This window comes from Aphelocoma coerulescens, chromosome 5 (assembly GCF_041296385.1).
Source record: "Aphelocoma coerulescens isolate FSJ_1873_10779 chromosome 5, UR_Acoe_1.0, whole genome shotgun sequence".
NCBI lineage: Eukaryota > Metazoa > Chordata > Aves > Passeriformes > Corvidae > Aphelocoma > Aphelocoma coerulescens.
This window is the reverse complement of record NC_091019.1, coordinates 64973028-65045116: the sequence shown is the minus strand read 5'-3', so window position 1 is coordinate 65045116 and position 72089 is coordinate 64973028. Positions and strand designations below refer to the sequence as shown.

The 72089-nt window shown below is 44.9% G+C and overlaps 1 protein-coding gene and 1 long non-coding RNA gene across 4 annotated transcripts in view; both read right to left on the bottom strand.

The window, feature by feature from the left end:
- BMP4 (bone morphogenetic protein 4) overlaps nucleotides 1-2184 on the bottom strand; it is a 3089-nt gene extending 905 nt beyond the window's left edge. Inside the window, exons 1-3 of one of the 2 annotated variants that reach the window (XM_069018616.1) lie at nucleotides 2073-2184; nucleotides 1134-1510; nucleotides 1-156 (exon numbers count right to left, since the gene is read on the bottom strand). The exon at nucleotides 1-156 is cut by the window's left edge and continues 905 nt beyond it. In XM_069018616.1, the coding sequence (XP_068874717.1) occupies nucleotides 1-156; nucleotides 1134-1503 (526 nt within the window). In that variant the 5' untranslated portion in view covers nucleotides 1504-1510; nucleotides 2073-2184. Of the gene's footprint in view, nucleotides 157-1133; nucleotides 1511-2072 lie in introns of those variants that run through there. The other variant, XM_069018617.1, reaches the window with a different exon arrangement.
- A 33511-nt stretch (nucleotides 2185-35695) lies between these two features.
- LOC138110931 (uncharacterized) lies at nucleotides 35696-60071 on the bottom strand. 2 transcript variants are annotated; one of them, XR_011151164.1, is made up of 5 exons: nucleotides 59934-60071; nucleotides 49235-49304; nucleotides 47464-47545; nucleotides 36395-36507; nucleotides 35696-36167 (listed from the first exon to the last, which is right to left on the bottom strand). It is a non-coding gene; the product is annotated as an uncharacterized lncRNA (long non-coding RNA). The 2 variants fall into 2 exon arrangements; XR_011151163.1 differs by lacking the exon at nucleotides 59934-60071 and adding an exon at nucleotides 49438-49495.
- Nucleotides 60072-72089: the final 12018 nt, after the last annotated feature.

Sequence of the window (72089 nt, the reverse complement as noted above, 5' to 3'; positions counted from 1 at the left end):
AGCCCCTCTCCCACGCCGCGCTCGGCTCCTCCACCTGCTCCCGGTACAGCCGCAGCTCCGCCGAGGAGATCACCTCGTTTTCCGGCACGCTGCTGAGGTTGAAGACGAAGCGGATCCGGGGCGCCTCGCTGGGACCCGGGACGGTCTCCAGGTGCTCTGGAGTGGAGCAGGGAGGGGGGGGAAGTGGTAAGACAAGCAAACGAGCACGTCAGCCTCGGGGCACCCAGCCACGGCCCCGGCACAGCCACAGCTCACACCCACGCTTCACCTGCCCGGCAGCCACCGGCTCCTCTCCGCTCCCCCACGCATCCCTCCCGGCCGGACCGGAGCAGCTCCTGCCCCGGCACCGCTCCTGCCCCGGCACCGCTGGCTCACCCGCACCTGGAGCGGTCCACCCCTTCCCATCTCGCCTCCCCGCTCAGGGAGACTTTTTCCCATTAGCTTTTCCTTCCCTCGCCTCTCCAAAATCATCTCCCCGGCGAGATGCGGCGCCACGGAGCACAGAGGTGCCTTGTTACGGGGGGCAGGGGGAAAAAGAGAAGCAAATTCCAACGCAGTAATGATGCGGCTGGATTAATAATTCAGATTTACTTTGGAAAAGAAACATCCGCTAGGAAACATTTGGATCAGATTACAAGGGTCTATTGAATAAACCTTATAAACACACAGCTGTAAGTATTAAATTCGAGTCAGGGTTTGGGGGGATTTTTTTTTCCTTTTTTTTTTTTTTTTCTTAAGAGTAAAAGCAGGCAGCAATTGCTTTGATAGTTCAAAAGAAACACTCCAGGGGCGAGATCCCGCCCTCGCTTTACTCCCGCATCCGATCCAGAGCCATTAAATCCACGCGAGCCCAGGGAGTGACCCCGAAGCAGAGGCACCGAAGGAAACTCACTGTTGTCAACAGAAGCAAAAGCACTTCAAAATATGGTCAAGCTCGGGTTAAGCACAGGATGCTGGAAAAAATACCGAGCAGCACGCCTGTCACCCACACACGGCAGGCTTGGGGGGGTGGCTTTCCTCCCATAAATTTAGGGCCGGGCACGTCCTGCTTCTAAAGGCATTTGTGAGCTTCCAAACGCAAGGATATCCCGATCGCTACCGGGACTGGGAATTTACCGCCTCCCATCACTGACCTTCATGGTGGAAGCTCCTCACGGTGTTTGCCCGGCTGGTCGATCGCTCAGGGTACTGCAGGCTAATTTCCTGGAGGCTTTCCTCCTCTTCTCCGGACTGGAGTCGATAGAGATCCAGCATGTAACTAGGAATGACGGCTGACTTGCTGGGCTGAGGCCGCCTTCGCAGCCCAAACATCTGCAGCAGAGTTGTTTCGAAACCCCGCAAGAGTTCATGGCTTTGGGCAGAGCGGCGTCCGGATCCGGCTTGTCCCTGAAGCTCTGCCACTTTCTTCCTGCCGGTCTCAGGGATCAGGCTAGCATGGTTAGTACCTCCTAGAAGGACTTGGCATAGTAGGATGACCATCAGCATTCGGTTACCAGGAATCATGGTGTCTCTGGGGTGTAAAAAACGCGACAACAAACAAGAAGGATAGTCAGGATGAGAAGCGAAACCCCCCTCCTCTTCCGAATAAACTTAAAAAAAATAATAATAGTAGTAATAATAATAACAATAAATGGCAAAAGGACGCGGGGAGCAGCCCCCATTCGAGCGGCAGCCGGCGCGCCCCGGCGGGCAGGGACCGGCCGCCGGCCCTGGGCTGCCCGCAGCCCCGCAGCCCCCTCGGGCAGGTGGGTTCCCGGCGCATCCCGGCCCCGCTGCCCCGCAGCCCCCTCGGGCAGGAGGGTTCCCGGCGCATCCCGGCCCCGCTGCCCCGCCGGGACGGGACGGGAGCGGGACCAGCGGCGGCGGCGCCCGGCGGGGAAGGAAGGGGCGCGCGGCTCGGCGCGCTCTGGAGCCGCGGGTTCGAATCCCGCCGCCGGACGCCGGGAGGGAAAACCGGGATAAGAACAGCATAAAGTTTTTTTCCCTTAAAAAATAAAATAAAATAAAATAAAGCTCCGCGATGAAAACAAAAAGCGAGGAGCGAGGCGGAGGAAGAAGAGGGCTGTACTCACTGACAGCAAGCAAGGCATATCAGCACAGTCCATGATTCTGGAGAGCCAGCCCGGACCCAGCGCGCCGAAAGCCCCGGGGCAGCGGCTGCCGAGCGCCTCCCGCGATCGCCACCCGGCGCAGTGCAGCCGCCGCCGCCGCCGGCCCCGGTTTTCTGCCGGCCCCGCAGTCACGTGGAGCCGCGCTCGCCGCCAGCCCGGCCCGGCCCGGCCCGGCCCGCCGCCCCCGGCCCGCCCCCGGCCCGGCCCGGCCCCGCGGGGGACGGCCCTGCCCGCCCCGCCGCCCGCGCCAGCGCTCGGGGAGCGGGGGGAGCGCGGGGACCCCCGGCGGAGCGGCCGCGCTCGGACCCGCGGGGCGCGGGACGGGGGCGGCGCGGTGCCCCCGGGATCCCCCCGCGCCGCTCAGGTGCATCCCCGGGGGACCGTCCCGCCCCGCCCTGTCCCCGCACGGCCGGGGCGGGGTCCCCGGGGAGGTCGGGGCACCGCGGGGACCCGGCTGGGGAGGGAGACTCGGGACGGGAAACTCGGGAAGCGGCTGTCCCCTGAGGAGAAGGGAGGGAGAGCTTGGGAACGATAAGCAGCTGCGCGGGGAAAGGGACGGCGGCAGAGTGCGGGTTTCTCCTGTGCTCCCACCACCCCCGAGGGTCTCCTCCCGGGGCTTGGGAGCGCGCTGCCAGCACCGGGGCTTATCCCCGGTGCCTGCCGTGGGTTCGCACTCGCCCTCCAGGTTTCCTCATCCTTCTCCCTGACTGCTTGAATAGCCCTCTCCCCCTTTCCACCAGGCCGGGTTCCCAGACCCCCACCTAGGTGTGCAGCAAGCGCCTTCCCAGGCCCGCACAGGCTGTGTATGGCCACAGCTGACCCCAGAGAGGTACGGACAGGGGTCTCCGGGAGGAAGGATGCTCCCTGCCCCGCAGTTCAACCACAGCATTGCTCTAGGCCAGCTTGGGGCTGAGAATAAGAACCAGACTTCCCAAGGCTTGAGGCTGCTCCCAGGTGGGGTTTTGGGATAGCCTGGTTTGCCATTAGTACACATTAACTGGACGCAACGCTCTCAGGCACAGGATGGGATTCTTGGGGCTGTCCTGTGCAGGACCAGGAGCTGGACTTGGTGATCCTTGTGGGTCCCTTCCAGCTCAGGATATTCTGTGATTCTCTGACACACTGGGGGTGGTGTATGAACAAGGTGTGGAGAAAGCAGCTCTGGGGAAAGACCCCCTAAATGAAGTGTGATGGATGCCACATACTTTAGAGACACAGAGTAGACTAAGCAACCCCATGGTAAATAAAGGCAGCTCCACCAGGGCATTAAAATCTGTCCCTTTGTCCTGCTGGGGTATCCCTTTGTGTTGGGCAAACTGTCACCCACAGTGAGAACACTCGGTTAATTTATGAGACCAAAAGATGTGGTCATGGAGTGGCCATGGGAACGCCTAAGCTCATCAATTAACCACAACCAAAAACCAGCTCAAAAACGATGACTGTGGCCACAAACCACGGGGCTGCTGTGCCTGAGCACAGCAAACCCACACCAGCGCCTTGGTGTCCTCCCAGCACTGCCCCAGAGCTCACACACCATCACAGACGCCTTCTTTTCATATTTCACTTTTTTTTTTTTAGCTTAGACCTGACCCATGCATTAGAAAAGCCCAGGGATGTCACCGAAAGGACACGCACAGATAAAAGGCAGTGCTGACACTGTAATATCTCTGAGTTATTCCTATACCACTCCGAGTTTAAAAGAAACATCTGTTAGCAAGGTATTTGGACTATGAATCCATCAAAATTTGTGAAATATTGCTATCGCCATTTCAAATGTATCACACTGTGTGTTATTCTTAACAAGGAAAAACAATTTTGGGAGTAGCTGCTGTGCAACTTTTTAAAGTTAAATAACATTTTCATTGAAAATACTCCAGTCTATAAACAAAGTTTACATGAGGGCCTGTATAGCACTGTTCCTAAAACAGACCTCTGGACTGGGAAAGGCAACTGGCTCCCTCTTTGTGGGATGCGTTCCCCTCTTTGTCTGAAGACCTCACTCAGGTTTTGTTAGGATCAGAGAGTGGCGGTGCTGGAAATGTTTGTCCCCGAGGAATTCAGTCGCACGGCATCCAATGCCTGCTCTCCTAAGCCATCCTGTTAAACTGAGATCCCAAAAATTGCTTATGTAACGCTGGTTAACCGTGCCCCTGTGCGAGGAGGTGGCCAGCTGGAGCCAGAGAGCCAGGGCAGAGCAGTGTCGTTTGGGCTCTCGTAGGAGGCAAGAGCGTATTTGAGTAGCTCCTTGGTTACTAAGAAGTGTTAGTCATGGGGAAAGCTGTAGTATTTATTCCGTAAAATGTAAATACATAACCCAAACCACAAAGGAATAACCATGGATGGAAATAGTGTAGCGTTTACTGAAGGAGCTGGGCTGACTTTCTACAGAAGCTGTATTTCCTCAGCCCCATAGAGCGTAATTCACCTTGAACGGAGCTTCTGCTCCAGCCCGTGGAGTTACACATCAGCTGAACTCGGTCCAGGCACACTAAACAACCCAGTGTGTTACATATTCCAACCAAAAAAGTGATGCCAAAACGGAGCTAAAAATACAAATGTGGAAGGTTTGAAAAGCAAACACTGCTTAATTCAGCGGTAGATGCAGCATTAAAGATCCAGCACATCAAAAACAGAGAACATTGTGTCTCCACTCAACGCAAGGCTCAGCTCCCCTGGATCACACCTCGCACGGGTGAGAGGGGATTGATGGTGGTCTTGCCTGTGACCCAGTCCTGGCCTGACTTTGGGATCTGTTGCCAGGTTTTTTCCTCTCTGTCTTCTGTGAGAAACCTTCTGGGAGTCTCTGCACCTGGACAGCAAGACCATTGGTCTCCTCTGGAAGCAAAGCACCGGGGCATTGGGGACATCACCCTGCAAAGACTGGCCAGACAAAGGGGTGATTCATCATGTGCAGACCTTGGCTGTGACAGTAGACTTTGTTGGTGGCAGAAAGAAGCCCAGGTGTCCTGGAGCCCCAGTGCCCAGCTCTGCTTGCAGGGGTCATTAGCTGAGGGGCAATTATTTGCTCACTTTTGTTTCAATGGTGGGTTTGCCCAGACATGTTCCTGATAAAATCCCAGCCACTCACATCTGACCCATTTCCAGGTTTTCTGTGCTCAGGACCTACTAGCAAGCACTGCAGGTTGAGGTTCAGCACCTCTAGAAATTAGGCCAGCTCTGTTTACAAGGGAAACTTCTCCTCTAATGGCAGCATTTCAGGAGATGCCTCTGGACTCAGACCTTCCCAAACCAGTTCTTGCATCCTATGTTATTTTTAGAGCAGCTGCACCTTTTTGGGCTCTAAAGTTTGCAAACAACCTGCCTTGGGAAAAACAAAAAAGAAAGAAAAAAAAACAAGAGAACTTGCCTCACCAGATTTGTGCATGAGCAGAAACAAGCCTAAAACCATAAATAAATAAATAAATAAATAAATAAATAAATAAATGCCTGTGTCAGAGACATTTTAGTGACATGAATTACAGGAGGAGATGCCCATAAGTGTGCTAAGATCAATTCCCTCCTACCCTTTCCTTTCATCTGCCCAAGCTTGTCAATTAAAACAAAGGGAACTGAGCAAACAACTCCAAGGGATTACATTTTCCAAAGTAGCTCTTCACTAAAGAGCCGACTGGTAAAAACAAGTGCAGCTGCTTGAATGGCGAAAGGAACATTTTTTACAACCGCTCTGAGATTTTCATGATTTCTCTGAGTGCTTCAGAGCTGGCCTGTTCTACCAGAATGTTCTACCTCCTCTTGAATAAATAAATTCATACTTCTCCTAAAACACAGAACTGGGCCCAGCTTGGACTTTATTTCTGTTTTACATTTAAGTGTCTCTGCCGAGGTGTCAGGACCACGTCTAGAACCACTCCTGAGCTAAGAGGAGAATCAGGTTCAGCACTGCTGTTTTATTCCAAACAGGGTTTTTTTTTTTTTTTACAAATCCCTCCAAAAACACTGTGTGGGAACATTAAAATAATGCAGTTCTAAAAAGGCAGTCTTTGGTAATCAGACACATGACAGTCAAAACAGTAGGATTGTCTGCTCTTTTCTATTTTTAAGTTTTTAAGGATGATTTTTATTGTTTTGAGAATGCTATTAAAAGGCTGGCTGTCCCACGCAGGGTGAATCTTAAGTTGCTGTTCCTTGACTCATTCACTTTGTCACTTTTCAGAGATGCCCAAGAGTGAGCAAGGGTAGGAATGTCACCCCTTGTTGTTCATACAGACACTGTCTGTCTTCTGCTGTGAGAGTGTGAGGTCTCTACCACTAAATATTGTTCATTTAGAGATGACAGGCCTCAAAATTCGGAGGTGTGGATCTTTCAGGCTGGACATCAAGAAGAATTCCTTCACAGAAAAGGTGGTTAGGCATTGGAATGGGCTGTCCTGGGAGGGAATGGAATCAGCATCCCTGGAGGTTTCAAGAAATGGCTCAGTGCTCTGGTCTGCTTGGGAAGGTGGTGATCGGTCAGAGGTTGGACCTGGTGATCTTGGAGGTTTTTTCCAACCTTAAAGTTCCTGTGATTTCATGATTAGGGAACACATTCAGCAACACGACTCATAAAATAAAGGGAGAACCATTTTAATGGTCTGTTGTTAAAATTCCCCTGAGCTGTGTTAGAAACACATCTGTTGTAAAATCATCTCCACATCAATGGATTTCCTCGAGGGATGTTACAAGAAGAACATGCACTGATTTCATCCAGCTTTTGGAAAGAATCGCTGCCTTTAGCCCACGTTTGCTTCTGCACTGTGTTGCTCCCCACCCCATCAAAACCTCATCCCTGTGAAGCAAGGAAGACCTCCAGAAGATGAAGGACTCATTTCTCCTGCTCTGCAATTGTGGCTGGTACTAATAAAGCCCATCATTCCCCTAACGAGCACCGTCCAGCCATGTGGCTACCGGAGACAAGCAGATTCCTTTTGGATCTGATGAATCATGAAGGCTTTTGGAGAATAGCACAGGGCTGGCAGCTCCCTGACCTTACAAACCACTCAGTGTGTCTCTAGCCCTGAGATGTGGCTTTGTCTGACTTCTGCTGTGACTGATATTTTGCTCTCCCTCACAGCCAAAATCTGCAATTCCACACAACCACGTAGCACCTCTGGGGTGCCGACATTTGTCTTTGTCCTTTAATTGCAGCTTGAGATCTGCTGCCAGCAGAAACTTTAATGATCTCAAACGCTACTACAAGGTGTAAATAAGCAGAGCAGGACAATTGCTGTAGAAATAATTCATGTGAGCTCTATTGGATTTTTAGCAATAGCAAAGGATTTTACTGGTAGGCGTTATAGCAAGTGCTGGGAAATGTCAGCACATGGATGAATTTCGAGTTCATTAATGTGAACATCCTCACCTGAAAGCAGAGAGGAAGGATCCTGCCCAGGAGTCCCTCTTGGGAAACATGGCTATGCCCTGTGGCCTCCATCTCCAGCAATAACAAACTGGTGGGGCTCGTTTGTACCAGTTGCCTGGTGACAAAGTTCATACTCACAATTAATCATCATTCTTAGAAAGTGCTCACTGAATAAACTTACACAGGGTGTGTGTGAGCAGAGCACGAGCCTCCCACAGACACGTGACGCTGAAAAGATGGTTTCTGAGGGAAAGGCTCCTGCTCATACTGTTACAGAATATCCTGAGTTGGAAGAGACTCAGAAGGATCAGAGTCCAACTCCTGGCCCTGCACAGACACCCCAACAATCCCACACTGGGCATCCCTGGGAGCATTGTCCAAATGCTCCTGGAGCTCTGGCAGCCTCGGGGCTGTGCCCATTCCCTGGGGAGCCTGGGCAGTGCCCAGCACCCTCTGGGGAAGAGCCTTTTCCTGATATCCAATCTAAACCTGACACAGCTGCAGTCCTTCCTGACAAACCTTTCAGCAGGACCTACTCCAGCCCAGCATGGCAAGGCTCTCTGTTCTATTATTGATCAAGGAAGCGAACGAGTGAGGTGTTAGCTGGGTTTATTTTCAATTAGAGACGTTCTTACTTACTATTACCTGCTCTGCCTCGCTGTGGGGCAATAAAAAAACACTTGTAAGCAGAATCAAAGCCCACCTTCTGCCCCAAACAGAAGTACTTGAGCGGGGGTGCAGTTTGTGTCAACAGTAGTGAAACCTGATTTCATTTTTGGCTTTTTTCTACATAAGCAATTATCTGTTTTCCTCTTCCCTGCTTCCATCATGCACAGACACTGACTCAGCAGCCCAAAGGAGGCCTTCTGCAACCTGGGAAGTTCAAAGGCGATAGATTTGGTGCAGAGCTACAAGTACTGGGATGCCCAAAGGAAGGTTGTCCTAGTGATGAAGGACCTGATTTGGACTTCAGAAGGTCTAGGTTCAGCTTTGTGCTTCTGTGACAGTGGCTGAATCATCAGGAATCTACTTTATCCAAGTGGTTAGGAGTATATTAAACAGTGAAGAGTAATTAAAAAACATGGGGAAAGGAGGCAATTAGAATTAAAAGCAGGTCAGAGCCTCCATTCTGGAAGAACAAGAGTATTTTGCACTGTTCTCAGAAATAAATAAAAAATAAACATTACCTCTGAACAGGTCCTCAATTTCCAACCCAACAACAAAAGGCTTTTAAAAAACCATTTCAGTGGGACTCCAACTCCTGGGAAAATACTGGAGGAGTAACAGGACATGGAGCCTCTGTATGATCTCTCACTGACAGCATGTGGAACAAAAATTGTACTGCCCTGTCCATCACTGGAGAGACCCTGGTGATTCACTGTCACCCATGGCAGAAGAAGAGGAAGGAGAAGGAGAAGGAGAAGGAGAAGGAGAAGGAGAAGGAGAAGGAGAAGGAGAAGGAGAAGGAGAAGGAGAAGGAGAAGGAGAAGGAGAAGGAGAAGGAGAAGGAGAAGGAGAAGGAGGAGGAGAAGGAGGAGGAGGAGGAGGAGGAGGAGGAGGAGGAGGAGAAGGAGAAGGAGGAGGAGGAGGAGGAGGAGGAGAAGGAGAAGGAGGAGGAGGAGGAGGAGAAGGAGAAGGAGAAGGATGAGAAGGAGAAGGATGAGAAGGAGAAGGATGAGAAGGAGGAGGAGAACGAGAAGAATGAGAATGAGAATGAGAATGAGAATGAGAATGAGAATGAGAATGAGAATGAGAATGAGAATGAGAATGAGAAGAAAAATAAGGAGGAGAAAAATTAAAAGAAAAAGAAGAAGGAGGGGAAGAATAGGAGGAAGAAGGGAAGAAGAAGCAAAACTGAATATGCCTGGAAACGAGAGATTAAACACATTGTAGTCAGAGCTGGGTTTCCAGCGTTTTCCAGAAATACTCATCAGGGCTTTACATTACTGGCTGGCAGCCACGTGGCCTGTGAACTGAAGGGAGGCCAATTTCTTGACCTGCAGGTTTCAATGCAAAGACAGTCTGTCCTCTCTGATACCTTATCCAAACGATGTGGGCAAACCAGCGTCGTACGTGCGTTCCGTGCGTGTCTGATCCCACAGGCAAACCAGCCTTTCTATTTCTATTTCCTAAAATATCAGCCACCAAATAGCTTACAGAGGGATAAAACTGAAGAACAGGGTCAAATAAAGAAGAAAAAAAAAAAGGAGGAGAGGGACTTTTAGAAAGGAATATCTAAATGTCAGTTTGAAGAGGAAAAAAGTGAAATGGCAAAAAATGAGTGAGTCTGGAGACATCTCATCTCTCTCTCTTGCATATGAAGGGGCCTTGGAAGTGAGGGGGTGCTCACCTCCACAGAGGTCCACCTGGGCAGAGGGTTTACAGAGCCAGACCCCAGAGGATCAGCAGGAACGTAGAACAGGAGAGAAAACCGATATGGGAAAGAAGTGAAAACCAAGAAGGCAAATTCAGACTGGGCAAAGGGCCAAGGCAAGGCCAAGTGCAATTCTAGAAAACAGGACTGGAGCCAGAGGCACCAAGGTGTCATGACAGGCCTGTACTGGTCTGCAATTACAACCCAGAATGATGCACCTGCCAGGAGCACAGCATCACCCAGGCAGGATGAGAAATAGGCTTAAAACAAGATTTTTGAACAAAAGGCTCAGGATGGAGGGCCTGAACTAGCAGTTTCTACTTGTGCAGGATCTGGAGTTAGCATAAGGCTGGTATCTCCCAGTAGCAGCCCCCTGGGCACACAGGAGTTACACTTTGAGTCAGGGAAAGCAGAACTAAGTTAGAACAGTTTCCCTGAGGACCTGTTTGTTCCCCTGGTTTCACCCTGCATTCCTGCTTCTTCCACCTCTGTCCTGCTGACTCTGCTGCCTTTTCCCACCCTCTGTACACATACCTGATAGAGCAGCAAGCCTCAGAACCAGGTATTGTACGCAGCACCACACCCCGATTCGAAGAAATATTGCAAAAAGCAAATGTGCAATGTCATTTATAAAACTGGCATCAGCTCACAAATGTTCCTCACAAAGACCCAGCACTGAGGTTACTCCATGGCTGCCAAAAAGTCACCTGTCCTGTCTCCAGAGGCCTCAGCAAGTCACTTCATCTCCCATCACTCTTTCCCTACACAGCAGTTAGGTGTAAAGTGGTGCAGGAATCCTGATGCCTGTCTTCTCCAGCCCAGGCTGAGGAGAAGCTGAGTGGTGTTGGGGCTTCCAGGATAAAAATGAAGTGGATTAAGGCAGATGTTTGAAGAACAGAGGATAAAATGAGAAGGTCAAAGAGGACTTAGAGTCCATGAATATTGCCTTGAGTCAGGGATAGTGGAAACAAACCCCAGATCCAAAATACCAAGGTGAGATTGACGGACTCTCTCTCAGGGTGGTGCTACGAGGAGAGCTTGGACTTGCAAAGCTGTTGTGTGGTTTTCTTCCCCTCTCTTGGGACCACTGGCTGCTCCCAGAACAGCCACCATCCTTTTTCACAGGCTCCCCAACTGTTAAAACACCAGGAGTCCAGGATGAGACCACCACAGGAGGTGCCTTGATATGGATGGCACAACTGGATCGCTTCCATCGTGTTTTCTACTGGAGGAGAGGGACAGGAAGCAGATTCCTGAAGGTATCGATGGAGTTGAGAATGGCTGTGACCTGGGGGCTGAGAAAGAGTCACCAGAACTTTGGAGACCCAAACACTGTGCCTATGCTTGCAGGAGGTGCACAGCTCCAATGTCTTGGAGTATCTCCCAATTGGCTCTCAACCCTTTCCAGAATACAGAGAATTTACCTCACCCAGCATCCTCCCTTCCCTGTCCACACAAGATCACCCCAGGCCTTTTACCCAAGGATCCCTTTTGCACAGGATCACCTTTTACCCAAAACAGCAAAACTCAAAGCCCAGTCTGAAAAAAACCACCAAACCTAACACCTGAAATGAAACCCAAAAACACAGCAGTGTACAAAAGGCATTTTTAAAACAGAAACTGACTGAAGGCTGGGCTCTGTTCTGTTGCTTGAGGCACGTAAATGCTCTGTTCATACATTTCAAACTCCTCCCAGCAACAGAGCTCCCAAAACACTTTGTGTCTCTGGGGTGAGCAGCTTCATGTCTCCCATGGCAGAGGGCACACACAGGGATCTGGCTCGCGTTACTGAGCAGGATCCGATGATAGATGAAGATCCATGATGCTGAGCAGCAGCTCACAGGTCAAAGTCTTTCCCTTCTGTCTGAAAATCCTCCTGCACCTTTCTTTCCCTAAGTAGAGGCCTTTCATTCTCCAAAGGCTTTTGTTGCTACCAAGCTTTATGTACTTACACATCCCTGCTAGAACAAGACTTCAGCATGAGAGAATTGGCACAGTATGTTCCAGCTCACATAATTTTATTTACTTTTTGTTATACTAAAATCTTTTGTAAAACTGTTGATTGTACTGCCCCATGAGAGGTGAATTGTAAATCCAGCCAAAAAAATCCTGCCCCACATCCCTGCATCTTAGGAAATGTAGGTTTGTCACTTTTCAGTCTCTTTGTATGCTGTTAGATTTTTCTCTCTGTAATTTTATGCTGCTCAGGCACCTAATGACCTAAGTGGTCCCAGGAGAGAGGAATTGGCTTCCTCTAAGAAAAAAAAAATTAGCAAAAAAAGGGGTGTTTATTTGCAATTTACCTTACCTGACTTGTTTAAGAATGCAAGCACCTACTTTCTTCTCTTCATTTTCAGTCGATATCCAAGATTTGCTTGAATTGAGAATGTCTAAAGCCTCAGGCATGATCCTGGGTGTTCTCAAGACTTAAATGCCACTGCTTAAAGAGTTAAAGATCTAGATGGCTGCACTAAGAGGATGATAAACTAATCACTCACTCACTGCTGGTGAGCCTGGTGTCATTTACTGAAACATGGAATGCATTTAACAATGTAAGAGAAACTCCATGCAGTGCAAAAGCCAAAGATTATTGTTAGATTGTCAGGGTTTACTTTGGAGAAAGTCCTCAGTCTAATTACCTACGTTTAAGCAACAGAAGTATTTTTGCCCTCGTTGAAGAAGTTCACATTTTCCTTTCAAGCCAATGGATGGTTTGGGGTTTTTTTAACGCTACTAAGGATTGCAGATTCTGTTCAGGGGGCTACAGAAATTTAAGACAGGGACTAGGCAGAAGAAGTAATTCTTCCAGGAAGCAAGTAAAAAATGTTTCCTATCGTCATAATCATGAGAAAAGTAGAAATAAAAATTAGACTATTAGAACATTTATCTATTGATTTGTGTCTTCCAGTTCTGTGAAATGGCTGGAAAGAAAAGGACAGCTCTTGGCCCTCAACAGAAATGCATATTTGAAAGCCACACTCTTTTTTAATGCTATTGGAAAAAAACACTTTAAATCCTTTTCACTGCAATCTCTGAGCCTTGAAGGAAAAGAAAGAGCAGGTCCAACATTTTGGTTTTGCATTTTATGCACCAGAATTTGGTGAATATTGGAAGTTTTTCTTAAAATGAGATCTTAGTTAAAGATCAAGATACCAAACATGAATAAAACATCAAAGGGATTTTGTGGCGCTCACCCAGTGGGCATCCAAACTGCAAATATCACTTTATTCTCTTTTACTCTATTAAACTTCAACTCCCTTGTGTGAGCAGTTGGTACAGGACCCTTTCCCAGCACACCAAATCCCAGAGCTACTCCCAGTGGATGCCAGCAGAAGTTTTTTGTTGATAGGAAAGCAAGGCCTGGAGTGACAGAGCCAAATGAAGGTGTGACCATAACTCGTCGTTGTAGATCAGTGTCACTTTGACCCAGCAAACATGGGCAAAAACAGGCAGTGCAGTGACATCAACATGTCCTGGCAGCCAAACCAACCTCCTGAGACTCTGGCTGGGTGCTCTGATGTGGCCATTGCATATCCCTGCACACCAGTGTCAGTCTGACCCGATAAACACAGGTAATAAAAGCAGAGGAAGCAACACCAGCTTAGCAAGTGTTAACTGCTTACCCGTTCTCCAGAGACTCACAGTGGGCACTCTGCTCCCCAGCTCGGACAAAGCTTGTCCCATGGCTCTGCTGCTGTGACCCAAATGACTTCTGAGGAGAAGGAGGAGGAGGCAGAAACACCTTCTAATGACACCTGCCTTCATGACAAGCCTGGCAAGACAGCACATGATCATTTTCCCTGCTGGGTGATGGCTGGTGGCTCAGGCAGTTCTGCTGACCTCGCTTAGGGCAGTCTCTGAAGAAGTAAGCAAAGCTCCAGCCTGAACCAAAGGATCAAAATCCAGCTGTATAGGTGGAAATTCAACTGATCAAACAGGGATGTCTTCAGCATCGTCCTGAAATGAACATCAAAAATAGATCAGATTGTTCTCAAGCAGTGGCTATTTTCCTGCACACCTAAAAGGAGAATCCAAATGAGTAAGTCAGGTGTTGCTGTGCACACTGTAAAGATCTAAAGGCAGCAAAGAGAAATGCTATTCAAAGGAACCTGCTCTTCCTGTTGTGTAAACCTCTCCCTCTACAAAGAGGCAACATTTTCCCTAGGAACTGTGTGACAACACTTGCTTCACTGCACTGCATGAAAGAGAGAGCAAACACTTTGAGATCAGTGGGACCAAAACATGGTTTTTTTACAAGGGCATGGAGTGACAGGACAAGGGGGAATGACTTTAAACTGACAGAAGTCATGGTCAGATTCGAGATTAGTAAGAATTTCTTCCCTGTGAGGGTGGGGAGGTCCTGGCACAGGGTGCCCAGAGAAGCTGTGGCTGCCCCTGGATCCCTGGAAGTGTCCAAGGCCAGGCTGGACAGGGCTTGGAGCAGCCTGGGACAGTGGAAGGTGTCCCTGTTCATGGCAGGGGGATAGAACAAGATGGTCTCTAATGTCTCTTCCAACCCAAACCATTCTAGGAGTCTATAATAAGAACTGGGGAACTTTTGAAATACACTCACAGCTCCACAGACCACAATTGCTACTGCAGAGCAAACTGTTTCTATTTCATCTATATGTGCATGATTTTAGGACTTGAAAAACTGCTGCCCTTGTACTTCTCAGCAGCTAATAAAAACCCTTGTTAGCAACATCTGGATACAAGATAAGGGAACCTTACAAGGAAACATGAGGCATTCAACAGGTTTCTGCAGTGGGTTCTTCGTCGATCCTCTGAGGACTCTGCTCCAAAGTCCGCTGAGGTGTTGGGGTGTTTTTCCACTGACTTCACTGGGCTCCAAACCAAGACCTAAAGCCTCCCTGCTGTGTTTTGGACATTTATTTGTGTTTGATCTGTAATAAGATCTTTCATTTCTCTTATTCCTGTAAAAACAAATAAAGCCAGAGCACAAGAAAGCAACTAAACACATGCTTAGCTTTAAGCATATCCCTAAACCCACTCACTTAAAGTCCTTAATTCTATGGACTCCTGGGAAAGAAAAGCACATGCTTAAAGTTAAACACGTGCTTGGGGTCTTTGCTAATTAGTGATGGCCTTGTGTCTTACAGGGCCCTAAACACTTCTTAGAGCATCTGGGGTTTTAGGGCCCATATGGGAGAAATTACATGGAGACCATCTCAAAAGTGCAACTTTTAGTATTGTATCTGATGCTGGAAGCCTTTCTTTAGTGGCTTTAAGACTGATTCTGTTACAACACCATTTACAACTAGTTGAGGGAAGAGTTTCTTAGATACTTGTAAAAATAAGAATATCTAAAACCAGAATCTTTCCTTGGCTAATACTACAACACCGGCTCATCATGATGATCAGTCCAATCAACCTAAAACTCCTTTTTGGAATGGATGTGCTTATTGGCATCTCAAGAGCAAAACTGTCTGACTTCAGCCAAGGTTTTGTCCCTGACATCCTTCACTTTGCTTAGAGGATAAGTCTGGCTCTGGAAGACAAGTGAGCCTTTACCTTTGGGTCAGGCAGCAAAAGGAAGAACATTCCCAGTAAACTGCACAGAGCAAAAAAGCACTTTTTCTCACTGCACCATGTTTATTTTGGACCTCTGCTAAAGTGTTAGAAGTTTCAGCTATCTTGAACAGACAAGGCCTGAAATATAACATGTCTGACAGGTCAAATCAGTGTTCTTCCCAGGGAGAGAACATTTGGGAAGTTTCTTCCCAAAACACATGCTAGCTCACAGGAAACCTCTCACCTTGTCAGCATCTCCTCCACAAGGACTGAAGCTTGTCTTTCTGTGGCTCTTGCACTCTGTCTCTTATATGTTCCTGAACTCTTTTTCAAGGTGCATCAGTGCACTCAGCTTCAGATGCTCTTCGACTTTCAGCTCTCTATTAAATTTTATGCTGTCCCCTGTTTATAGAGTAATTATTCTGGAGGCTGAACAATGAGCCCATGTCCATTAGTGAGGAATCTGGATCAGATGTGAGCACACAATGTTTCTCTCAACTGCTAAAGCACTCAACCTGGTGCTCCTGCTGGCTTTCCTATTTATACAGCCTGTGGGAAGACAGGTGATATCTGAACCCAACAGAAAGCCTTCAGAAGAATTATTTTTTTGAAAGAAAAGTGATTGTTTGGATGCTTTACATCATGTGGCTGCAGTGTCTTTGATCTGAAACTAGATTTGCCACAGCTTCACACTTACCTCTGAGGAACAGGGAAGTTGTGAGTCAATGCATCAACCATCAGAACCACCACGAACAAAAAGCTGCTCCAGGCTGTGCTTGCCTAGAAGCACCAGCTGCACAGTCCTCCCCAGTCCCAAGTCTAATTAAACACCTAAAATAACCTCAGCTTGGCCCTTGATGTTTTAAGGATGGAAAGGAGAATAAACACAGGGAACTTCTCTTGGATCCTTCTGCAGCCCCAGTTTTTAAGCTGGTGATCTCCTTAACTCTCTGATTCTTGAGTGCCAAAGGCCCAGCTTATAGTGACTGTACAGAATAGATGAAACTTTTGTAAGAGGCATCAGATCCACCTTCTCTCAACCTCAAAACAATAGATGCAAAGCAAAAGGGCCCAGGATGTCCATCCAATGATAAGATCTTGGATGGTTTTTGCAGCTGAAACAGTTGCACTGGTATTTCCAATGTTCTCTGAGCAGCCCATGTAATAAAGGAGAATTTACAACCAAAAACTCACCAGCATCTTCTGTGCTGAGTCTCCGATTGCATTAAATGTCCTGGAGTTATGATCCATTTTTAAACTACCCTTTGGGGATGACCTCCATCACTTGTTGGAGAACAGGGGTTGATATCACTGCAGGCAAGCTGATTGTAGAAAGTCTGCATGAAGGACATACCATGCCATTTAAAATTACTCTCTGGTCCCCTGCTCAATGCTTTCCTAGAGACTTCTTTCCCTCCAGCCTGTGGAAATGAAATACTGTCTTCCTTCTGATAGCAAATAGGTAAAAGAGTTTCCCAAGAAAGTTGGGGAAAGAAAATTGTGTTCAATACACTTCCAAAACCCAAAGAAGAATGGAAGGCTGTACTCTCAGTAGACCTCAGAAAATTCACTTCTTTCACCACCAGATTCCTGTTCCCAATGCTAACTCTAACCTCTCTGTTTCCCTTCCTTTCCACACAAGATTGATTCACAGAACTTGATTTAAAGGATGTTTATTTCCATAACAAAAATGATCAGGGGTCTAGAAAACATGACCTATGAGGAAAGATTGAAAGAATTGGGTTTGTTTAGTCTAGAGAAGAAAAGACTGAGGGGGAGACATGATAACAGCCTTCAACTATGTAAAAGGTTGTTGCAGATAGGAAGGTAATAAATTGTTCTCCATGTCCACTGGGTATAAGACAAGAAATAATGGGTTTAAATTGCAGCAAGGACAATATAGGTCAAACATTAGACACATTTCCTGAGAGGAAGGACAGGTGAGAACTGGAGTAAATTAGTCAAGGAGCTACAGACTCTCCTGTCACCAGGAATGGCTCAGACCTGGCAAACCTTGCCTTGGGGTAGAGGGATAGATCATCTCTCACAGTCCTCTCTGCCCCTTTTTCTACTGGTCTATATTTATACCAGAAAATATGATCAAAAGTATATTTGTTCCAAAGAAAGGAGAAAATCTTTCCTGAGCTCTCCCTGAGATTTTTACTGCTGGTTTTATCTGCAGTTGCAGTGCATTTGAAGGCATCCACATTCATTTTTATTTAGACAATTAATGAAAGGACAACTTTTACAGCCCTATGCCCCTGCACATGTTTTCTGTTATGGTTCATGCTCTAAAATGACATATCTACCCTCTGATCAAAACCTTTCCTCTGGGTAAGACAACGACCCCACAACCATCAACCCCACAGCACAGGCTGGGTTTGGATATTGAATCTCAGCTCTGCTCATACCAGTTGTGTGAAACCCTCCAGTTCACCTCCAATGCAAAGGACAGTGGAGTAAAAAACCAACCTCTCTGGCCAGTGAAGAAAAGGTGACATGGATAACAAGGAAACATCTTCTTTTGGCACTTTATGGAAGCAAAATGGTTCTGCAATTTAGCTTCCATAAAAAGAAAAAAACCCAACCAAAATCAGAAAAAGGCAAGAATATTTTTAAGAACCTTTTAAAAAATGTTCTGATTCTTCATCTGAAAAGAATTTTTGACACTGTTGGCATAACTGCATTTCTAAAGTGGTTTATGCACACACACATTCCCATGTATATGTAACCTACCAAAAATAAATGGAACATTTTATTTCAGGCCAAATAAACTTTTAGTATGGTACCAAGAGATTATTTTTTTAAGAGAGCTTCTTTTCTCCTCAAGTTCATGGTATTAAACATTTGCAGACAACAATAGCACTCAACATTTCATAAAAGGTGTTCTTCCTTCAGGTTTCCACCTCAGCTTCCTATAGAAAAGCTGCAAATCCTACAGGTCCTGCTCGACTGGGCTGGTCTGATAACAGGGTTTGTCTCCATCTGCTGGTGTTTCAGCTTTTAGAGTCTCAAATGTCTGAAAAACAGTAATATTTTTGAAAAGATTTGAGAAATTCAGGAAATAGTCCTCAGTAAGTTCTCTAACTCCTAATTTTTACTGCTGAGACCAAGTATTGTCTGTAAGGCTGGATGCTTTTAAGTAAAATCATGTTGATATATCAATGCTGATTAGGAATTGATTTTCTCCAGTCATGCTGATTTAAGATCCATTTTTTTCTGATATTGGGTAACTGTGTTTGAATCAACCCACCAGGGAGGGTGACAGATTTACACCCAGGGTAAAACCCTACACAGTCACCAACCAAGTCACCAACCATGAAGCTCAAGTGTCCACTTGTGAGACTTGATCCTTTGGCTTTGGACTGACAAAATCATCAGCAATTAGACAGGGTTGCTTCCCTCCACTGATGCCAAAATGTGACAAGTGCCCCATCCCTGGAAGTGTCCGAGGCCAGGTTGGATGGGGCTTGGAGCAACCTGGGATAGTGGGAGGTGTCCCTGCCCGTGGCAGGGGGTGGAATGAGATGGTCTCTAAGGTCCCTTCCAACCTAAACCATTCTGGGATTGCAAGTGCAGGAGCAGATACCTCTCATTGTCATCTAAAGCCATGAAAGGCAAATCTCATCCTATACTCCAGATATTAACTGCACCCCAAGGGCTTGTTCCCTCAGATTAACACAAATTCTTGTCTTCCAGCTGGATTTAGCTGGTGAAGAACCTATCCCAGGTCTCTCCCAGCAAGGCACAAACATTTACAGGGATCTGGCAGCACATCTAGAAGTCAGGGAGCTGATACACAATACCTTGTGCACATTATATGGCAGGATTCATCTTACCTAACTCAATCCACCTGAGAGGCAGCCTCAGGTCTGAGCCAGTCATTTTAGCTCCCTGAACACCCAGCAGAGAGATGCATTTCCAGAGGGCAACTTATTCCATGACTTCAAGACACCAGTCTTTGGCAAGATAAATCCAACCCTAAGAAAACATTGTCACCTACATTTTTTTTTTCACTTCAAAATAAAAGATCACTCTCAGCCTACCCACCAGCAAATCAGATCTGGACTCAACATTCACCTGATGGGCAAGTGAGGCTCTGGAGAAGGTAATGAAAATGCCCTGAATTACTTCAGCTGAAAAATACAGTCGTTTGCCTGTGTCAGAACAACTACCTTGGCTCCATCCTACAACATTTAAATACCTTTGTCAAGGACAGTACTCACCAAGATATTCAGTTCCTGGGAACAGGAAAGAGGTTTTTATGTAGGGTGTTCTCGATTAAAATAAGTTTCCTTGTAACTTGTTTCACCAGTGATTCTAAAGATGATGATCATTAAAGTCCTGTGTCAGATGCTACATAGGCTGCCTTTACTTTTACATTTAAATGCCCACATGCACATAAATGCAGCCATCAGAGCACCATTACATCAAGAATATACGATTACATCAAGATTTATTTAACTGAACCCCCCCTAATTAGGTCATAAGGTATGATTAAGCAGTTGTTAACTGTGTCGTAAGGAAGTCTACAAAGGGAATGAAATATTTAAAACAGTAATAACATACCTATCCTGCTTTGCTATTTATGCACAGTTAAACACATAAAAACAAAGGAGCAACTCTTAATTACAAGGACAATTTATTTTGCTGACCTTCTTTTTGGGACACAAGCCAAACCCACTGGGGGTTGGTTTGGTGGTTGCTCCGGTTGACTTTGCAGGGAAAATATCCTGGCCCGTTGTTGGAGAGGCTGCAGTTTCTGCCTGGAGAGAGCAGAGCCTTTCACAGGGCTAATTTACAGCCTTCCCCAGTGGTCAAGGGCAGCCATGAGGTACACAAATTACAGTTAAAAATAGAGATGGCTCTATGGAATCTCATTCCGGTGGCTTCCAAAGGTGCGGGGCCAGGAACACACATCTCATTCCACGCTGCCTCTAAGTCCATTTTCATCTTTTTTCTTTTCTTTTTTTTTTTTTTTTTTTTTTTTTTTTTTTTTTTTTTTTTTACTTTTCCCCTTGGATCCTGAGCTCCACTTCAGTTTTGAACTTCCATAGGAAGGCAGGAGGTTAAACCAAACTGCTAACTGTGTCTCTTCAAAACTGACATTTAATACAGGGTATAAATCACTGTGGGAGCCTGTTATTCCTTCAGGAATGCAATTACATAGGGTCAAATAAAACATGAAAGAACCCAACAAGTTTTAAAATGTAGTATGTTCTCAAAAGCAGGCAAGAAGGAATGCAAAGCAGTCCAAATATGCTAACATCCACATGTTGTCCTGTATGAGGGGGATTAGAAGGGAAGGTTTCTGCTCTTTAATGATTATGTTGTTAAGGGTAGGTTTGTTGCAGGTTCTTGCTGAATACCAGCCCACTCAGGGAGCTTTGGGCAGATCACTGTATTTATTTAAAGCAGGTGTCTTTTATGTATCTCATTATTTTAATTGCCACCGTAGTTGTGTTTAAGATACCATTTAGCACAAAATAGGATGTGCAAAGTGGATATTCACCTTTTCCCTCAAGACTCAGAGCTGCACCCCCACTCTTCTGCTGATGGAGAGATATCAGAGACACATCAGGGGAGAGAGAAACACAGCATTGCAAAATCATCTCTTTGATAAACAAATCCTCCTGATTTAGGCCACCTCCATCTCAGTCTCACTGGTTTGCTTTTAAAAAAACAGGCAAAATCATAAATAAAACCCCATGAAACCTGCTAAAATCTGAACCAAAGATGATTAAGCAGGTTCAGCACCTCCTATAACATCACTCCCTGTCACCATTCACAGTTCACTCACATTTCTCTGAGAAAAACCCTTCTGCTTTCATATTTTAGTGATGTATTTAAATAGCCTGGAAGGAAAAGTCCAGAGGTTCTAGCAAATTTTTGAGGTCAAATTTGCCACCCTCAATTTCACTACTCTGTATTTTATACTGTGAATAGTTAAACTAAGCAAACTTTGAAGTTTGTTAATTGAAAATCTGCGGTTTGTCAAGGCAACTTCTATCTGAAAGTATTTTTTTTTTTCAGCTAAATGGAATTTTTTAATTCAAAATGAAAGGCTTTTTGAAAGAAAGAACAATTTTTCAGCATCTAAGTATAAGAATGGCTAGAAATGTTTCTTTTTCTCTTTTTAAAGAACTGACTTTTCCCCAAGAGTGCATGATGTTTAAAAACTACATATATGAGAGAGTACTTTGCTTTTTAAAAGCCCTATACTTTTTAAATTGCTTCAATCTTGCTCTTAAAAGTTTTGCTTTTCACATTTAAAGCAAACCTTTCACTTTTTAACCCTCTCCCTAAGAAAGTAACACAAGTAACACTCTACATTTTAAATGTTTTCCAGGGAAAAAAAACATTTAAAGGAAATATGTGAAATAACTCATTTTTATCTTTTCAAGTGAAGCAGGGAAAACCTTAATAAATTGGGAAAAAGTAAGGGTTTCCTCCAGATCTTTTAAAAACTACATTTTTACAGCATATTTCCTAATGGGAAAATTACAAGTGGGGATTTTTTTCCTACAAAATCCCCATAGCTCCCACTCTCAGACTCCCTGATTTCACCTCCACTAAGGCTGCCAGAATAAAACTTTGGACTTCTCTCCCCTGTTTTATAGCAACCCACTGCATTACAGCTCCATGGGTCACTGGTCCTGCCAACACCTATATATATTCTCAGAACAAAGCCTGGGAATAAGTTTTTGCAGAACACACCCTTTGCTAAAGGTAGAGGTAACACTACTGTCCATTATAAAGATAATTAAATACTTCCTATTGCAAGAATATGGTTTTATTTGCTTAAAATGTTGCCCCACTCCAGCCACACGGGTGAAATACCTCATGTGAATCGTGGGCCTCGGGGTTGGTTTGTGTGTGGGAAGGATTTTTTAAAATATTTTTAATATCAAGCAGAATGACTCACCTGCTCCAGAGGGGAACAAAGACTGCTCCAGGGGTTTCTCAAACAATCCCTGAGCCCTGTGCTTTGAAATGTTCTGGTGTCTAATTCTTTGTAGGAAGGGCTTAAAAATTCCTAGCAAGGGAATCTCTGGATAAAGAACAGATTTTTCACTTGTCATGTGAAACTGTCCCCAAATGCAACCAAATTCTGAATGTTTATAAAGTGTTGTTTGCCCTTACGCACAAATTGAATGGAGAAAGAAACTTGAATTTCACTTCCAATCTGAAGCTGTCTTCCATGCTTGGAGAATTCCCCTTTTTATAGTATTGTTTGGAAAATAAATTACAGTGAGGAATATCCCATCTAATGAGGAAGCACCCCCAAAATCTGAGGACACACTGGGTTTGTTGGCAGAGGTGCAGGGTCTGTGTGGTGCCAGTGTCCTGAAGCATCTTCAAGACTCCAGTCCTGGTGCCTGTGACATGCTCTGAGCCTGACACTGCCATGTGAAATTAGCTTGGAAAATGCTACTAACCTGGCAAAAGTTTAGATGTTTTTCAGCCTTTCTAGAAAGTCCTCCCTCCTCCAGCTGGGAAGGTTACATCCTTCAGATCCAGCTCCTTGAGCTCTCCTCTGCTAGGAAAAACTAAACCAACAAAAGGGAAAATTCAGGTTAGACACAGGGAAGAAATTGTTCCCTGTGAGGGTGGTGAGGCCCTGGCACAGGGTGCCCAGAGAAGCTGTGGCTGCCCCTGGATCCCTGGAAGTGCCCAAGGCCAGGTTGGACATTGGGGCTTGGAGCAGCCTGGGGTAGTGGGAGGTGTCCCTGCCCATGGCAGGGGATGGAACTGGATGGGCTTTAGGGTTCCTTCCAACTCCAACCATTCTGGAATTCTATGCCCATTTTATGTATACCTGAGTCTGTTGCAGGAAATACTCCCCACACAAGCTCAGTGACAGCAGATGTGCTGCAGAGATGCTCCTGACTGCAGAAATCTAAGGTATGCATGGTCAAGATAGAAATTGAATACAGAGTGAGTAAAAAGGTAACATTTCATCCTTTCATCTGCATTTGGTACAGAGAGGTCACAGAATCCTTAAGGTTGGAAAAGTCCTCAAAGATCATTGAGTACAACTGTTCCCCAGCAGTGCCAAGGTCACCATTACCCCATGTCCCCAGGTGCCACATCCACAGGGCTTTTAAATCCCTCCAGGAATGGTGATGCCACCACTGTCCTGGGCAACTGTGCCAGGGCTGGACAACCCTCTGCATGATGAAATTTTTCCCAATATCCAATCTAAACCTCCTCTTGTGCAACTTGAGGCCATTTCCTCTTGTCCTGTCCCTTGTTCCCTGGGCAAAGAGGCCAACACCCAGAACACAGAGTTTGCAGTGGTCCCTCAAGGAGAAATATTCATTTCACCAACCCAAGTAAAACTGAAATAGTGAATGTGCTTGAGCAGGGAGGGAGCAATGTCAGTCCAGCTCTGAATGCTGAAAGAAGTAGCACAAGGAACTGCAAATCTGCTGATAAGATTTATTTACCTTAGAGAAAAGCAAAATGTAGTGGCTTTATTTAATGACAAAAAACCAACTTGTGCATTAATAGGCCCAATACAGCATTATCAATATTATACAGAGGTTCTGAAGAAACACTGGGTAAAGTATAGACAGCTGTGGCAAAGTGTGACATGGGGGACAAACTTCAGTCTGGATAGAAGTGTCAGGCACTTGTACCAGGTTGCTCTATCCAAATATTAGGTAAATTCTTGGTATGTTACCACACATCTCTGGTGAAACTGGAGAACAGAGGGATGAGACAAGTGCTGTAAGGAGTATAATAAACTGTCTAAAACAGAGATGAGAGCACACTGTACTGCTGGAACAAGTGAACTGAAGGGAGGTTACTGGAGGAATTCTCAGTATCAGCTGTGGGATGGCTGCAGTTAACACTGCCTCTACCATGCTGCTGCTAAATGTGGAATCATTTCTATCCAAATTGCCTGAGGCACAGAGTTAAAAGACATCATCAGTACCAGGAAGATCAGAATATCATACCTGAGGAAATGACCTACAAACCACAAGATGACTCAGGGACTAATACAAACATCTTACTGCAGTCACTGATGCTGTGTAGGGCGCTCGTGACTCTTTCTGATGAATTCTCTGCTCAACTGTGCTTGAAACAGATTACTTCAAAGTGGGATAAGTGTGGAAAACAGGTCCAAAGGCTGGTCAAGATCCAGAAGACATCATGACAACAGAGGTATGGAGTAAATGAAAGGTCAACACTGGCAAGTGTGGCCAGGAATAAGGAGGGGAAGATTTCTAAGGATCATGTCAGTGGGGTTCACAAACAGGACCCCAAGAGGAGTCCCAAAAGTCTGAAGCTGCAGCCTCATTAGGTTAAAAACAGCTATAAAATGAGGCTGCTTGCTCTCACTTATGGGAAGCTCAGCTCTCAAAAGGGAGAGAGACTTAATCTCAAAAACCTGATAAAACCAACACTAAATATGGATTATTCAGCAGGAGGAGGAATGTGCTGAAAGATGGGATAGACTTAGCAAGCACTTAGAGCTGAGTAGTGTGTTCTCTGCTGATAAAGTTGTAGCTCAAGCTCTATTCCCCATTTCCTAAACACCTTGAGTGAGCACACATTTCAGAGGAACCACCAGATGAAAAAGGCACTGCATGTTAGACAGGATTTCCATCCCCTAGAAAGAAGACAGTGCTGAATGAGAACCACCTCTGAGACCAGCAAACGCCTGGATTACTAGACATTGTTATCTTTAGATTTAAAACAATGTTCTGATTTGGAAAATCCAGGTCAGTTTGAGGGTTGCAGGGTAAATCATAAACCAGGTGTGTGAGCAGTTACTGTGCCTGCCATAAACACAACGGCTGAGCTGTAGGGGCAGACCCTGAGGATCATATTCAGTTGGTGCTTGATCTCTCTTATCCCACTGGTGAAACTGGATTTTTACTAAGTATTGTGCTGGAGATCCTTGTTCCAATCCACACAGGCACACACACACCTACATGCATTCAGGCAGGCAGTCTCATAAACTTTAACTACATACAGAAATTCCCATATTGCCTCTTGGATATGCTCCAGCTCATGAAGGGGTGCTGGTGGATGATCAGTACCTGCCTGGTACAAAGCCTTCTCTTTTCTCCCCAGGTCGAGGGCTGTCATGAGCTGCCCTAATGCCTTTGCAATAAAACTCATCAAATTCCCCCAGTATAAAGTAACGAGCTGTAGCCTTTCTACCAACCTACATCTGCTGTTTACAGCAGGCCAAGAAAACAACCAGTGATGTCAACTCTTCATTTTGTTCCTCAGATCATCAACTCTCTGAAAATAACAAAATCTGAAAGGCATATGGACCTTCTCATAAAAACAACAAACATACAAACAAAACCTCAGATGAGTTTCCCAAGTCAGCAGGATCTGTCTGCTAATTATTACAGTACAGAGGGACCGACCATCCTGTAGCCAGAAATTACCCAAGAAGAGGCCTGAGTTCTTCCCCCAGGCTGGGCTGTTTGGACACACTGAACTCCCTCATTTCTGGGGATAATGTTTGGGATTTGGCTGCCCAAAGCAACACAGCCACAAGACCTAAAAGGCTACATTTAGATTAGATATTGGGAAGAAATTCTTCCCTGCGAGGGTGGGGAGGCCCTGGCACAGGGTGCCCAGAGAAGCTGTGGCTGCCCCTGGATCCCTGGAAGTGTCCAAGGCCAGGTTGGACAGGGCTTGGAGCAACCTGGGACAGTGGAAGGTGTCCCTGCCCATGGCAGGGGGTGGAACTGGGTGGTCTTTAGGGTCCCTTCAACCCAAACCATTCTGGGATTGTGTGATAGCAGGGCACTTGTGACGGATGTTGGGGACTGCCTTTACCCTCACCGTCATGCTTGTGCCTCTCACGTGTAGACAGTGTGAGCTCTGCAGAGACAGGGAACTCATCTCTGGCTCAGGAGTCCTTGAGGAGATATTTTGACCCACACAGAGAGAAATACAGATAGATGAATGGTATTGGGTCTGGAGAAAGCAGGCTGGAAAAAAGGAGAGAGAAATATCTGTAGCCACAGATGATTTTGACCCTGGAGTGCTTTCTCCTGCACCAATCCCCTCAGAGCCTCCAAGGAAATGTGTCCATGGGGCATGAGAGAATGGAGACGAGAAGAACACAGCATCCTACACAAACACAACCTTCCCTCCAGACCTGCCAGGCCTGCTCTCTCCTCATCACAAAGGGCAGAGAGGAACGACGTGAAGCAGCAGGGCAATTACCTTCAGCAGATGGACCCCCCGTGCGCTGTGTCTGTGCTCCGAGCTGCTGCCAGCCCCCCTCTTCCAGGGAGAGGATAGAGCTCACCTCCCCATCCAGAAAAAAAAAAAAAGTAGCATCTGTGGGAGAAAGACATATGTCTGGCCTCCACCGTGAACCCTGCGCCTGGCAGGAGAACGCGATGCCGATTCCAGCCCCAGCTTTTCATTCCTGTTGTAACAGTCATAAACGCCTGCTGAAACCTAAGAAGAACAAGACTGTAATCCTAATAAAACAACATTCTGGAACCCTGAAAACTAGATGGAGGCTTCTCAGGCCAACTTTAAAATTATATTCGCTTTTCCAAGAGCTGCACTTTGTGTGTGCCGGCGGGATGGCCGCTGGCAGGCTGACCCCGATGGGATGGGGGATTTCAGCAGCGAAAGGACAGGAGGCAGTTCTGCAGCATGGCAGACATCCTGTCCCAAAATATAGAGAGAATCTCCCAAGCCCAGGCTCTCAAGGTCCCCTCCTGAAAGCAAGCCTTGATCTTTTTTCCCCAAATCCAGCCTTCTTTTCCAGATGCCCTGAAAGCCTGACTCCAAAGAGCAGGAACAGGCTGTGCTTGTTTGAAGGCAAAAGCTCATGCAAAGGCACAGCTTTCCATGCTGAAATCTTTCCCTTCTTTTTTTTGGAGTGTGGTGTTGAACAGAAGCCATGGGATTTGTGCACCTCCACCCCCAAACTGAAGAGCAAGAGGAAAGGGGTTCAGCTTTCCCTCCTCTCCATCATGCAGCTCTCTAGGGACACAATATATGTTGTGCTCCCTTGCTGGCATGCCTCCAGCATGGCACTACATCGACTGGTGCTTCTCTGTGGGCCTTAAACACTGACCAGCACTGAGCCCAAGGGTGGCAGGTCCTCAGTAACCATCAATTTGCATCCTTCTCCTGGCATCTGCAGAGCTGGAGCTGCACCAGCCAAGAAGCTGCTCTCTGGAACATTGAGCTGTGCCAGCCCTTTCAGAGAGAAAACCCCTCTGTTGGTAACTCTTGTGATTTTACTGCAAATCTTCCCTGATGTTACGTGAAACCCAAGTTCCTGATGTGTCACTCCATCCAGCACTTCCACTTTAAGGAAAAAAAAAAAATTCTGTGGTCTTTCTGGTCTTAAAGAAAACACATCCCAGGAGGTGGCCTGAACACATGCTAAAGGCTAAAAGTAGCATTCACAGAATAAAAACTATCCCATGATTTTTAAAAGGTTTTTGCAATTCTGGGGGCCTGACCTGTGATCTGGGGAGTGACAGGTTATAGAGAACCCAACAACTGATTGGGCAAGTGCACTGTCTGATAACAGGTATTGGTTGGTGGTGGTGGAAAGCATGTGACAGCTCCCTGATCAGCTCTGTGGGGATGACATGAGTCAGTCCCTGCAGGAGTAGCACACTGGAACTGCAAACACCCATAGGGCACTAGTAATATTTATCTGGCAAACAGCATTTTCTATCATCACATTATCTTAGAAGCATCAATTAATTAACTTTAACTCACCAGTAAAGCAGGAAATGTTTTTCCAGGCTGAGGAAGCTGTGAAGGTGCAGAGAGGCTCCATATCCCAACCCCAGGCCAGGGAGGCTATCGGGGTCAGGGCTGGCTATTGAACAGCTCAGCACTTCAGCAGAGGATGAGCTTCCCCAGTAACCCCTTTCCCACTGATACACCACAAAAAGCAGCCAGGATTTCCGAAGAGCTCAGCGTGCCCGTGTGCACCACAATCTCATCACCACTGTCCTGGTGGAAAATGAAGGGCTGAAAATCTGCTCCCAGGCCACAAAAGGCTGCTCTTGGTGCTGACACTGAGGCCCTCTTTGGACTTGGGTGAATCACTTCCCACCCACATAAACATACACAGCTCCTCCCCACGCCACAAGACGCGTCCTACTCGCGACATTCAGATCGCTCTTGACTTCCCAACTTGGCCCTGACTGTGGGTGGTGAATTCTTAGAAATCTGGTCCTGAGCTATTTTGGATTGGCCCTGCAGAGCACAGAGACCAACACACCTCAGCTCTCATGTGCATTTAGTACTGCACAAGAGGGGGCAGATCTCAGCTAATCCACAGGAGCCTCAAGCATGGAAGAAAGAGGAAAGATCTGCCCACATTAATGCACTGTTCCTCATTTGGTTTGAGTTTTGCTGAGTGCAGCCTTTAATCTCTACTGAGTAGAGTTTTTTGTGGAGGAGAAGATTTGGAAAGAAATCAGTGGACAACATCATAGATCAAAATCATAGCAGGTATTATAGCTGGCCATAAAAGAGAGAGCATCTCTGAGTGCAATGCTCAGATGGAGGAGATTGAGCTCTCAGTGCCTTTCACACACTAGTTTTCCCACTTTAGCCAATATAGGCATCTCCCCTGTGCTTCTTCCTCAGGATCCCTTCAGCAATGGGATATATAAGCTGTAGAAGTCACATTTCACTTCCAAATCAGCAAAGTAGAACATTGTGTGGTATTTCAGTCCACAGAGAAGGAGGAGAGAGCGAACATTTTGCACTTAAATAACTAAAAGCTTCTAGTGTGACACAAAGGCAAACTTCACTAACCTTTAATTTTCCCCACTTCTTAACGGCACACAGATCCAATGAAATCAAATGAGATAATCCCAGCCTGGTGCAGCCTGGAAGCAGAGGTGAAAACCTCCCAGAGCTCACGCAATCAGAATAGAGCTCGGACATTGTCGACTTCCCCCCTCAACTATTTCCAAATAAAACACTTTTGTTGCTTGGCTGCTCCTGCCAAATGAGTTAACAATAAAAGAAGGAACTTGCAAAGCTTCTATCCACAGGAAAAAAAAAAAAAAAAAGTGAAAAAAAAAAAAGGAGGAAAAAGAAGTTAAGGAACTTTAAGAAAAAAACAGAACAAAAGGAAAAAACTCCAAGAAACTATAGGGCAGATCCTCTGGCTGGAGTAAATCAGCACAGACCCAGCTCTGTTGCTTTACCCCAGGCAAACTGTGGGCCTGGTGCTATTCTGCATTTCTCAGGGGCAGGGGGTGGTCTCCACTGGAAGATTGCGACACTGCAGGATACTTTTCCATATTAAAAAGGCGCTTTTTAGCGTTTTGTCTATTGCCAGGTTTTGGGTTTATTGAGGACTCATTTGGCAGAGCCATCCTGGAAGAACAATACAGATGTTTTATGGAGAAATAAACTGGGACTTGGGCTGGATTCTTTCAGTGCTGGATTCCACCTAATTTGGAGGGAGAAATGGCTCTTTTAATGAAGGGTGCAATCAAAACCTGTACGAAAAGCCAATATGCCCTGGGCAAGTGGAGCAGGAGATACACTGCCCCTCTCTGCTGCCCAGTAAATTCTGGTCTCTTTAGCACAGCAAAAGCCTCCCAGAAAGGGTAGAGAACATCCTTTTCCAGCCAGGGAATCAGAGCACCACAGCTTTCCCTCTGCTGAACCTCTTGGAGGGAAGTGGTGACCTCTCAACAATGGGTCTTTACAAACTAAATCTTCCCCATCTTCATAAGAAGCTGATTCTGTGGAGTCACCTGGTCTTTGTGAGTTCTCCCTCATCAAGGATCCACAGTCATGTACTTAATTATCACCATTTTTAAAAGGCAGCTTCTCGAGCACCTACAGATGATGTAGGCACTTCTTCACTAATGCAAGATTGCAAGGGAAGGGTTGAAAAAGTCTTACTCCCCACTCAGAGGCAGGTTGGGCTCACTTCCCTACAAGGAAGGTGATGCCAGGTGACTGGGAAATCCAGGTTTATTGCTAATTGTCAGCTACACGGTGTAGAGTGCCCCTTAAATCATGGCAATTGTCACTGACAGAAGAAAGTGCTTGCCACCCTCCAGCGATGCTAAATAGTCATTGTCCTTTAGGTCAGATGGAGCTAGAGGAAAGCTGCAGGCTAAAAAGCCTTTTTTTATCTTTTCTTTGGCTTCTTCCTTACTTCCCATTACGCAAATTTTGCTCTTTACATCAACCATGCCTTCAGATCCTTTTTTTTTTTTTTGTGGAGCTGAACACTTCAGTTAGCAAAGAGAAGGAAGAGAGACTTGAGTGTTAAACTGACATGCCCTCCCAAGGGTTATTAAATGTGGCCAGATGTGCTGGGCTATGCTAAAGAAATCTTCACAGGGGAAGACTCCAGAAGTGAAATACTGGAACAGAATTTACACAAATTCCCAATCACAGCGTTGCAGGTACCAGAAAATAACACACAGCCTCAGCAGCTCCAGGGAGTCGAGAGTTTGCAAATCAAGGGGTTGGCTGATAGGAAGAAAAGGGGTTTTGGGAATTGCTTTGGGCCAGCATCTAGCAAGGCAGATTAGGCTGGCTCTGATCCAGCAATGCCCTTAAGCACATGCTTAGCTTTAACCCTGAAGGAGCCACCGGAATCAATGGAAACATCAGCACCCTCGTGTCTCACAGACATTCAAGACAGGTTTGTGTGGTCACAGAAGAGAAATGAGCCCCCCTTGCCAGGCAGAGGTTTGTTTCTCCAGCACCTGCTCAGGCTGTGTGGGGTCAGTGCATCAGGCTACCTGCAGGGACAGAAATCTCCTATTCCAAAACTGTTTCTAACTTCTCATTTATTTTCCTCTCTTTTGAAGTCAACAGCCAACTCTTCAAAACCACCTGTGAAATTCTGTAGGAGTGGTTGGAGACATTCCTGCTGGCTCCTCCAAGCCTGGATTTCACTGACATCTCTCTCTGCTTCTCTTTCAGTTTGTTTTTTAAACAGCACATGGGGGTTTTTTGACCTGTCTTGAGAGACTCAGTTTTGAGGATAGATGGATTTGTTTAAGGTGGAGCTTCTCAGCTCTGGACTAGAAATGGCTACATGTAAAGCAAGGATGGAAGGTCCCTCTGAGCCCTGTGGAAAGCTTGTTCTGGGGGTACAACAAGGGATACAACAAAGACAAGGAGTTAGTTTTGCCTAGCAGCTGAGAATAACAGTGCTGTTATTTATCCATTACTACTACTCTAGACCTAAATACTTGATTTTTAACCACTAATCACAAGGATAACAACAGTGGGTTAATATATTCCATTTCCTATTTATCTGATGAACTGATAGCCAGTCATATGCTGTGCGATATGCAGTTTTTGGCCATGCCTTCCTTTGTGGTCTCTGTTTGCATTTGCATTAACCTGGGAGTATTAATCAGGTCATGTAGACACCCAGGAACATAAACCAACTCAAACACCCAAAAGATACACACCACACTCAGAATCAACACACAGAAACCACAGGATGGAGTGCAGTGTCCATTAACTGAACCAGACTAATCACATACACACCAAGGGAGGCCAAACATAAAACATCTGATTCCCACCAGCCTCTAACTATACAAACCCGAGTAAATACTAAAGCACCCAGAGGCACACTGGCCTCCTGCCCCTACCACATATGCTGTCAACCCCCCTTAGAAACAAGGCCATGAACAGGTTAAGGAATTACTACCCACAGAAAGACTTCTGATATGACCACTCCCTAGGAAACCACCTCCAAAGTCCATATTCTCTAAGCCCAAGTGTTATAATCCTTTCCACAAACATGTCAAGCTTGTTCTTTGTGACTTAAGCTTCCCTTAAGTCACAAACCTTCCTCTGATTTGAACCCAGTGTACTCAGACCAATGTAATCATAAAATCATAGAATATAATCAGTTGGGTTGGAAAAGCCTTCTAAGATCATCAAGTCCAACCATTCCCCCAGCACTGGTAAGGCCAACATTAACCCATGCCCCAAGTGCCACATTCACATCCCTGTTAAATCCCTCCAGGAATGGGGACTCCACCACTGCCCTGGGCAGCTGTGCCAGTGTCTGATCATCCTTTCTGTGAAGAAATTTTTTATGACATCCAATCTAAAATTTTTACCCATTTAGCCTCATGTTCTTTACCTTACTTGGCTTGTTTTCCTCTCTGATGTTCCCTGTCCTGATGTTTAGATGTACAACCATCACCCTTCTTCTCAGCTTTCATTGTCAGGTTCAAAATGTAGCTCTTCCATTCTTCTCCCAAAAGACAAGCTCTTCCCTCCCAACATCTCCACCATCTTTTTTTGTAAGCAGCCCAGGTCAAACTCACACCTCAGGAACATGGGGACCAGAATGATCCATAGGATGCCACAGTTCCTGGCGTATTTATCTTCTCCTGGAGGAAATACCTCCTGGGATCTACGAAGGTGTGCATACCTTTTTCAGAGCCCATCCCATGAATTATCCACACATTTTCCTCCTTTGTCATCTACACATGACAAGTCTCTGCAGTGGAAATTCTTATTACTCCCTAAACGCGTGACATTGCATTTTTCAGTACTGGATTTCATCTCTTTGCTATTATTCCAGTCTTCAAGGTCATCCAGTTCTCTCTGCATGGCACGTCTCCCAAGTCTGTGTCATCAGCGGGCTTCAGCAACATGCTATGTTTTGTGCCAAGGTCATTCATGAAAATATTAAATAAGATCCATCCACAAGAAAAATCCTTGCAGAACTCCACTCATACCCCGCCAGACACTTTCCCATGCTACTTGTTGTCACTCAGTCAGTTCATCTGAGCACTGCTTGTTCAATCTCCATTTTTATGTGTTAAACATGTAAACAGCACATCATCAAACTATTAGGAAAAGGTTCTTCATCCAAATAAAGCCTCACCCTTGCAGAGAAAGATTGTTTGAACTCTCCCAGACCAACTTTTCCCAAATAAAACAGCTCAAAGGGGCCCTGAGCATCCTGGTCGACTGGAAGGTGAAAGCCAAACCATTCTAGAGTTCTGTAGTGAGCAAGTTGTCATATGACAACCAAGATACAATGAGGATGGCTCTGCTTTCCGGTAGGTGAGATCTTACACCTGCTCAACTTACTGAGAAGAGTCAGGTTCCTAAAAGCTGTTAGGCCATTGTGCATTAAAATGAACACTGTCAAATTAATGTTGTTAAAGCATGAAGCAAGTACTGAGTTACTGTAATCTTTCCTAATGGAATAACACTGTTCCAGAGAGGCTGGAGGACATGGTTTAGTGGTGAACATGGTGGTGGTGCTGGGTTGAGTTGGGATTGGTGATCTCAGAGGGCTTTTCCAACCTTAATGATTCTATGATACCTATGCACACAGATGGCTTTATGTATTAGTATTCTATTATTGATAAAATCTACCAACTGCAGTACAGACTTGTGCCTCCTTCTGTCTCATCTTAGGCAGGGGAAAAAAAAAAATGACATCAGTCCAAAGGGAATAAAGGTTATGTTGCTTTCCTTTGATAACACTGGGAAACAAGCAGCTCACCACTCAGGATTCGTTGGTATTCGGTGTGATAAACACACTTCCTGATGGATGCATGTGCTTACAATGAGCACTGTACAGAAATGACACTGCAATTTAGGAATAAGACAAACACGAGTGATGGAGTTCAAAGCCCCACCGCACTCACTGGGCTTGTGTTTGGTTTGCTGTTTTGTTTTGAGCCGACTCTCCATGCCCGAGAAAGCTGGGATCGCCTCGAGGGTCGCCCCAGCTGAAAAGCATCTGCAGTGATCCCCGCTGACCTTTCTCTCTGATAGCACCCTGCCTGCCTTTTAACAGGGGCCTGAACCGAGTCAGAGGTGAAACAGATAAATGACTGAAGATCCAAATGTTTTCTCAACAGGCAAGTTCCCACACGCTCAATTTTCTTTTCCTCCATGAAGAACAAGAAGGGGAAAAAATTGCAAGTGATTAGCTAATGAACATCTGGTTTGCTTTATTTGGGCTTCCTTGCAGCCAGGGGTTGCATTTACTAATTTTTATTTCCTACTAAAAACAAAAAAGAGCTTTTTTTTTGGTTTTTTTTCCAAAGCCTGTAGAGGAGAGACTCGCACAAGTGTGGCCGTTCTTTCCACCACTGTGATTACCTGGCCCACATGCCACGTCCTGTGTGGTTACCTTCTGTCCTGAACTTTTCATGTGGTTTGACATGTCTTTAATTTAGACAATCAGACCACGTCTAACCTGAAACAAAAACACTCTTTGGAGATCTTGAGCCCTTTTTGAATCCTACAGATGTCAACCCAGCGGGATGCAAATGTTAATTATATGTGTAAAAAGGGTCGATGTAATTACATAGTAAACACAAATATTATCTGATGTAAATATAGACTGATTGTGCTCTTGCGCCACTGACTGCTAAAAATAGCTGATTTAAGGCCCAGCTCTGCACTGATTTCAGATTTGAGCAGCACCATTGATTCTCATTGACTTGCCTGTGCTCACTTCAGTTCCTGAATTCATCTCTACTTGTTTATTTTCCAGGGTTTTCACCAAACTGAACATGTGACCTCACATGGGAATAATCAGAGATGGGATTTCTGAACAAGCAAACAATGATTTAAAGATCTGTTCTTCCTCCACCTCATAGAAATCCAGTTTTCCAATAAGGCTTAATCACACACCTCAATTTCCCCAACCATTTCAGAGCATTTCAAGCAGGTTCCCAAAATCTGTTGCTGCTTTGGGGAGTTACAGCCTTTCTTTGCATGGTCAATTCATTTCAGAGGCAACTATGAGACTAATTTTCACTGTTTACTGTTGCCCAGCACTGAACCAGGGGTTAAGGAAATAAATTGCCAGCCATAAACCCTTTAAAAACATGGCTTAGTTTCTTCCTCCCACTCCCACAGATTTACCTCACACTGACTTTGCCAGCGAGTTGCTCACTCCAGTCAGTCTTCACTGCAGTCACAAAGGCCCTCAAGCCTTGATGGCACATTTTTATTCAACAGACTTAACTCCAAAATTGTTGAAATCACCATTTATGGCAACTCTTGAGGCCTGATCCAGAGCAAAGCTGCAGCAGTGTAAATCTGGAGGGACACTCACATGACACTTGTAACTGATATCATACCCTGCCCCAGTTTATCACCCCCATCTTTATCGTTCAACCAACTTGTTCTCTAGAGAAGGATCATAAACCCACAGGTAATTGCAGGATGGCCACACAGACAGTAAAAAGAAAAACCTGCAGATGGGTAGTTCAAAGACAGATTTCTCAAAAAACACCAAACCACTGAAAGGAGCCAAGCTGGGTCTCATTTGTGATGTACTGAGCATCTATAAGTTTATTTAAAATCAGCAATAGCTGCAATATGCAATTCCTATCAAAATCAGACATTTACCCACAACTGTGGCTTTTGAAAGATGTGATTTACTTCAGAAGTGAAGAAGAAATAACAGGGCTTTTAGACAGACTAATAAATGTATGGTCCAGAGACTTTTCCAGTAGCATATTTATTGTCCAAGCCCTCCAGTCAGCAGCACACTTAATTTTAAGCACATGCTTAAGTGTTTTACTGAACAAAGCTGAAATGTGGACCCACCAGGCAGCTCAAGAAAAGCACTTTCACATCACGAGCAGTGATAGCAACCCAGCTTTTTACCATGCTAGGCACAATCCAAGCTCAGAAGCAGCTCTTCCTGGAATCTAATCAAGAACAAAGCAACCCTGGGGAGCCAGAAGGGTCTTCCTGACTTCTTAGGCTGGCCCATATGACCGCTGGGTGATCCAGCATGGAGCCCTGGAAAGGCTTCACCCAGCGTGCAGGGGACAAGCTTTAGGAGCAGGTGGTGGTAGTGACATACAGGAACAAAAAGGATGCAGGGTTAGGCAAAGCTACAACAACCACACTGTTACACCAAATAATTTTATGCACCTGACAGTGCTAATACACATCTGACAAGGTTAGAGGCCCACCAAAGTCTGTATATTGCCTGCACCATGTACCCCAGCTCCCTTGTCCAGGAGACAAGGGAAAGGTCCAGGGTGACCACAGACATACCAGGTGTGTAAAATCCTTCTTGCCTTGTTGAAGCCACTGGGTTAATATCCTACTCCAAGGTTTTTGTCTGGAAAAGGGACTGCTGACACCTTTAAAAAGGGACTGATGGTCATCTTTAAAAGAGAAAGGAAAAGTAAAAATTGTATTTGTTATTTTATAAGGAGTGTGGCATCAAAATGTGTCAGTCAGAAGAGGGCAGGGATTATTTTGATAAATTATCACCCACAGTGCTGAACACTAGAGAAGCCACATAAAATTATCTCTAATTGAAGGGTGGATTCGCTGGTATCCACTTAGATTACAGCATGTTCTAACCTTTTCCTGCTTTCCTGCTCTCTGCCATCTTCTAGTCTAGTAAGGGTTGAGCTTAGCTTTCTCTGTGCTGGGAGGAGGAATTAGAACTCTCTCTAAAGCCTGGCCATATATTTGCATAAAAATTGCTAAAACTGAGTATTTTTGAGATTCTCTCACATGTGAGTGAAATTGGGCTATGGATAGAGAGTGATGGGGGCAGGGATGCACATACCCAAACAGTCCCACCGAGCATGGCTGCATTAATCTTTCTCTCCCTTTAGGAAATCAGACTAAAAACAACAACCTCACGTTGTCTCATTGCAGCTTCTTGCTCATTTAACACAAGAGTCTGTGACATATCAGATATGTGGTTGTGCTTGGAGGACTTGGTCATGCCAAAGTTCATGCCAGGCTCCATTCACTTGCACCAGAAAAGCAGCTCTTTATGTTCACAAAGAGGTTCAGAGCCTGTGCTGCAAGAGCAGATCTTTTTTCTGAGTGAGCCATGGCCAGCATGCCAGACCTGCAGAAATCCTGCAAACATTCCAGCACCAGCCTGGGTCCCTGCAGAGCCCATCTGAGCCTTCTGACCATTTTCCCTGTTAACTTTTAGGGACCCCTCAGGAGAGGTCTGCAAGTCCCCAAAAGAGGCACCAGCTAAAAAGCGCCATTCTCTGTGCTCCAGAGCCCATTTACAGCTGCCTCGGGTCTGCCCTGGCTTGGAAAGCCCTGCAAGACTTGGAGGCTGCTCAATGTACCCCACATACCCCACACTCTGCCTGAGCTCTGAGCCTGCCTCCCACAGGTGAGCACCAATCACAGAAGATAAATTCCCCAGGACCAGTGATGTGTGTAACTATGGGAGGGGATGTCAGCCCTTTCCTAAGAGCTACAAAGCAAGAGTTTTGTGTGCTGTCCTGGTCCTCCCTTTCCTTGTGGAAAGACAAAGGGTTTGTAGTGTTCTACAGCTGTTGTAAGAGTTAAGGAGAAAGCTGGTAGTTCCACTGGGCAGTAAAATGTCATCCACCAACACCTGCATCCATAGAATCAGCAAGGTTGGAACAGCCCTCCAGGAGCACTGAGTCCAACCATTCCCCAGCACTGCCAAAGCCACCACTGACCCATGTCCCCAAGTGCCACATCCATACAGCTTTTAAATCCCCCCAGGGATGGGGACTCCACCACTGCCCTGGACAGCCTGTTCCAATGCCTGATCACCCTTTTAGCGATGAAATTTTTCCTAATAACCACCTGACTACCCCCTCCTGTCAGGGAGTTGTGCAGAGCCACAAGGTCCCCCCTGAGCCTCCTTTGCTCCAGCCTGAGCCCCTTTCCCAGCTCCCTCAGCCGCTCCTGGTGCTCCAGACTCTTCCCCAGCTCCGTTCCCTTTCCTGGACATCCAGTTTAAATCCATGCAGAACAAGGACAGCACAGAGGTACATGCAGTAATAAGATTAAACTAGATAAATGCAGGGGAGGAGCAATTTTATTTAGAAAGGCAACAAGAGACCTGGATTTTCATCGCTGCATAGTTGGAGTTCCTCTCCCCTCTCTCCAATGCTCATAGACCAGGACTCCACTGTAGTGGTACTGAAAAACACAGGACTAAAACCCAGTTGTTTCCCTCAAATACTCACAGCCTAAATAGTTTTTCTTTAGCAAGGAGCACTTCAGTCCATAGGAGCCTCTATTTTCCTCAGCTGTTCTGAGGCAATCCTGACCCTGCCTGATTTTCCACGTCACTTTCTGCATTGCCCACACATCCCTGAAGCACATGGAGATTCACTGAGTTTTTCAGACATCACTTCCCAGCACAGAAGCAAAGTAAGGAAAAATCATCCTGCTGGTTCTGATGGCTCATGGATCAGAGCTTTATGTCCCTGCTCTGCACCTCAGCTCCCAGGGCCAAGGAGCCATCCCAGAACTCCCAGCCCCCATTAATGCCCGCAAAACTTAAAGATTTGCAGAGTTTACTTGCAAAGCCTTTTAGAAGCAGAGATGAGTAAACAAGAGTGAAAAGTTAAACAAAGGAAATACATTTATGCTTGTACTGTTTTCAAGTTTATGCAAACAATCCATTTCTAAAGCTGTCACTGACAGTCCTGGCACGTTCTCATTCCCCAGCTCAGAGTCATGTTGGAAACTGAAATCACAAGCATTTCTGAGATGCTTTGGGCAAAATACCTCCCTCAGCTCCACCAGCTGAAAATCAGTGAGGTTGGCTGTGGCTACAGAGCCATGGCAACATCCTTGTGCCATGATTCTGGAAGAAGAGGCAGAAGAGTCTGAACTTCTCTGGCCACAGCAGCTGTGGAAGAAACTGGAATAGAGATATCCAAATGAGTTATGAAGAGATCAGTTGAAGAAATAACAGCAGGAAACCATCAGGCAGAAAGAATTAGAAAATACTATTTTCTATCTGGTCAGGCAGTAAGTGGAGCTGCCATAAATGTAACCTTTTGCTCATGGCTTGACCAAAGGAAGGAGACCTGGAGAGCCTGCTCTCCGCCGGCACAGCCCACCACGCTCCACGTAGGAAGGGAGGACTCTCTGCTAGACCCAAGCAAAGGGTCAGCAAAGCCACAGCTTCCCAAACCATGTCTCAAGAAGTGGCATATGGGTTTGTTTCAAAGGGAAAAGCGTGCACAAGCTCTGCTTCAGCTGGAAGACAGCACAGTTGCCATTCTGACGCCTCCTCACCCTCTTTCCTCCCCTCCATTCAGCTGCACAGGACAGCACGTTTAACAGCTGATCCATCTGGAGCAAAGCCTACAAAGTTAATTTCTAGCTTTGAGGTGGTTACTGGTAATTGTAGGTAATTTCAAATATAATTGCAATTGAGTTGAAAAAGCTCTGTTTGCAGTGTTTATGCTCATCACTCTAATTTAAGACCTAGAAAGCTGGATACGCTGCTCTTCAAATACACACCCATTTTTCATCTTCCTGATTTTACCACGAGTGATCATAAAAACAGCCCCAGCAAACCACAGTCTGCAATGCAAGGCAAATGTTTGAGAAGCTGCATATAAAGTTTCAAGCAAAGCTGCTTGAAGGTTAACGACGGAACATGTTAATGATTATCAAATAGACAAGGAAAGCCGCAAAGCGCTTCCAACACAGAAATGCAAGAGCCCCTCAAAATAAATGGTGGCTAACCTTGTTTGGAATAATACTTCTCTTCAAAGCCATGGAACTGTTGCATGTCGCAAATATGTCCACATGTCGTTTTAATACAGGAATAATTACCCATGGCATGTTTGTTAGTGGAAAAAGCAAAGGTCTCCTATTACTTACACATAATAAAACCTGCATTGTTTACCATGAATGAGTTATATGAGAGTGGTAATAAATAAGTGTTGTAACAAACTTTGGTGCCCAGGCCTGCAAACTGTTAATATCTGCAGTTTGGTAGCACCTAGAGGCCCTGCTAAAATCTGTGATGCTGAGCCTGCTGCAGAGCAAGAAACTGCCCCTGGTCTGAAACGCAGAAAATATGGTGTAGGTAGAGTAAAAACATTCAACCCCCTGGGCAGGGTGACTCAAAACATACAAGTATTTGCCGAAAGCTCAGCTGAGAGGGACACACTGCAGGTGGCCCTTCTGCTCCCTCTGGGATGTGCCCCATGCGTGCAGCCACGTGAGTGGAGAGCAGGAACCAAGCAACCTTTGATTCTGCTTGGAGCAGATACTACCAAAGAGCCCACACCAAGCAAAGCTACTCCTGTGTGCAACTGCTCCCAGGCTGGGGACTGTAACATGACCATTTTAAACACCAGGATACACCCTTGAAGTTAAAATCAACAGCTGCGTGCTGGCTTATAGACACTTAAAATATCTGGGTTTTAAAAAATACATTTGGCTTTCTATAGTTGAAAAAACTACTTGGGAGTTTTAAGCTCTTTAGTGGCTAAAGTCATTTGGAATCACAGAATGGCTTGGGTTGGGAGGGACCTTAAAGACCACCTAGTTCCAACTCTCCTGCTATGGGGAAGTTCCAACTCTCCTGCTATGGGGAAGTTTTATCTGCCAAATCTGTGCATGGATCAGAGAATCTCTGTTCATCTCTATCCAATGTTAATCTCTGTCAACATGGGCCTGCTTGAAAAAAACCATCCAAACCAAAATCCTTTGCTTGCTGTATTCTCAACTCATCAAACAAGACACTTTTAAAGCTGGAACTACTCAGGACATTATTTGTTTCCCATGAAAACTTCAGAGGAAAATTAAAAAACAAAAATTCTTTACCTTAACATTTTCCTACTTTTTGTTTTAAATTTTAAAAATATCTTTTCTTAAACTGTTTTTATTGGGTTTTGTCAGCCATTGGACCATCTGAGAATAGTTTCAGCAGCAAATTATCCATCCAGCTCTTCCGAGAGCATCACATGTGTGAAGACTTGCTTATTTAAATGCAACCCACCAAGGCAACCTTCTCTGCAGAATTCGGTCAGAAATGTTATCGTTTAAAAACTGTATCTAACTTGTCTGAAGAAAACTCCAAAACCTTGCTTTAGTAATGAAATGGACTTATTTTAACTTCTCAGCAAGTTGTTTCATACAGCAAAAGAAGCAGCTGTGGGATTACTGGTAACACTGCACAGGATCTGTAGCTCTGCACCACTTGACCTGAGCTAGACATTGCTCCCAGCAGTGTTTGCTCCTCCTTCATTCAACCCCCCAAAAATGTAGGGCCGTTCTCCTACTTATTTCTGTTTCTTCACTTAGGAAAAAGGAGTTTAGGACAATTTAAGACCATCACCTCAAGCCTGAGCAAAATCCCAGTTACTCCTTGCTAGATAAAAGGGTTTACTAAAGATGAGGAGCTTTAAGGAAAAACTAATGAACAAATTGAAAGAGAAAAATTCAAGCAAATGAATTTCATGGCAGCCTTGCAAGGCTCCTTTAGACTTCTGCAGATGGAAGTCCAAATGATTGCTCCAAAATAATGCCCTGATCTCACAGGCATCAAACAAATCCAGGTGAGCTCTGCCCTTCTCCAGCCACTTGGTTTGATGTGTTAGACCCACAACCCTACCCAACCATCTGGTAAATGTGGAAAAAGGAAAAGCTGAATGATCAGGATCAATGGTGGTGGGGACCAGGACTTCAGATTTATCAGCAGAACCTCAGCACTTCATTGTCACTGAACTCCAGTTCCTGCAGGCACTGACCATGCCACAGGAAGGAAACCTCCAGCTCCTGGCAATTTTTTTACTCTGTTTTTCCAGACTTCCGAAGTTTTTGCTGTGCTATCAGTGACTATAGCATCCTTTAAGGCTTTACTGAGGAGGCAAAATAATAGGGGGGCCTCAGAAACTTGGTAATCAAAGGCAGATGCATGCAAGACATTACACTCAAGCTCTAAGAATAACCATTAATTGGTTGTGTTGGTCAAAAAAATTAGCTCCCATGAAAAATTAATATCTAAATGAAGACTAATGAGAGGCTGGTTAAACGTAGCAAAGAAATAACAGTAAGGGAGAAAAATTTAGGACCCTGATTCTAAGTGCCTATAGTAACCAAAAGTGATGGTGAAGCTGAGACTTGAAGTCTGATCCTTCAGACAGGGCTGGACACGTTTATTAGTTCAGTCCATGGGTCACCTTTTTGTTACTTAGGGGTGTCTGGAAAAGCCTCTGTTGTTATTCAAGTTGAAAGGGCAGCAGGACCACTGAGATAAATAAGAGTCTTTCCCTGGGAGGACTCTGGAACAAGTTAGCAAGAAAAAGTATGGAAAAGGGATTTTTCCTGCCAATGCTGTGCATACTGAATGCCCCAGAGATACTCCTCCAGGAACACAGAGAGCAGTGCTTTGAACAGATTGCCTGCAGTCTGTTTTCCCCCTTTATAGCACATGCTGTCTTCCCATGCAGGCTGGAGGCACTTTTGCATAGCCTGTGACCCAAGAAATAACCTTGATGCATCCACAGGAGTCTAAGCAGAGCAGAGAAAAACAGCCAGAACTCACCCACCCTCCAGGTTCACATCTTTGCCCAGGCTGGCATCAGGTTTAGCTCATGGTGATAAACTTGGTTGGAAGTAAAGTTTATAAACTCAGTTGTTGAGACAAATTTGAAGCTCCCAGCCTGCCAAGCCCTCAAAAGAAAGGCAGAAGAGATCTGAACCTACTGTAAGGGGTACAGCTCTTCCCCTTCTAAGTTACAGTAAAATGCAGGGCAAAAGTATTCCATCCCAAAAAATGCAGTTACTCCTGCCAAATACCAGCCAATATAAATAAGACTGCACTTCTTGATCTCTGGGTAGCAATTAGACCTGAAAGATGGTCTCCTGTTATGCCCTTCAGCATCCCAGCATGGCTGAGGCAGCAGCAGCTCAGGAGCCTTGCTCAGCAGTGTCTTGCTTTGTGCTTTGGGGACTGAGAGCACCACAACCCCACGAGATGGGAAACAGCCCCCTGCCTACATGTGGAAGGGAAGATCTGTCAGCCAGATGCCTGGGACAGAGAGGGCTGGAGATAATCTGGTACCATGCACGTTTCAGGGAGATCTTACTCTTCCATAGAGAAGTATGAAACCAGCCAGGGAACTTATTCTTCTCAGGAAACCTTCCCATTTCCATCCTGCCATTGGTCTGTGAAACAGGGAATGGGTGGGTAATCCCCACTGGGCACCAGCCAAGTTCCCAGACTTCTTTCTCAAATGCTTTGCATTTCAATGTGCACATGGGAATACCAGCAAAACAACCTTTCTTGATAGGTGTTCTTCTGTTCCTGGAACTTGGCAAAGGGGCACTCAGTGATGCTGGAGATGCTCTGGTGTTCCACAGGTTAACAGGCAATGTGAAATACTTGGAAAAAATGCAGCAAATGCAAGGCCAAGATAAAATATTTCCGGCCACAAAGATCAACCCTAATCTAAAATGCCGGTCAACAACAGCATTGTTTATTACTACCAGCCCTAGTCCTGCTGGTACTTTCGAGCTGAGAACTGGTTCTGATCCATATTTCATCTGTTCTGCATCACAAACCTCCATCCTTTTGCCTACTGCTCCAGTGAAGAAACTTAACTCCAGTATGTCATATTCGACCCATAATATGTGGGATTCTCTACTCATCTTGAATCAACCTTAATACCTTGCACTCAGATTTTGGTGTTTATTGACATTTCATAGAGTATTGTATGTATACACTTGAATTATAGATTTGATTTGAGGTGATTCTTGTGTCTGTTAATCCAAACATTTGTATTTACTGTGAACTCTGGGACAGCTGATGTGGTTACCGGTTTTGATTCAGTGACTGAAGCTGTATAAATAGAAGGCTCTTTCCCAAACTACAGTTTGATTCCTTCTCTGAAGTCACATTAGTATGTGTATTGTTAAGCACCTCATTTTTTGGCACTATCTTCTAAAACTGATCCTCGTGGTCCCTTCCAACTCAGGACATTCTATCATTCTATGAATTCATTCCCTTAAAACACTGAAAAGCAAAAAGGAATTTAATTCCTGGCTAACCAGGGTAAAGACCTTTGTTTGAACATAAGCTTTCTGTCCTGAGGAACCACAATTAAAATGAAATTTTCAAAAAATCTGCATTTAAGCCTCAAAATCAAGCCAATTAAGGAAAGCAGGTATCTCACTACAGCTCTCTTGTACTTATGTCTCATGATGGGGTCTTCAGTTACAGCATCATTTCAGACCACTTTTACATATCTTAATTCACAGAGTGAACAGTCCCGAATCAATGAGCAGCTACTCAGTATTTTGCTCTGCCCTCATTACACACTCTGTCTCTACAACTTCTTTTGCAACTCCAACCCTGCTCTGAAGGCAGGATTAATAATTTCTCCATAGGTTTTCCTAAAGAGCAGTTCAGTGGAATAGATTAGTGCTTGCCCAATAATAATCAATTCCCATTCACCCTGAAAAACGGGGAAGTGGTACATTGCCCATCTTATAGGCAAGGGGAATGTATATACACATTTCCCATTTTATAGGCACAGAAAGAAGGTCAAAAGTGCTCATGAATTTCCAGAGCCCGATTTGCTATGCCTTGGACATGATTATTCATGGTACTTAGCATTAAACAGTACTTTATGCATCCAACATCCTGCTCTTGTTGAGTAACATAGCTGCTGGTGGTCCTGTGCACTTCACAGCAAAATTGTAGGATTTTAAGTCAGAAGGTGAGCAGCGAACAGTGACCCCCAGGAAACATCCAGCTAAGGGATGGACAGTCCCACCTAGGGACACACAAGCCCTATTTTCCCAGGCCAGCATGACAGCACCTTGATATTGGGACCATCCAGCTGGTCATTCATCACGTAATTTCCAGTTGCTGCATCAGCAGAGAAAGGATTCTTGCAGACAATAACCACATTACTAGGAGAATGAAAATTGTTCATCCAGACATTTCTCCCATTTACAAAAGAGACAGTGGTCTGAGGGCAAAATAGTTTGTGGAGGTACAATTCAAGGTGTCTGTCCCAGGGGAGCTGCATCAATGGCAGCTTTATGCTGCTATTTCCTTTACAGTTTGGAGAGTTGATACAAGGGGCAGTTTTGGGTTGGCCCTTCAGATTTACAGCAAAATGTGTTCAGTTTTCCAAGAGGATGAATTTGTGTGTAGTTTGAGACTGTTAAGAAGACACAGTCCTGAGACTGCTGAGCAACTCTGTACCTGGGCTTGTGCCAGTACCCATTGAGGAAAAGCCATGTGTGAGATGATCTATTTCTAGCTGAGTCTTTAAAACTTCCAGGGACAAAGATTTCCCTCCTTTACTCCTCCACTAGCAGCTTGTTTCAGTCTTGCCCTTGCCAGGAAAAAAGGTTTCCCTAATGTCCAACATGAAGCTCCCACACTGCAATCCATGGCCTTTGCCCCCTTACGGTGTCACCTGCCACTATCAAGAAGAGTTTGATCCCATCATCTTTGCAGCTGAACTTCAAACAGTTGTATTAAATTTCCTCTTTACTTGGCCTCAGTCCTGAAAGAAGCCAGGATTTCTGTCCTTTCTCTGGGGCCCAGATACACTCTTGGCCCAGAACAGGGGGCCCTGCTTCTTCCAGGGTTAAGGCCAAACACCTGTACAACCACCCCAGGGCTCCATCTGAGCCACAGGCTGAAGTTTCCCTTCCATGTAGGCAGCTGGGGAGGGTTATTGACCTCTTTGATATGGACTGGGGACACAGCCAGAGTCGGCATCAACAGAGGAAAATTCACATCAGAGGTTTTTTAGAAAGCAGAACAGGCAAAAATAGTCTCTGATGTGTAACTTCAGGCCTCTAGCACACAGGGAGAGCTGTGGGGGCACCCTGAGTGGGTTCCCAAAACCATGGGCAGGCAGAGCCACCGTCCTCACCAGACTGTTCACCTACTGAGAAACTAAAGCTGATCAAAAAATCTTCTTTCCCCAGATGCCATTACATTCTGGGAAACCTAACCAGAGGCAGCCAGGCAGGGAGGGAGTTTAGACCAGGTCCAAGAAGAGAAAAGGCGGAGCTGGCTGGGGCAGTTAACCTCTGACAGACAGTCTGTAATATACCTGACACAGAAAACAAACCAGGTGGTGCCACTGCTTGGAAAATACAGACACAGCGGGGGCCTGGGCGTGGAGGAGGGGGAGAGAGGGAAAACATGAGCAGGGGAAAACCGAGAGGGCAGGAGTCGTTAACCCCTGATAGCGAGTATAAAGTATTTTACTCCCCATCTCATTCATTAGAGCGCGTCAGCTCCAGGAGGACCACATCCATTCCTGCACATAAATCCAGCAAGTTTCTCTTTTAAAAAGGCCAGACACTGTCTCTGCATGGCAATCCAGCTGTCTGGCCGACTGCCTGCCCCGCCTGCAGGACCACAAGAGCTCAGCTTTGGCAGGTGAGGGCGGCCCTCTCCTGGGGGCTCCCACACCCACAGTGGGCACTCCCACTTGCCCACTGCATCCCTGCAGCCCAGGGGAGTGGGATGTCCCCAGGGGCCACTGTGTCCTGTCCCTGTCAATGCCAGCCCATGGGCAGAAGCAGCTCAGCCCATCCAGCAGAGATCTCAGGGAGGCAGAGCTGTTCACCAGCTCCGTAGCAAAAGCTGATGTGAAACCAACTGCTCAGGGAAGTAGAGGCAGAGTAGGTAGAGTCACAATCCCTAGAAGCGTTCAAAAGATGTGTGGATGTGGCACTTGGGGACGTGGGTTAGTGGTGGGCTTGGCAGTGCTGGGTTAGCAGTTGGACTCAATGATCTTACAGGGCTTTTCCAACCTTAATGACTCTATGGTTCTATAAACTTCTGGATGACTGATTTCATCCGTGGTCCAGCATAGTCCTCTCAGGCATCTGATCATAGGAGTTGTGGTACAGAAAAAAAATGGGACTCTCACCCTCTCTGCAGAGCCACATCCTTCACAACCCTAAGGAACAAATCTCTTTTATAACCCACACGTAAATAAGGGTACAATGATGAGGGAAAGGAATGATGCAGAATAACTTGCATCTGGTACTGGTTTGGAGCTTATCTCTGCACTTCCAGCTTGAGGGGACACAGTGTACCCCCATCCTGCCCCATTTTTATAAGTTACTCAAACCAGCAACCACCCCAGCAAAGCTCTGGGAAATGTATGAAGTAGTTCTGTCCTTGAAATCCGACCTGAATTTTTACTAAAAAGCTAGCAATTTCAATAAAAGAACAGGGGCACAAAATCAAACTATTTTTAACACATCTGTCTACAGTTAAGCAACATTGTTTTTCTTTGTGAGAATTTAGTAACATCAGAAAAGTTGGAGAGCCTTGCTGGGGCTGAGGTATTACAGGGCATCTTGTATACCTTGGCATTGTGTGGCTTTCCAGGACATCATTTTAACACTTCACAAATCAGGCTTTATGGACATTCTTCTCTCATAAATCCACTGCAAAGCAAACACAGAAATTACATGTTACACGTAGCCAGGTAAACTGCACGGAAGATCACCAGCGAGCAGAGCATTTTTAAAATGTATAAAAACCATAAAGTATTTTTGGTGTTTTATGATGGCAACATTTCTTTTAGGGCCTGATCCAGCCTTCTTTGAAGTCAAATGGAGTCTTTCCATTGACATCAGAGGGTGTGGGATTTGTCTCACAGCAACTTATACCAATGAGAACAATATTTTGCTCTGAAGTCATTACTTTCTGCCATGGATGTTTGGAAAACAGCTCGTCACCTGACAATACACCCTGAAGGTACTGACAGTCCATGTGTTTTCATTATTTAAAAATGAGACTTGGTAACGGGCTCAGCTGTTTAGGGAAGGTAATATTTTTCTTAAGTACGCCTACCATAAAGTAAATTAGCAAAATCTTCTTCGAGCTGTAACTAAAACATAAGGGCACAGCTGCCCTGGAGGAGTAAAAGGGCTCTCAATGTAAACTCCACTGATATCATCACCATCAGAAGGTCATAAAATTGATTGATTATAAATACAGTCCTCATTTGTTTACAGCTTGCATTTTTGGGTCCTGGGTAATTAGCACATTAACCATCCCTCGAAGTGAGCGCTTACAGGTGCTGCTCCCAGATAGCCAAAGTGGAAAACTGCACAAGAGCAGCCTAATTTTCCTTCCACAATTGCAGGATGGATGCATTAGGACGGAGGGGAGAAATGTCAGTTATGTGTTTAGCTACTTGATCACACCTACCCAGGAGCCAAGGGCGTAAGGGGGCATTAAAATGACCTCTTAATTTCCTTCAGCGCTAAGGTAGCACCCAAAAAATGAGAGACATGTCAGCAATGTGAGGGAGATCTCCTCTTTGGGAAGCCTGCGGCTGCCACAAGTCTTTTAAGATTCTTTTTCCCTCGGCACAAGCCAACAGAGGAAGATAAAGATCACCCTATTTGTGGTAACTGGTACTTAGTTCCTTTTAGTTACACTTAAAATAAACTCTCTTTGAGTTCTCCGAAGGTTTCAGCCTTCAGACACACCACTACCGAGCTGTAAGCCAGCCACCTTCCTCTCAGCCCCTCTTGGCTCCAAGTTCACGACTACTCTGTGCTCAGGGCATTAAACTTTAAAGTCACGTTTTATTTGTACAGCTGGATGCATCAGGTTTATGCTTATTGTCTAATTAGCCAACTAAACCACTTCTGAAAGGGTTTTAATGCTTTACCCCCAGTGAGATCTCTGTAGTGAGTGTGTGTTGAAATGCTAATGGGGACAAAGAATTCCTTTTTGTAGGAATTTGCAGTATTTTGGATACATCTCGTGGGCCAAATCTTCAACTGCTGTGGCTTGGTTGGAGTGAGGCAGGTTATTCCCAATTACAGACGTTGAAGGACTCCTGAAATGTAACAGGATGCCAGAGAAGCTATTCACTAATATTCTTGTTTTCAGATGGCTTAAAACTATGGCCAGGTTCCAGGTTTTTCCTATCTTCCACAGAAGTTTACTAGAAATGCTTCCTGCATGTGGGACAAGATAACAGCTACAGGATTCACCAAACCACTAACACAGTATGCGCTATCTGCCCTGACATTTACACAATTTTACAGATTAATTCTTTCAAAACATTTCCACTGGCATCACCTGCTGCACAAGTAATTTGAAAATCTCATACTTACATTTTTTTCGTCCATGAAACAAGAGTAGCAAGTGAGCAGAAAGTGAAGTGGCTGGCATAGCTGGTATCACCTGTGCATTAAAAAGGAGATTTTGCTTTACTTTGGGGGATATTTCTGTTAACGCTAACAGTGTTCCTAAACGGAAATATTTTGGAGAACTGCTTCTTCTGATGTATTTGCATAAGCTAGAGAAAAAAATCAACCTGAGAAGAGCCTCTGAACACTACAACACTGGCAGTAAATAGTGCTAATAACCCTTAATTACGGGCCTTATTTAATTCCTGTTTCCAAGTGCCATGAATGTAGCTAAATGAATGTGCTAAATGATAGCAAATTAGCTTTAAAAATGTTAATGGAAAGTTGCTTAGTGCTGAAGGCTGTTTTTGGCCCTTCTGGCAGGAGAGCAACTTCTCCATTAAGATTCCTCTCTAGCCCAATTGAGTCCACAGATCACCCATTCAGTTTTTAGACCCTCACACCTCTACACATGCAGAGACCCATTTTCACTTTAAAGCAAGAACATTTTAGTTGCCTTACTCCTCAGGTTGTTTCATTTATGGTTGGAGTCGATGATCTTAAAGGTCTTTTCCAACCTAAAGGATTCTGTGATTCTGTGTTTTGGATGACTGAATCCTCCTGATACAGTTGTTTGATTTTGCACTAACTCAACACCCACCAGTACACACAACAGCCAACCCAAGCTTGGCTCCTTTCAGATCTGTTTTGAGTTCAAGGAGGCAAAATTCCCTATAAAGTTTATCCAAAGAGAAACATGACAAACATTACAGGTGCAGAATACAACGCAGTGCTCCCTTGGTCTGATAAAATTTAGCATTTCACAGTGTTCCTGCGTCCTGGGCATGACGCCTCCTTGTAAAACTGTCCCATGACCAAACCACAGAAGAGAAGATCAAGCAAATGATTCAATTTCTAACATTTGAAATCTCTGGGTTTTTTTATACTCAAGCCAGTTTCCCAGCGGAGCCCATAAACACAAATGCAGTGGAAAATATGATGTGCTTGGTCAGACGGTGTTCCTGGAACAGCGATGACCCAGCAACATGAGCACAGCAATTCTTCTACCTGCAAGTGATAATCTTTATTGAACTGATTTGTACAAAGAAGAGCAAAAATTAATCACAGAATATCCTGAGCTGGAAGGGACACACAAGGATGATCCAACCCAACCCTTGGCCCTCCTCAGGACCATCCCCAAGAATCCCACCATGTGTCTGAGGCATCATCCAAATGCTCCTGGAGCTCTGGCAGGTTTGGTGCTGAGGCCATTCTCTGGGGAGTATTCCCTGTTCAGTGTCCAACCACCCTTTGGGGGAAGAACCTTGTCAAGAGGAAGAGCTTCTGTTCCTAAGACTGTCCATCGCCCCACCTGCACACCTGCATCACTTGTGCTAATATTATTCCTCCTTACAAATTTAGCTTCAGATTTGATCTTTGCAAGCAGTAAGTGAAACAGGAGATAAGAGACAACAACACCTCTCCCCACAACCCCCACCTGCCCCCCCCCCAACCAAACCTTATCTTTGCAAAAAGAAACCCAGACCAAACTTGCAAGTTATGCCAGAAATGTCTCTGGCTATTCTGAAATGTTTTGCTGCCATTCCCCATCATTTGTTTTTTTCACACTGCTGCCCCGCTGCACTTTGAGGCTGGATGATCACTTAATGTAAATTGTCACCGGCACCCAAGTCATTGACTTGAGTTGGTTTGTTGCAGTTAAGAATCTAGTTCCTGATAGTTCGGCTTTGGCAAAGAAAGGGCTGAACTGTGTTTTGCAAACAAGCAACGCAGTGAACTTCATTCTGTTTCTCTGTTCATGAACCAGCATTGGTTTGGTAAGAGATATTTGTTATTCAAGTACTTGTTGGACAGTTTGGATCAACAATGGCTCATTCCAGAAACAGTTCATTTCAATTTCTTGCTGCTCATGGGGTGAGAACTGTCACCTAAATCAGATGGTACTGATGCTAATCTTTGAGGGGATGAGTAAGCCTTTTAAAAATAGGAGAACAAAGACTGATGAAGAACAAATATACTTGTTCACATGTAAATGCAACTAACCAATTCCCAAACTAGCATGCAAATAAAAATCTGTCCAGGCATAAACAGAGAGTTATCAAGGACACTGACAGTCTCAGTCTGGCAAGCCCAGGTGGAGTAAAAAGTATCAGCGTTGAAGGGATTGTTATAGCCACTCTAATTAATTTGTGTCCCAATGGCAACAGGATTTCAACTTCTAATTCCTCCACTGACCCCACTAAACTGTGGCTGAATTGCAGTATCCTCCCTGCACAGCTATTTAGGCTTTCAGTGATGAAGCATTCAAGGCATCCCTTAGTAAAATGCAGCAATGCTTAATCACTCAGAGTTGCTATTTGCTTACATTTTGCTGTTCAGAAACGATCCTAGCCAGGTTCCCACCTATCAGTTCATGTTATTTCTTTCACTGCTAGATTAAAAATCACCACTGGTACCTTTATGTGATGCACACATTGCAGTCAAGTACACTCTTCACCTCTTCTTTCAACACTCACAGTGACTGTCTCACAGTACTCAACCATCAACTTTCTCTAAACATTGGAGAGTTGAGGTGAACTTCAGGAAAAATACCAAATAAAGGTTGAACTTCCTATGAATTTCTTAGGGGGCATCAGGATGAAAACATCAGGATGTCCCTACACTGTATAGTGGTGTGTGCAGGGTTTTCTCACACCTTTTTCATGTAGGCACAGATAGAAAAACAAGGGATTTTTCAAAGCTCTGCCACTTTAACTGCCTATTTAAAATGTCTCTTCAGATCCTGCAACTTCACTTATTACTCTGCATTGCTTCTCTGCTGACACCACGCTCAGGACAGTCTCCTTGGCTTGAGTATCTGCACAGCCAGCCAAGCCAAACTGACTTCAGAACATTTTATGAAAATGTTAATATTGCTTTGTTACCTTACCAGGCAGATGTGAAGCCATTCCCAGTTGGATTTCGACATCCCAGTGCTGGTGGGTCAGTGCCTATGGCTGCACAGAGCCTTATGGAGCTCCTCATTAGAGCACTGTTAGAGTGATGTTATTGCAAAGAGGATTTCTACATGCCATCGCTGCAGCTCTCACCTCATCACCAGCCAAATGAAGGAACAAGGAAAAATACTAAAAGAAGGAACTAAAAGTGAGCTGGAATTAATTTCATTGAAATAAATATTTTTGTATAATCAGCCGTACAAGCTAAGATGTTACTGCATCACCCAGGAATGAAGGTTCACTTCTCCAAGATGCAGACCTTTCCTGTGGATTGTTCTGAACCCATCAGGATCCCACATCCTCACCATATTTTCTCTTTGGAAGTAGCATAAAGAACTTATTCTACAGCTTGGGTCATATATAAAAGTTCCTGAGCACTAGGTTATCTCAAAAGTGGAAATCAAAGTTTCATAAATGGCCTATCAGATACAAAGATTAAATTTTATCTCCAGATAACCACGGGGTGCTCAAATTCCCCTTTGAATTCCACATCAGATACCTCACTTAAACTACCAGAATTACCAGAAATTACTAAATCATAGAATCACCATAGATTGGTTTGTGTTGGAAGGAACCTTAAAGATCATCTAGTTCCAAACCCCTGCCATGGGCAGGGATGCCACTCAGATCAGGTTGCTCAGGATCCCATCCAAATCACCTTTTCATTAACATTTGAAACCAGGGCCTACTCCTAAAGAGGAGCTTTCAGCTGGTATAAACCAGATTATCTGCACAGATACCAAAGGGCCACAGCAATTTGTAGCACCGGAGAATCTGTCCTGCCCAAATTCAGGGAGCTCCTGCAGAGCTCTCACGAAGACCAGCAGTGATGTATAATATACGGATATCAGGAAACCATCTGGGAATTCCCCACTGTGCCCCTTGACCACAAAGGTTACCCTGTCTTGGTTTAATTTAGCTGGTTGTGGTCTGCCCCGTGCAGGGAGAGCACATCCTTCTAAAGACATTAGTGACTCACAGCCGGAACCAACCACTGTTGAGAGGATTTGTTGTTTGTCAGGGGAAGCAGAGAAAAAGTTTTGCCAAGTACTTCCTTTGGTAACGTCTTATACATTTTAATGTCACAGCTGCTGCCAAGGTAAGCAAGGTAATGTCCCCATAATGAGTTACAGCTAAAGAAGCGCATCCAAATCACAAGAGTGCCCTTGAGCTGTCACAAGGAGCTGTTGCCTCGCTGTCCCTCCCTCAGGCATCCCAGTCCTCTGCACGTGTCCCCACAACTGATCCATATGAATCCAGCCCTTGATAAACACATTCCAGCCAGTGGCAGGAGCAGGCTCTTCTCAGGGGAGAACTGAAGAAACGGAGAGGCTCTGGCAGTCGTAATTCTCAGGAATGTGCTTCCTACACGTTTGGTTTTTAATTACAACTGAGACAATTAATGGCTTTAAGAAAAAAAAGGAAAGAAATTAGATTTGTGGACGTATAGTATCACAGCCTTGAGGGATAATTAAATGAACAAAATCCGCTGTAGGAGGGAGAGTGCCCAGTCCTGCTTGTGGGAGAGGAAAGTCACCGAGCTCTGCTCCCTTAGCACTGCTGGTTTGCACTTCAGTATCTGAACCATCTCAAAGTGAGTCAGCTGGGTAAGGTCCACAACATCACTTTGTTTCCCAAATTGCTCCCTAGATCTGCATCAGCATTGTGACTCTGTGTCAGGGCCCTGAGGGCACTCATGGCCCCTCGGCTGGGTTTCCCTCCACACCCCTGCCCAGGAACTCAGCCCAAGGCCATCAGTCCCAGCCTGAGCTAAGCCTGCAGGTTTAAGCCATCCTAACCAGAAAACAGCCTGCGTTGTTCCTCACACCACCGGTCTGAGCATCAGAGCAAGTGTGACCCCTGGAGCAGGCAGCTGGAGGAAGGTGATGAGAAGATGGTGCTCAGGTGGAAGGTGATGAGAAGATGGTGCTCAGGTGGCAACTCAGCTCACCCCACCTCCGTGGAGCTGCGTTTCTCTTCCCTGAGACCTCAAAGAGGAGAAAATCACGTATGGAGCTTTTAGGCTGTGGCGTTTCCCCCACAGATAGAAAAACAGATCTAGAAAGCTTATTCTGGGTTAAAACACTTAACTTAAAACACAGATTAATTTGGGGGATATATCTCCCAGGCATGAATTCTATCACTAGTCCAGCTTTTCCCAAAAACTTCATAGAAAATCATGCATGAGAAACAGCTTCTTGCACCCATCTCACTTCGGTAACTTCACAAAAGCAATAAGAATTATAGAAAAACCAGCACAGACACCATTTCCCAGACTTGCACGTGCACATTCACAATTTGCTTTGACATCAGGCTCGAGTTTCCCTGAAGCAATCATCGATGTTTCAGGTCTCAATTTTTCATTGCCCACTTTGGGGCCTGACTCTCAAAGAACAAAGAACTTCCTGAAAATCAGTTCCTGACATTATGGGCCAGTTGTTAATTAGAGATGCAGGTGCCTACATGAGGCATTTCATTTGAACATTTTTGCTGACACACTCTGAGCCATCGACTTCCTCCTCACCCATCAACTGCACAACACACAGAACTGACTTGTGCATCACCCAGGAGCTGATAGGAGCTTCCAAAATTAAAATAAAACTTTGGAAATTATTTTTCTGGTAAGTGCATTGAAGGCCTGCCTGCTACTGATGTCGACAAGATTTATTTACTTTTTTGGTGGGCAAGATGAGTTCTGAAAGAGCAACTCTAATGAAAATTGCCCAGGCATTTAAGTGACATTTTGGCAAAACACCATGGAAACATTTGGTCACATCCTCACAATGCTTAATTTCTTCCTTAAATGTGCTTTTTAATATGTCACAGTTGTTAAATTCGTAACAAAAATTCCCTTGAGACTAAACAACAGTGCTTGGTATGTGAAAAATCAACAATACATTTACACCAGTAAACCGAGAGGAAATCTTAAATAAATGTATCATTGAGTATCAATGATGTGACCTTTATGAAATCTGACCATTCTGTGGACTGATTTTAGCAGCAGGATGTCCTAAATAAACTCAACTAGAACATATATTATCATATTCGTTTCAGTTGTGACATAACGACCCAGATTTGCTTCTTCTGATGGGTTTATTGCTGTCAGTCAAACATCACTGTATGGGGAGGCAACTAAGCACTTAAATTCATTTTTAAACGTTCATTATTTTTAAATGACCAGCATCCTAGAATCAAATCTTGAACTGTATGGACACTTCCAGCTATTTTTGATGGGAGGGAAGAGGAGTTGAGATTTCTATGCAAAATGACTCAGATGAATTCCTGCTAAACCTGGTGTGAAATTTGACTGCTGGGGTATTCCCTGCTGTTTCTGCTTTTGTGGGCTCTGCAATAAAAGTTTCTGCATGGTCTAGTGGAAGGTGTCCCTGCCCATGGCAGGGGGTTGGAAAGAGATGGTCTTTAAGGTCCCTTCTAACACAAACTACTCTGAGATTCCATGGTTCTGTTTTGCTGCCCTAACTTTCCTTGTGTAGGACAAACACTGCATTATATAAATCCTCAGAAAAAGTAATTAACAACTTAATTTATTTGTTGTGCAAAGTGTTGAGGACATTTCTAGGTGCTGTGGACATGCTAAAACCTGTGTATTTCCCAGCCAGTATAAACAGATTTCAGTGCATCTGCATCTCCCTCCTGGACTAAGGGCTGTAGTCACATTTTAGTGGATTTTTCTTCTCATACAGAGCACTCAGTGTGTGCTGGTGTGGCAGCAGGACCATTCAGAATAGGAACTGACCCTTTGCTTTTTCCTTTTAAAGGAAAATCAGCCCATTTTGGATCCTGGTTTCTAGGGCAGAAATCCCATAGTGCTTTTAGCCTTGAGCATTTACTCAGACATCCTTTTGGCTTCGGTAAGAACACAAACAGCAGCACAATTTAACAGACACACCAGTGCACTGGGATTCAGAAGTTCAGGAATCAGCTCTGCTGCTAACCATGGCCACCTGCTTTACCTCTCAGTGCTCCTGCTCCTCTCCCACTCTGTCTGCCTTGTCTATTTGAACTGCAGGCTCCTTAATGCAAATACCATCTTCCTCTAACAGTACTGAGTGCCCAGCACTGGAGCATTGACCTCTTTTGGGATTATCAAACATCTGTACTATAGCAAATAAGAGCACAGAGACAGTCCTTGCCTCTTGGCTTTACTAATAGATGCGGGTATTTCAGCCACGACCTAGGAGCCCTGTGCTCTCCAGCTTTGTTATCTCTAATTACTTATCTGCTAAAGTTGTTCCCTTCAGCACAGCATAATCCATTAACCCATTGCTCTGTGTTATTCCCTGACACTGCATTCAGAGGATGTTAGTACAGTTGTAAATTCAATCATTCCACACTATCAAAAATGCACAGGTCAAACTTAGGCCCCTGCCTTAAGCTCCCAGAGCACAGGCCATGATGAACACACCTTCTTTCTATGCTCAGTCCATATTTTTTCACACTGGCATTAGGCATGCTCTTTATGGATAGCAGAGGTGGAGAGGAACTCAGATATGGTGGGATGGTGTGCCCCTGGCTCTAGGTCTCATTCCAGCCTGGGGACAAATAGGCATGGATCTGCCCACAGTTGTCCCAAAGTCTGACTCTGTTCAATCTTGTTTGAGAACCACCTGTAGCTTTCATGCCAGTGCTGGTCTCCTCTCAGAGTCAATGCCCTCGAGTTCCCATTTTCATACCCACACTTCCCTTTATAACACTTTGTCTCCTTTTGCCTGGCCAGAAAGTCCCCACTCCTTGTCCAATAAATGTCCCTCTCTACACAGAGTGTTTCACTGTCCCTGCTTCCTCCTCCTCTTCTCTATCACCACAGATGATTGTTTCTGTCCCATACATTCCTGATTTTATTAACCCCACCCAATTTTCTGTCTCAAGCTCTGTCTCTCCTTTCCCAGACAACTGGCTCTATCCCATTACTTGTACCCACTCTCAGTTTCCCTTGACTCATTATTTTCAATCCCTCTGTAAGTCCTGTGCAGTTTCCTCATGCTGTTTCTTTAAGCATAACCTTGGAAAACTCCTTGCTCCCATCTTCCCTTTCCCCAGTCCATGCACTAGTCCTGCTCTCCTCTGAATTTAAGTCATAGATTCCTCCTCTACATTTTCTGGCATTTGATGACCCAGGAAAGAAGAGCACAAAGGGAACAAGCTCTAAAGCCAACCTACATCTGAGGGGAGATCTGAGGGGAAACCTCATGGTGGGTACAGCTTCCTCACAAGGGACAGTGGAGGGGAAGCTCTGATCTCTGCTCTCTGGTGATCGGTGACAGGACCTGAGGGAATGGCTGGAGCTGTGCCAGGGGAGGTTTAGGTTGGATATCAGGACAAGGCTCTTCCCCCAGAGGGTGCTGGGCACTGCCCAGGCTCCCCAGGGAATGGGCACGGCCCCAAGGCTGCCAGAGCTCCAGGAGTGCTTGGACAGCGCTGCCAGGGATGCCCAGGGTGGGGTTGTTGGGGTGTCTGTGCAGGGCCAGGAAATCACTTTAATTGCAGTGGTGATAGCTTGATTGGAATTCTGCCCATTTACCACCAAAACTGTACATGAATTTTAAAATCATATTTAGAAATGTGACTTCAGTTGGGAAGTTCTTAATTTTTTAATATATGTATTTTACAAAAGGGTGGATAGGTTTAAGAAAAAATGGAAGTTGGAAGATTTCCCACTGGGAGATAAAGGCTGTATTTTTTTATGATAGCATCTCTCAATTGCAGTTCCCAGGCTAAGTCAGGAGGCTTCTTCCAGAAGGGACTTCCCACATGTGTAAACTCTCCTCATCCAAATTATCATGTGCTACCGCAGTAGCCAGCTAAGATATTAGAAATATTAGATATTAGGAGAAGGTTCTTCCCCCAGAGGGTGCTGGGCAGTGCCCAGGCTCCCCAGGGAATGGTCCTGGCCCCGAGGCTGCCAGAGCTCCAGGAGTGTTTGGACAGCGCTGCCAGGGATGCCCAGGGTGGGGTTGTTGGGGTGTCTGTGCAGGGCCAGGACTTGGACTGAATGATCCTGGTGGGTCCCCTTCCAGCTCAGGATATTCCATGATTCTGTGCATCCCCCTCCTAGCACTCTGGACTGTGGTTATGTTTGGAGCAGGCAAATCCCATCAAGATTTCAGCTGAATCCCCACTGCACACACACAGATCTTCCACTCTTGTGATTTGCCAAGGTAAGACAGATTTGTATTGGTACAGCAAAAATACAACATCCCTGGAAGCAGCAGGATAAATACACTGTGAAGAAATGATGTAAGAAAAGCTTTTTGCTGTTCTTCTGAATGAAATTCCTGTACTCAGTCACCAAAAGAGTACCTGCTGCTTCTGGGCAGATATTTTAAGGCACTTGATTCATTAATTGCACTTCACCTGATAAGTTTCTGGGCCAGTACCAAAAATAACTGTATTCTCTGCTCAGACATATTTTGAATGGTGCCATGTGATGATGGGGGGGAAGGGAGAACATGCAATCCTGTAACCTTCAAAGCTCAAAGTTCTCATTAACCAGCACTAAATGTCAGAGCCTTTCTAGCTGAACCTGGCAAAGTTATCAAGAGAGTTTCAAACTAGGACTCCTACAGGAACAAACCCACTTAATGTTTGCCCACATCACCTCTGCTGGCCATGGGTGTCTTTGATCTATTTCTGTGAACACGATAAAAGGCAGCATGTCCCCAGCCAAAGCAATACCTTTCTCAACTGGATGGACTTCCAGTATTCCAGAAACTACTACAGAAACTATTTACAAGAGCATGGAGTGACAGGGGGACAAGGGGGAATGGCTTCTAACTGTCCAAGAGTAGGTTTAGATTAGATGTTAGGATGGAATTCTTGGCTGTGAGGGTGGGGAGGCCCTGGCACAGGGTGCCCAGAGAAGCTGTGGCTGCCCCTGGATCCCTGGAAGTGTTCCAGGCCAGGTTGGACGGGGCTTGGAGCAACCTGGGACAGTGGAAGGTGTCCCTGCCCATGGCAGGGGGTGGAACTGGATGATCTTTAAGGTTCTTTTCAACCCAAACCAGTCTGGGACTCTATGATTCTATGAAACACATGGCACCCAGTGGCCTAATCATGCTGCACTGATCTCCCCATGACAGAGAGACACCAGCACCTTCCCTCTCTACCTGTTCTCAAGACAGTGGATCACATCTCTAGAAAACAAAGATCAGAAGAAATCTAGCTGCAACAGCCCAGCCCAGCCACTGTGCAGGTGGCAAATTCCCCCAGGAGTCAGTCAGACAATGCTACTGCTCATTAGGGCTGGGTGGGACAGGAGAAATGGGAATAGACATTTCCCTTCATTCATCAAACTGGAACAAGACTGAGAGTTCTGAAAAAAACAAGCACTTGGCAGAGGCAATGACTGGGGACAAATCAGGAGAGACTTTGATCATTAAAAGTGCAAAGAATGAAGGTTAAAAAGCAGTTGTTACATAAAGGGGATTCTTTAGTTACAGGAATGTTTGATCCAATTCGCAGCTAAGGATGTGTACCCATTTTAAACGGAAAATCCTTTAGCTTTGGTATGAATTTATCTATCCTGCCAGACAAATTGCTCATATCAAACTCATTTGGATGTTCAGCCATTGAAAACACAGTTAAAGCATGTCCCTTAATTAGAAATCCCATGGAAATGAAAACAATCCTCTCTGGCATCTACTTACTCTGGATGGTAAGTTGGACTTATCATCTGGCACGGCCTCCTTCCTGTTTGCGTGGGTGGATTGAGGCAGACAAGGAATTCTGCTCCTCTTCCAACAGCCCTCGGAGACAAGCAACCTCCCATGCCAAGGTTTCATCTCCCACAAGTGTCTCGCTGCAAATAGGTCTGGGAGACACAATGAGCTTCTCAGATTAGAGGTGGATGGGACAGGCGTCTTCTGCTCAGTAGGGACCAAGGGAGGCTTAGCTCAATGTTTTAATGGATAAATCTATTTTAAATCTGTTTCATTTCACTAGATAGGAGTGTCTTTGATGGGGCTGAATTTATTTTCCAGAAAAATATCTTCAGTCATTTGCTAGTAAAAACAATATAACTCACTTATTACCTTCTGCTATTGGAAAGATGAGGTAACCCGGCCGTATCCACCCTTCCAACCATTTTACTGCTGTCTTCTATTATTAAATATGTTTTTCAAAGTCCCATGTCCCAGCAGCCTGTTATTATATAAAAATTTCAAGCTCATTTAAAATTAAAAGGGGTCTCTAATCCTTACAGTCATGAAGAAAATCTTAAAAGATGAATCCCAAAAGTTAAAAAGCAAAAGGTAGATTTTACCTTTGAGTACCTGCCTACAGTCAACCAATGCATCAATAACTTTGGGATACATTAAGATCTTTCTAATTTGAAGTCTTTAATTCAAGGTGGAATAACATCTTGAATGGAATGGTCCTGTTAGGCAGTAGGTGGTCTGATGCACTGGCTTTTGAGTTCGACTCAGGAATCACACAGTGAAATTCTCCAGCTGGTATTCCTCAGATCACAATTGAGAACCACTCCCAGGGACTTCAGACTATTCACTAATGGGAAGAGAACCCAAAATGCTCTGGTTTTGTTCTTGTGGTGACAAATTCATGAGCTTTCCATGTTAGCACTGGCAATGTTGATGCATCCAATTTCTTTGAAAACTTGCTTTGTTTATGGTCCCTTTTTACAGGACATTTCTCACTCTATAAGAAACAGATCCTGAGCTCTCATCCAGCATGGCCAGTTCACTTGAGATGAACTACATCAGGATTTTGCCTAAAGTAGATCTAACAATTTCTCCTCTCCTTCAGGAAGAGCTCCTGAAGGGGTTACCAGATCAAAGGGCATTTGCAAGAAAACCTCATCCCTCAAATTTCCCGGGTTTTGCAAAAGTTACAGACCAGCATCACAAAGCCTTGGTAGGAATTTCCTCTTATCCCACAAAAGGCCCTGAGGAGACTGAAGAAGTGACATAATCCTGTTCTACATGGACTCCACATAAGCAGGTTAAGAGGTGCGAAGAAAAATCATACAGAAGGGAAACTGCCTGTGCCAATCTTTCTCTGGGAAAGCTACTTCTGCTGTGGGACTAGTTCAACAAGTCTGGAGTGGTTCTGTTCCTTTTCCATCACTTTCCCCACCAAGAAGTTCCCCATTTCTTGGCTAAGCTACCCAGGACAGAGGCCGAGGAGAGGAGATTGACTGTTAGAAGCAATAAAAATAAGAGCAGGGTATTAAATAAGGCATTGCTGTAGAGTAATAGGGAGGGTGGAAAGGAATGGGCTCATGCATATTACAGTCCTATAAAAGAAAGAATTCTTAAATTAGTATTAAAGAGGGCTGAGTTACAGCATGAGAAAACTAGTTTAATCACCTATTGTGCAGCTGTAGTTAATTTTGTACAGATTTTACTGACATCCCAGCTATCTTACAATGCTCTGTGCAATCACTGTGGGTGACACTCCACTTTTATCACAAGTCCTGTTAATGATGTCATTACTTGGGCAAGTCTTCCATCAACTTCAGTTAGATGTTTCCTTAAGTAGGACCCGAGGTCAGATAACACCTGATGAATATACATGGCAGAAGGACAAATCTGCTTCCTGACTGCTCAGAAGAGAAACACATGGTATGTGGGGATACTGAAATACACACACATGCTTTCCACCCGGGCAACCTCAGCAGGATTAGCTCCAACCATCTTGGTAACAAACCTTTAAAGCACCTCTGGTGAGGGGTGTCTCCATGGGAAAGTCATATAACAGTCTAAATCTCACTGGAATTCTAGTCCTTGCTTGGGAATGTAAATGACTTTCTACAGATTTGGTTTGAAAATAATTCATTAACAGCTGATTGATCTCACTACATCTAAGTCATGACCGAGTGATCAGAAAGCTGTTTCTGATGGCCACCTGAAAATCTAACAAACAGGGAGCTGGATGGCTAAACAAGCAATTAGCAGTGCCAAACTAGATGATTAGTTATCAATCAGCTCAACTGCTGATGTTCATCAGACACTTTAAAGAGTAGCAGCAAGCTAACTGGAAAATGATCCTTAATCACTTATCAGTTTGCTAAATCATGGAGAGCCAAATGACCTCAACAAGTTGTTCATTAAATCCGAAGAAAGCCCAATCTCTCTTCACAGTGCTTTTAAATCTCCAGGCATCATGTGAAGTGTGTCTTATCCTGACAGGGACATCCCCCACACATGCAGGAAATAAAATGAAAAAGAAGATAAGAGTAATATTTAGTGTAACTTAGTGAATAGCCAATTTTTCACTTGCCAGACAACTCATACCCTTCGAAATTAAACTACAGACAGCCCACATGCCCAGGCCACCTGTAGCAGGTTCACCAGCATAGGGAGTTACACAGAACTTCCAGCACTGCAAACACATGCAGATCTTGGAACACGGATTCTTTCCATCTCCTGCCTCAAGGGAGAGAAAGGATGAGGATTAGACCTCCTGGGACTGCAGAGCCCAAAGTCTGGGAAGGGGTTAATCTGGCAGCCCCAGCTTGTCCCCAGGACCTGAAAAGAAAGAAGGATGAGTAAGGAGTGGGGGATGAGAGAATTAGCACCCAGCCAGTGAATCCACACGTCTTCTCTTTACAACCAGAGGAATGACTTGCAGGCTGCACACTTAAAAATACCTTACTTTCTGCTTAGTTTGGGATTGAATATGAAGATTCCTTCCATTACAATGGCTATTGCAACAGAATCCCTGCTTTCTGTCACTGCTGGACTACAATGTTGTCACTGAGCTTCATGAAATTAAGGCTAAGCAGACCCTGGAACAGGCTGTGCATTGAGGTAACTCCTTTCCTTTCCCTGGCTTTAAAGCCTGGTGAAAGCACTTGCACTTGGTGTGTTACTGCACCTGCTGTCCCCAGATTTCAGCACACACTGCCAAAGGAAGGCCAGCCCTGTCCCCAGGGTACTGATGGGAAATTGCAAAAGGAGTCACTGATGTCACCATTTCTGATGTGGGAATCTATCGTAAACACACTCCCTTGCAAAATGAAAACTTCTCCAGAAGAAGAAAGGAAATTCTGCTCTTGGGAAAAAAAATGTCAGATGACTTGGGTTACAATAGTTAACTTTCCTCATGGCCATAGAAAAAACAGTTCCTGGCTTGATTGGAATTGTCCATATGCGCTGATACGTGTTAATGTTAAATCACTGCTTGGTTGAGCCTCTCCTGGTGACCTGGGGTAAAAGTGGAAACCATTTCACTTCTTCCTTTGATTTTCATTGCTGTTCTTCTATGAATTGCTTCAAACATAGAGCCAGGCTTTTCCTGACCTTTGAACACATTGCTGTAGCTACTTCTTTCCATTGGTCTCTTAAGTATTAGGAAGAAACCAGCTAAGATTCAGAAGCATTTGTAGTTGCAATACTTTTGTATACTCCAGACCCAGGGCTCCTGGTTCCTGATGTCTTTTGGTTCTGTGACCTTCCATCTGCTGAGTAAGTACATGTCAAAGGACTGGTATTTCTGCCCCTGTGTGTTTGAAGTGCCACAATCCTGACAGTTGTGCAGCAGATGGGTTCAGTGACACAACAAATGCTGCAACCACTGAGCAAAGTCTGTGCTCCTGGGTGGAAAGCTCTCCTTACCAGGCAAGTGAATGTCAGGTTTTATGTTGTCATTCCACCTATCCAAGCTGATCCCCTTCAGCCCTTGTGATGAGGTTCCCAGATAGGTATGAACGATGAACAATGACAAGTCTGTCAACACGTATTTCTAATCTGATAAGAAATTTGGAAGATGCTGATCTGTGTAGCTAATTTTTATTCGCTCTTCCAGCTGCTGCTTCCTCCCCTGTTCTCTTCTCATGAATACCCAGCATGTTCTTTATTTAAGGACTACCATGATCACAGCCTCTGAGGTTAGTACCTGCAGATTCCTTTCCTGTTTTTTCAGTCATCAGCCTTCCCATTGACAGAGTAGAAAAGCAGTAAGATAAGGTTTGCTTGGCTTTAGCAATCTTCTAGTCTTTGGGAGTTATCTGGATGTTCCCAATACAGCCTATCAGAGCTGCAAACACAGAGAGGAAGCAGTTGTACAATTTTATAAGTACAATTTGGACAATGAAACAAAAATACCTAGAGACAACAGTAAAAGCAAGAGCCACGAGATCAGCTTATTTCCCTGTGTCTTTAGGAAGCAGGGAGGCATAAACTTCCTAAATTTTATCCTTGCCATTGTACTGAGGCATTCACATAAACACATGTAAGAAGATTAAAGTTAATCATAAAAATTGTTGGTTATCTCCTTAATAGTTAGGCAATTTCCTTAAAAGGAAAGAAAGGAAATGCATTTTATTATCTTGACAAGAGTCGGAAATTTTATAAGAAAGTTAATTTTCATGCATCTCAATGACAACCTAACAGCAGGGGATGGAAGGAACCTCAAGTTTGATTAATAAAAGGTTGCAATCACAACTGGCCATTTTGAGGCCAGAATCCGAAGCCAAGAAAAGGCAGAGAGCAGCAAAACCCCACCTGAGTTACTACAGCTGCCCTGGCAAGCAGGACCCTGCCCACCTGCATCACCTGCAGGGTCAGGCTACAGGTAGCTGGGAAGCCCACCACATGTGTGTGGTCAGGCTTGGCAATGTAACTTCACACTAAGGCTGTGCAAGAGCTCTTGAACAGCACTTTTCGAAGGATGATGTCAGTGGGTGGGGGCACTACCAGGCTCACAATAAGCCAACTATAATGATAACAAATAAAACATTTGCATATAAACTTTCCCTCCTGCAGTTTATTAGCAGCACAGAGATAATGGTGTAACGAGTTGGTGAAGAGTTGCCATCAGATCATATTTGACTTAATGTGGGGCTTGTAGGCATTGTGGCACAGAGGAAAGGCTCATTGTGTGTAGTACAGTAAAAACTGCGGTTTAAAACAAAGGGATAAAATAGTTGCCTTAACACAGCAGCAGCATTGTCATTGTAAATCTGCCATGCCACATATTTTATTACATTTTCATAGCAGAAGAGGGAATTTACGATGTGATACTACAAGCTCCGCCAGCCTTCTTCTGTCAGTGGGGTACCTCTCTTAACTCATATCTAAAATATTTGCTGATACTGAAACGTGACTGTGAGATACAAAAACAGTCTTTTTACAACTCCAGAGAACATTATATTCATCTAGCTTAGAGCAAAAAGAAGAAAAACAAATCGCTTGAGCATCTGTTTCTGCAGAGAGTGGGCACTTTCTGAGGGAACAAAGAAAGGGAACCACTGCTGAGCTGAGGCTGCTTTTTCAGGTGAAGCAGAAACACAAAGGTATTATTACTATTATTACCACAGACAAAATTGATGCCAAGGGTGTATGTGAGAGCCTCACCTTCATCACTACATTTTGGGGTAATATTCACTCAATGTGGACATTTTGGGCTTGAATCTCCTGTAAACAAATATCAACAGTAATGGGTCAGGGCATTGCATTCATTCCTCCTGGCTTAAACTAAGTCACAATATGCTCCCTACAATCAAGGATGATCATTTACTTTCTTTCTGGGGGCCAGTTACGGGATATTCTGAATATGCTGGCCTTCATACAATTGTTACTTAACCATGACAGAACCTTGTCCATTCCAAACACAAGCAAAGACTTTTGATACTAAAGGTTCCGTATCGAGAACTCAAAAATAAGAAGAAGGTGCAGGTGACACTGCAAATTTAATTTGATCAAGCATTAGGCAGGTTTCTGTTCACCATAGTAGATAAAGAACTTGGTGTCAAGAAAACCCTTAGGCAAAAAGAACTAATAAAAAGAGCCACAACTTAAGCATAAGACAACAGTAACAAAAATCTAGTAGGTTGGTTTTAAATCAAGAGGGAAATAATAGGAAAAAGAACTTCAAAAGCATTCACAGGGAGGAACATTCCACCAAGACAAAGTCATCTGCCCTTGCTTTCCCCAAAGCAGCATGATCAAAGCTGATTATGGGATTTCAAGTCCTGATTGTTTCTTTGTATTGCCCAAGCAGAGAAAGAAAATGCTTGATGATACCAAAAGGAAAAAAGGAAGATCCTGAGATATTACAAAGCAGGGAGCAGGATTTAATGTCTTTAAAGACCATCAGTGCCTCCATCCCACCCTTGTGATGACGTGAGACACAGTTCACCAGGGTTAGGATTGGCTGTGCAGTTTGAGGTAATGCACTGATATAACACTAAACAACAACATATGCACAGCATTTGTAATGAGATTGGACTTTTAACCTTCTGAAACAGTGGGAAATAACGGGGCTTTTAAAAATACCAGCTCTGAGGTAAGGAGAGGGTCAGCCCAATACAATTTATAAATATAAAACCAGTTGCATAGCTGAATTTCACTTTAAAACATAAATTATTTGAAAGACTAAGAGGAAGCCAGAGGAGGAGAGAGAAAAAGAAAGCAGGCAAAGGGGAAAGAACCAAAGACAATAGAAGAAATGAGAGAGGAGAGGGGTAGAGCCTCTCACAAACTACCCCAGTACCGCCTCTGGGGCTCCAACTCACACACCAGTTACTGACTGTCCATTGGCCTGAGCAGCAAACTCTGAACACCAAAATCTGAGGGGTGACTCGTCCTCACTGACTGAAATGAAACCAAATGTTTGTTCCTCTGTAAGGCCTGAGCTGCAAACACCACATGCTGACAGCTCCATCTGGATTGATGGACCAGATGAGGCTGGAGCCAGACACTCTGAAGCTTTAACTGCAACTAGAGGGGATCCAAAAGATTGACGGGAACTTAATAAATTTGGTGAACTTGAAGACTATCATAGAATGACAGAATATGCTGAGCTGGAAGGGACCTACAAGGATTATGGAGCTCAGCTCCTGGGCCTGCACGGGACAACCAAAGATTCCCACCATGTGCCTGAGAGCATGAGAAGTTCAAACAGCGGCAAAGCCAAGAAGGCCTAAAGCAAGGCACTAGTTCTGGACACAAATATTCAAGATTGTCAAATTCTGGCAGCATTTTTGGTGGAAATATTGGACCTGACAGGACCCTACTGAACTCACGTTTCTGCAATCTCAGCCAATGACACAGCATCTTCTATTCTGGGACATTTCCTTCACACATTATCCAACATTACAGGCCACTCAGTATCATTACTCAGTTCCCTACTGAGTGAACTTCACTGTAGCTACAACTTTGACCTGCCTCAAGAAGAGCAGAAGAGATCAGTGGCTCACCAAAGCAGTCATGGGAATTTGATACATCAAGGAACCTAAGAAATAGAAAATCTGCCTTGAAAATAAGAAACCCCAAATCTCTTCTCTTGGAAATGGAAGGGAACTTAGGGGAGGCCAATTTCCCCACCCCTGTGGTAACAACCTGGAACCCACCACATGTCCTAGATGTCAGTCTTGCCACATCAAACATATTTTCATCTTGGTGCCATCTCAGCTGGTGGTGGTTTTACTCAGAAAAACTCCAGTTCTCCAAGACCTACGCACTCATTCTAGGATACATATCCCAAAACTTCTTCCATTAGGATCAGTTCAGGAATCTACTCCATTCAGACTCTCCACTTCTCTTTCCTGGGCCTGATTTTTAAGAGCACCTTTTTGCTTTCAAATCAGAGCACCTGTACCAGCCCTGTGAAAGCCCTCCAGCTCTCCACCAAGAAATTACTCATGGCACTGCCACGGCACTTGGCAAGTGGCACCTCCTGTTCACCAGGCTGCTCACAGCACTGGAATTAGCCTGGGACTGTAGTCCCTCATCAAGCAAAATGACTCAAGGAGGATTTGGCAGGAGAAGGAACAGCAAAATCGGACCTGAGTCAAATGCAGCTCTCCAAGAAATTCCTTTTCACTTGCGAGCGACGCGCAGACTGGAGCTGCCTTCCTGTGACTTGCCCCCACCCTCCTGCAAGGCAGCATTAGAAAGGAGCCTGTCACCCAGGGATGTTTTTCAACAATACTTCATGTCCTCTTTTACTGTCTTCTCTTTAAGCCACTTCCAAACTCAGTTCCCTTTGCTCCATACTCAGATCAGACTAATAAGAACACCACCTCAGGGAAAAGACTTGTACACAGACAGACTTCCTCTTCAGAGGATCAAACAGACCAGACTGTTCCTTTTCAAGTTTTATTAATCCTGGTTCATAATTTCCACCACATCATTAGTCATTTCCTATTATTGAATAGCTGGTAGCAGCATCATCGCTCAGTAAATAGCAAGATAACCATGCCACCTGCAATTTCTTGGCTGATACCTACCCACAACCACATCTGGGTGAAAGACGGTGAGGTAAAATTAAAAGTCAAACCCTGTAGACTTTTTTTTGATCTGTGGCTCATTTCTTTTATTCACATCATCTGCTCAGCTGGCTACATAAGCTGCCGCAGACCTTGTTTAAAAACAGCTCCAGAAGATTAACACTAACCAACAGTTTGGAAATGCGGTGATTTTCACTGGAATTCCCCTTCCTGAGGCGCACAGGGTCTTTGGGGAACTTGCTGGTTATCAGGGTTTATTATTTGTTTGGTTTCCTAAGCTTTTCTTAGTTTGTCAACAAAACCTTAGCTGATTTTGACAGCAAAAATGGGCAGAGAATTCAAGTGCCTTGAAGCAATCTGTTTTCTATTCAGGTTTTCTTGCCCCTTCCCTAATAAAGCTTATTTTTCTTAATAATATCCTTCTTTCTGCCATCTGGCTCAAGCAACTAATGGGGAGAGAGTAACCTGGACTTTTCAGTTTAGTAGCAGCTATATACTTAAATTTCTGGAACGTCCTCTTGGACATTCTTCATTTTTCCCACGCTGAAAGGGTCTCCACACACAAGTTCTGGGTTGGGGTTTCCATGTGGATCCCTTTGGTGTGTATCAGGACTGTGTAGCTAGGATGGCCCAGAGGCAGCTGTTAGATGATCAGAAAGGGCTGTTCTCCACCCAGGCAGTAGCACTTCTCCCCTCTCCTTCTTCCCATTATCTCAGGGTATTTTCCAGCCTGCATTTTCCCCACGTGCTCTGCGGGAGAGCCTCGCAGCGGCTCCACGCCAAGTTCACAGAAGACAATGAGTCTTTCCACCATCTCCAGGGGCAGGGGATGGAGCTCCCAGTTCCTAGGCCTGTGAAAGGATTTCCTCCCTTTCACTTGTCCCCGTGAACGCAGCCTGGTACGGGAGCACGGCCACTGCAGGGTGACTCCAGCAGCCAGGAAGGACTTTGGGTTTATGGCTGGGGTTTCTGCCACAGCCTTCCTGCGTGACCTTAGGCAAGAAATCGCTTGTCCTTAGACTTTCTCAGGGCCTGTTTCCATTCATCCCTGCTGTTGTGAGCACAAATATTGGTCATTAGAGGTCAGCTCAGGCCAGGTGAAAAGAGGTAATTAAATACCTAATGACTAATGCATTTAACAGCCTTTTGGGGAGTACACAGCTGCTTTTATCAGGGTGTGACCTGTCAGGCCAGCAGTGTCAGGCCTGCAGACTCCTTTTCCCATCACTCGGGCACTTTCAGGTGGAGTTTGATAAATCCAGGAGCAGGATTATGTGAATTGGCTGCACAAGGCTGTGATAACACTTACACAGGTGACACCCTCACTGAGTGAGTCTCTCCTGGCACTCCTTGGCAGCTTGTAGGTCCCTGACTGTGACTTGCTATCACTTGGTGTTTCAGGCTTACCTACAAGAGGCAGCAGGAGCTGGCAATGCCTGTTTGCACTCAGTCTGTCTGCAGCATGAGAGAACTAGACTTCATAGTCCGAGGCCCAGGCATGCATTACTTTATACATATCTATGTTTTTATCTCTGTTATTTTCCAAAAGAAAAACATATCTTGTTAATATACACACATTTGTACAGAATCATAGAATGGTTTGGGTTAGAAAGGACCTTAAAGCCCATCTTGTTCCAACCCCCTCCCATGGGCAGGGACACCTTCCACTATCCCAGGTTGCTCCAGGCCCCGTCCAAACTGGCCTTGGACACTTCCAGGGATCCAGGGGCAGCCACAGCTTCTCTGGGCACCCTGTGCCAGGGCCTCCCCACCCTCACAGGAAGGAATTTCTTACCAATATCTAAACTAAACCCCCTGTCTTTCAGTTTAAAATAATTGCCTCTTGTCCTGTCACTACTATATATTAGACATTGCCAGTATAAAAAGTTTCTCTCCCTCATTTTTGGTTTTGGGTTTTTTTTATATAACATACATATTATATAAGACACATCTATATCGTAAAAAAGCTCCTAAAAACTAACTTCCCACAAGTATACTTCAAATCCCCTGCCTGTGTGAACAGTCCATAACCACCTGTTCTATTTTATAGTGTAATACACAAAGCATGGGAATTAGGTTGTGTATGTTCTTATATGCCCATGATACAAGCATCTGTCAAACTCTCTTAATCTCTTTTCTCCCTGACCCATCACCCTAATTCCACACGAATTTTCTGTGGCTCTGTTTCCTCTGTGGTGTAAGCAGATGGAATTATTCCTCTCTTGAGCAGGGAAAGGAGAGGATGACATCACCACAAGTCAAAAAATACTGCATGTACAGAGCATGATATTGCAAAGTACTTTGTGTTTTACATAATTTTTCATGTACACAGGTTGGAGTATTAAGCTCACCAGCAATCAGATGAAGCTCAGTACCCAGAAACAGAAAAACATAAGAACAATAAAAGCATCTCACCTCATACAAGACCACTGTGGCAGCATGAAAGGCGCAGCTCACTGTCTAAATCCCAGGATCACCTTCTTTTTTTTCCTGCTCCTCCACGTCTCACTCAAACTCCCACACCTTCCCTCAGTTTGGATAGTACATTCCTTCCCCCAGGTTACTCCTCCTCTCAGCTCTGCTGGCTCCTCACAGCTGGGGAAGCAGAATTAGGGTGAGGTGGCCTCAGCTCACCTTCACCTCATCTAACTCAGATGTCATCACAGACTCCTCACTGTTACACAGACAAGAGACTCACCTCCCTACTCCCTTCCCAGTGAACATGAGCTGATCCTCCTTCCTTCCAGGGCTGAAAAGCCCTAATTAGTGTTCCTGAAGACCTCAGACTATAACAGCATAAAAGGCTTGTCTTCTTAATAGTAGTAATGAAATCCTGGAATCACTAACTTGACAATAATTGCTAGATGGGTATAATGAATGGCTTTTGCCACTTGAAAATGAATTTTCATTAATTGGGGCTTTTGTTCTCACAGACACCAAGTTATTTGTTTGCCCTCATGGTTAAATTCCTGCAGTAATGATGAGGGAAGCATATAATGGGGAATGATGGGCATCTTTATAAACAAAAGTGGTCACATGAGACATAAATCAGAGAAATGGGATCTGGTACTGTAACATCTCAAAATCTCAGCTAAGACAGGAAAAAGCCTGTTGATCACGATATTCTGTACAGATGACAGAGTCTTTATCTTCAGATCCTATAATCCTAAGAGTTGGCTGAAAGGAGAAATCATTTCCATTCACATGTAACAAATGAGAAATGAGGGCAGTGAGCAACCGATCAAAACCAAGGACTCTGAAGGAGGACTGGAAACTGAGCCGGGTTTCCTGACACCCAGATCAGGGCTTGAACTACACGACTCCCCCTTATTTTCATCCAATCCCCAAGGCAACCTCTGCCTTTGTTAGGATCCCAGTCACAAAGCTGCTGTTTAACTCCTGTGTTACACTGAGCACTGCTGAACTCCAGTGCACAGCACCAGGGTCCAAGGGTTTGGCTCCTACCGTGGTCATCCAGCCCTTTGCAGGATCAAACATCCCCAGCCCCACAGCTCAGCATGTTATGTTCCCTTAAAGATATGAAAAACATGTCTTAATTCCAGGAGAGATCAGCTCTGTAAAACGAAGAGGGGGAAGGGAAAGGTTTATAATG